This window comes from Crassostrea angulata, chromosome 9, assembly GCF_025612915.1.
Source record: "Crassostrea angulata isolate pt1a10 chromosome 9, ASM2561291v2, whole genome shotgun sequence".
Classification (NCBI taxonomy): Eukaryota; Metazoa; Mollusca; class Bivalvia; order Ostreida; family Ostreidae; genus Magallana; species Magallana angulata.
The window spans coordinates 14,961,323-15,033,411 of NC_069119.1; the positions used below are offsets into that span (position 1 = coordinate 14,961,323).

At 31.0% G+C, this 72,089-nt stretch overlaps 4 protein-coding genes across 5 annotated transcripts in view; all 4 read right to left on the reverse strand.

The window, feature by feature from the left end:
• Positions 1-7,454: 7,454 nt before the first annotated feature.
• Positions 7,455-15,616, reverse strand: LOC128163907 (uncharacterized). Its single transcript, XM_052827592.1, has 4 exons — positions 15,488-15,616; positions 12,151-12,397; positions 8,697-8,836; positions 7,455-7,769 (listed from the first exon to the last, which is right to left on the reverse strand). Exons 1-4 carry the CDS (start codon positions 15,602-15,604, stop codon positions 7,509-7,511), a joined length of 765 nt encoding a protein of 254 aa, XP_052683552.1. The 5' UTR covers positions 15,605-15,616; the 3' UTR covers positions 7,455-7,508.
• A 4,829-nt stretch (positions 15,617-20,445) lies between these two features.
• On the reverse strand, positions 20,446-29,963 carry LOC128162411 (uncharacterized). Its single transcript, XM_052825598.1, has 14 exons — positions 29,830-29,963; positions 29,273-29,665; positions 28,978-29,111; positions 27,415-27,661; positions 25,913-26,052; positions 24,019-24,259; positions 23,760-23,897; positions 23,407-23,428; positions 23,182-23,222; positions 22,979-23,003; positions 22,657-22,751; positions 22,506-22,551; positions 22,295-22,381; positions 20,446-22,057 (listed from the first exon to the last, which is right to left on the reverse strand). The coding sequence occupies exons 1-14, from the start codon at positions 29,885-29,887 to the stop codon at positions 21,994-21,996; spliced, it is 1,731 nt and encodes a 576-aa protein (XP_052681558.1). The 5' UTR covers positions 29,888-29,963; the 3' UTR covers positions 20,446-21,993.
• A 7,962-nt stretch (positions 29,964-37,925) lies between these two features.
• Positions 37,926-43,411, reverse strand: LOC128162466 (uncharacterized). 2 transcript variants are annotated; one of them, XM_052825682.1, is made up of 8 exons: positions 43,233-43,411; positions 42,465-42,605; positions 40,504-40,531; positions 40,314-40,372; positions 39,391-39,427; positions 38,814-38,876; positions 38,691-38,730; positions 37,926-38,508 (listed from the first exon to the last, which is right to left on the reverse strand). In XM_052825682.1, exons 2-7 carry the CDS (start codon positions 42,601-42,603, stop codon positions 38,694-38,696), a joined length of 363 nt encoding a protein of 120 aa, XP_052681642.1. In that variant the 5' UTR covers positions 42,604-42,605; positions 43,233-43,411; the 3' UTR covers positions 37,926-38,508; positions 38,691-38,693. The 2 variants fall into 2 exon arrangements, with proteins under 2 accessions (XP_052681642.1, XP_052681640.1); XM_052825680.1 differs by having other exon boundaries at positions 38,814-38,881.
• A 20,205-nt stretch (positions 43,412-63,616) lies between these two features.
• Positions 63,617-72,089, reverse strand: part of LOC128163751 (uncharacterized) — a 15,684-nt gene continuing 7,211 nt past the window's right edge. Inside the window, exons 3-14 of the mRNA XM_052827404.1 lie at positions 69,607-69,740; positions 67,848-68,094; positions 67,459-67,598; positions 66,453-66,717; positions 65,975-66,124; positions 65,691-65,712; positions 65,493-65,533; positions 64,828-64,855; positions 64,439-64,518; positions 64,282-64,321; positions 64,062-64,148; positions 63,617-63,932 (exon numbers count right to left, since the gene is read on the reverse strand). Coding sequence (XP_052683364.1) covers positions 63,863-63,932; positions 64,062-64,148; positions 64,282-64,321; positions 64,439-64,518; positions 64,828-64,855; positions 65,493-65,533; positions 65,691-65,712; positions 65,975-66,124; positions 66,453-66,717; positions 67,459-67,598; positions 67,848-68,094; positions 69,607-69,740 — 1,304 coding nt within the window. The 3' untranslated portion in view covers positions 63,617-63,862. The remainder of the gene's footprint in view (positions 63,933-64,061; positions 64,149-64,281; positions 64,322-64,438; positions 64,519-64,827; positions 64,856-65,492; positions 65,534-65,690; positions 65,713-65,974; positions 66,125-66,452; positions 66,718-67,458; positions 67,599-67,847; positions 68,095-69,606; positions 69,741-72,089) is intronic.

Here is a 72,089-nt window from a genome sequence, read left to right on the forward strand (position 1 = left end):
TAACCTGACGCAAAATGCATTGTTTGATCGTCCATTGTGACAGCAGTCAACAACGGACACAGAGGTGTAATCTTTTAGCGCATATGCATTACTACGATTATATAGGAGAGTTCCATTACGCAGTACTGTTAAGGTTTACTTTGTGGTCGCGCCGACCAGAAAGTATGGGAAATGTTAACTATGATACTATTAAATCCTATCTATTATGCTTGTTTTGATTAGGCATAAGATTATTTTATAGATCGTGTATTATTTCTTTTCTAGAGTGTTCAATGTGCAACTTCGATGTGTATGGCATCGTGAAACCTATCTTAATCCGCTTTTTAGATAGGCATACACTAAACAGATCATTACGACCTTTAGATATAAATTAAGGACATGTTTCATTTATTAAAAAGTGCTGCTGCTTCGATGAAATCTATAGAATAAATTAATACGCAAAATAATAAGGTCTTTAAAATTCCAATCGGAGCTCATTTCTTTTATCCTTTTTCTAATAAAAGATGAACTCTATACAAAGCAGCAGAACTTTTCAGAATCTACCAGAATGTATAATTTAATTATTATTAAAATTTCTAATTCAAATAAGGGTATGCCCTTGTAATATTGAAATTTGTTTATTACATGTACCTCCATTCCGGAGAATTATCAACACATGTCACGTAACTATCAATTCAGAGGACCACACTAAGTGTTGTTTCATTTAATATCACATTTATATAATGATAAAATAACTTTACATAAATATTTCGTAATAATAGATGCATCGTTTTATGAACGTTTAATTCCGCTGATATTTTCATAGCAAGACTTAACAGTGGTGCATAGGTGAAATAGGTCGCGTCATTGAAATAGGGAATTGTGCATTCAAATATAAAGCCATTCATGGGTTTTAAATGTTTATTTTTTGCAGGTATATAAACAAAACTATTTACCCTACAAATTTTAAAATAGAATACTATCTTTTATAAAATTAACCTTAGATGAAAAAGTACCGTTTTGCACATTTTTTTCTTTGCATTTAATCGTATGTCCCCAAAGTCTTATTGCCTGAATATAAATATTTCGTAATTGATTTTAAACACAGTTGAGTGATTAATATACTTAAAAAAAATTAATATTAATCTACGTTAAATGATTCTTTATAATTCGCATAATAGTAAACTTGTTTTGATAACAAGGTAGCTATGGGTATCTCTCTCTTTCTCTCTCTCTCTCTCTCTCTCTCTCTCTCTCTCTCTCTCTCTCTCTCTCTCCATTAAATCTGTACAAGGTAACCGAATACATGTAAAATAATAAATATCAATGCGTTGAAAACTGCTCAAAATGTTTTTAAAAAACATCGCTGTTGTCTGATGTTTACAACAGTTGTGTTTGCGAGAAAAATGGAGGAAATTGATCATGTGACGGAACATAGGAAAGTGTCAAGACTGTGCTATTTAAAAAGAAAAAGAATTAAATGTATGAATCTTGCACGATTTCATTGTGATGTAAAATAGTATCGTTCACGGGCAGTTTATCTTTGATGTGTGTGAGGGAGAGCGGTGTATTCAATAAGTCACGTAACATAGAATTTCTGAAACTCCCATTTTCAAAGTTTCCACCAATCAAAAACTCTTCAGTATTCGAGAAAAAGAAAAAAAATTCACCACGAAGACTGCACACTTAGCGAGAACTGGGGACATCTGATTGACTGAATAACTGGGCCATGTTTTAACGGATGTTAGCTCTTAGTGCATCCTTCATACTGGCTAACACATTTAGGACATCATGATTAGTGGAAAAGATTTTACAAATTGATTCTGTAGTTTTAAAGATACCAATAGTTGATCAAGTCAATCTAGAAACAGTTCTTGTCCCATTGCTGAGGTCTTGGAAAGAAATAGTTGTAAATAACATGCATAACGACAACAAAGACAACATATCACTGTTTATTTTTCTTACAATATTAATATATGATTACTTAATCACCGTTGCTTATTTTAACAATCGGTTTAGTGTTTTTAGGTTTTTTTATATGTATATATTTACATTTTCTAATGTCTATGTCTGTGATAAAACCGCAAAAAGTTAACCAAATTGATATCCCTAACGTATAGTTCAATGCATTTTATCACAAACCAAACCCACTTACTGTTGGAGCGTAAGCAGGGTTGGCATAATTATCCGAATTGAAAATGACGTTGAAATATCAATTATTTCATACTGGTATTTTATCACATAATTGCTGAAAATTCATAGATAAAGAAAATAAGCAATAACTTATTTAATAGTATGAGATGAAAACTACTATCAGGGCAAAATAAAATCAATTATGGAACCATGTATTTAAAGCTTTATGAAATTTGAATCGAATTTAATTAAATTTAAGAACTGCATTATAATTGAAAAAAAAATTTAGTTGCCATAGATTTTTTCTTAACATTGGCTAGCAGAAAGAGAACCATGTATATAAGTGTAATTGAGATTCATATAAACATGTATTACGTTATAAAGCTATAACTACCAAAAATGTGAAAAGTAAAATAGAATTTTATTGTTGAGCAATATTCACAGAAATATAATTACAGCTTATTTTAAATAACTAACTTTGAATAATTGAGCAGTACCAATACGATCTGATAGCATTTCGTGAGAGTTAGATTTAAAATTCTTGCATGATACTTAGCAAACTGAAAAGTAATAAATCAAGATACATTGTACCAGGTTACATGTACACTTTAAAGCATTGGAATGGGAGATTGCATAACATAAATCCCACTGAATTATTTGATTTAAATGTTAATGAAAAGGTTTATTTTGGCAAAATATAATGACAATATAAAACGGAGACATAAAACATTTGTAAAAATAAATGAATGTTATAAAGTGAATAAGTAATAATCAGTGATCACTTTTTAATTAGTGGTAGAATTACCACAAATTAACATTTTGCATTACTCAGCAATATAAAAAAATACAGCTATTTTTATCGATAATGAATGTTCATATTTAATTAACAAATAATATTAACTGGGTTTTTTTAAAATTGTTGGTCTTGTTCCTGTACACTTTTGATAAGCCAAATGGACTACTTTTATCATATTGATATATATATTAAAGAAGTCAAAATATCAGTATGAATGAACACAATAATATCTACGTTTGATAATTTAACAAATATGCGATGCATGTATGAAAGATACCATATTCTAAACTGTCCATCTCATCAAGCAACTGAAAACAGAAAAAGTTCTGATATCCTTGTCGCTTTCTTGAAAATTGTTCTTTGCATTTTGTATCAATAAATTATACTATGAGAAAGCTACATGTAGCTAATAGATTAGTGGTAACGTGTTCAATGTTTCAAAATTAGTATGAAATCAAAGTTTAATGATGAACTAAATCAAGTTCTTTGCTAAATGCAAAATATATGAATAGATACGTACATTCACAAATGTGCTAAATCAAATCCACGCTACTTTCTTGAAAAATCATATTACGCCAAATATCATGCATGCTAAAAAAAATTACGTTCACAGTAAACGGAAAGGTTCGGGAATTCTTAAGTTAGCCGAAGACGCTTATCTTACGCAATTGTGAACTAAGCAATACAACCTCTTAAGATATAGATATTTAAAAACTCGTTTTATGTCTTTCAATTTCATTTAAAAATTTTATGTATATTATATAGTATTTTCTGTGATATTATAATGTGATATTATTTTCATAAAGGACCATGTGCGGTATTATGCATTTTTCGCCCCCAAAATGAAAGTTTTATTACAAGCTTTTAAAATAATTTGGAAGATAATTAAAATCGTATTGAGAATAAGGCTGTAAAAGTTTATCACCACCGTGACGTCATAATGTAAAAATGACGTCGTGAAGATTGCCTTATTTTGATAAATTGTTGTTTTGTAGCAAAATGTTGGTGTTTTCCGATGGTTTTTCGACTGGGAAACATCAAGCGCAGGCTTGCTCAGGTACCATTTTTTAGTATAACGTGTATAATTATCTGTAGAAAAAAATGTGTTAAAATTGTATTTTAGCAGACCTGCGCTCTATATTTCCGAATGTAAAATATAAAGAAAAAAGGAGAATACTTTCGTTTGTTTGCACATTTGCGAGAATTATGTCATTTGTATGACGTCATAGATAAACAGCCAATGCGCAATGATGACTAAAATCAAGATTAAATTGAAAGAAGTCCAATGTACAATGATTTATGAAGATTTGATTTTTATACGATACAATTTAAAAATTAGTTAAATTGGGAGCGGTATTTGACCATACCGCACATAGTCATTTATTTTGCTGCTTGAAAGTGTGTTATAAACGGTTATTGAAAATCAAAAAACGTTTTGTAAAACGCATATTAACACTATTTTTTTAATCATCCTGTAAACGGATAAACGGCAACATAACCATCTCTGAAATAGAATGCATTTCAAAATATTTATTCATTTGGCATACTAGAACACTCTTGATTTCATATTAATACATGTACTGTGGCATCAATAAATTTTTGGTATTATATTTAATTCTATGCCTAATTGAATACATATTGAATTAATTGTGTCTACAAGTAGCGTTTTCATAAGAAAATGAAACAATCTTACTCGTCACAATATGTAGAGTTCACCTCTTGCCTAACATCCCCTGAAAAAATCATATGCAGATATATTACTAGATCTAAAAGCGCATAAAGATACATAAACTATACTATATTTTTATCATGATAGAATAATACCTTCTGTTAAAACGAGCCGTTTTTTTCTGTGTTGAGGGTTTGAACATGCTTTAATCGGATATTTTCTGCTGAATAAAAAATGATAGCTTTTAAAACATTGTTGTTCAGAAAAAAAAACACTATTTGTCTTATGCTTCATATTCAGTTAAGAATATGAGGACTTTAAGATGTTTTTAAACTTTAATCAACCCTAGTGATATCAAAACAAATATTCTGTCAGATATTCAATCAAAGTACTGAAGAACTGGCGGGAATTGATTATGTCGATTTTTATTTTAAGATCAGTGATATGTTATTTTGCATGACAAGTATATGTAGTTTCTAATTTGAAATACGCACATTTTTATAATATGAATTTTTCGACTTTTTCGACAAGAATGTCGAGAAACCCCCATATGAATCATGTTAAATAATATTTAAAGATAAATTCAATTCAATCAAACTATGTATCAGTAATAGAAACATTTTTGAAAATTGCATGGATCCAAGCAATATAGAACTCTAGTCTCGTTCAACCAAACGCTCGGCTGACACTGTAAATCTCGGACAAAGATTTACGGAGACAGCCGAGCGTCGAGTTGAACGAGACTATATTGAACTCTGGCGTAGGAATACTTACGACTACAAAAATATTCAAATTGTTCGTACCATTAAAAATCTGACGATTTTCAAGGTATTTATCAATAAATTTCCTTGTAAAACAATGCTTTAGCATACATTACATCTTATTAATCAATTATTTTCAAGAACTAAGTCTTGTCAGCAGCAATGATTTGTGCTGAGGTCCAAACACTGTTTCATTTTCGGTGTGAGTAACTGCATAGGAGAGTTGATTCAAATCAACTCCCAAAAATGCGAATTTTTTTTTATGAACAAGTTGGCAAAAGATATAAAGATATGTAGACCCTTGCATTATTTGCTCTTTTTTATGATATATTTTATTTAGTCTCTGAAATTCGTTTATTACTTATTAGCTTAATAGGCAATTTTTCAATACATCGATGCAGATGTATCATACAGAACTTAATAGGTATGCGTCAGTAAGAAATAAATGTCTTACGTTTCTTTTGCACCCAATTCAGGCATTGTTGGTAATGCTAAAATGTCAAAGTTTTGAAAATGCTTAATAAGAATTTTAATAAAATTGAATATGAATTGTGTTTTGTTTTCAAAGCATAATGACTACATAAACCTTTCAATTCTAAATCATTTGTGAAAATGCTTTCTTATGCATATTATCTTGTCCGTTTTATTTTTTGTTTCGTTAATTAGGGAATGGAAGATTTACTTGAAATATATTTATTTCTTTATTTAAATCTTTTAGTTAAAATGAATGCACACAAGTTTTATTTACTACATTCAATCTTCAAAGTACATGTCCACATGTAAACGTTTTTTGTACAGAGAAAGATTTTTAAATCCTAAGCATTATATATATATAACCTCTTACTTTTACTTACACAGATTGCCAAAGCTTTCTTCGGTTGTTCTTTTCCTTTTACTACTTACAAGATGTATGTTTTGAAAAAAGAAAAAATGTGAAAAAGTTTAAAATTGTAACAAACCAATGCAGAAAACAATAAATGCATAGAACATTTCCCTCCTACTTAATTTATTGTTAATAACATAATGAATACATACCTGATTTTGTAAATTCTTATCTTCCAACCTTAAAAACAATAAAACATAAAAAGTAATTTGTTAGTATTTCAATGACATATTAAAATAAAAGATAACACATAATTCGGACTATTGCATCCATACATGTACAAAGTTAGTTCAAGCATATCTTTTACAATATACACTATAGCATCGAAACCTCATACCATACCGTACATCTAAAAAAAAAAACGATGTCATTGGAATCTCATACCGTACACGTACCATATTAGATTCTGAACCGTCGTAGCATATCATATCATACAACGTCAATTTTACTCGGATGAAAAGGATTTTATTTTAAAGAATAAAGGCTTATATTGCAGATTAGTGGTTAACTTTGGTTCTTTATTATTTTACTTCGAAATATTTAAAACTCTTCTCTATACGGAGGCGCTTTTGTTCAAATCTCATAGCATTGCAAAACATATCATACCATATCATTTTGCTTAGTTTTTGATTTTCATACCCTTAACTCGTCTGACAAGTAGAGCGGAATGTTGGTTGTTAGTCACTAAGAGGCTTATGTAAAGATACAGTCATTTCATGTATTTATTTTACAGTAACTGTTTTATAAAATGATATCATATGCAATATTAATGATATGTTTTGAGATTTATTTGCAATGTTATGCAATTTGATTGCTACAATGTAAGCTATGGAATATTTAAATAAATGGCTGGATAATAATGTATGCTATAGTAAGCAATGCTATGAAATAAGAACAAAAGCGCCTCCGTATACATCTGACATGCAATGCATAGCTAAACATATGATATATAAAAGTTAGAAACAATTACCGAACAGTCTGATTTCTCTTCTTTGAAATAGCACAACAAGTAAGAGAGTTTTAAGAATAACGATGAAAGCCAAAAGTCCGGACAATACAGCTACTACAGCTGTGCTATTCTCAGGTTCCTCAGACATCTGTTGTCGGATTCCTTCTTTCAGAAAACATCGTTGGTGTTAAACATACTTGTCAATAGCATACCTTTGACTACATTTGTAAAATGTGAATTTGACAAAAAAATGAAAATTCATTTCAAAAAGTGACTAACAAATCATAAATGAAAATGATGAACAAGAATCAAAAAATTAAAGTGACTAGAAATATTCTTTATCTGCAAATATTACCTTTTCTTTTATCTACATGGACTATTGTTTGAACAAATGTAAAACCTGTACCGCATGTTTGCGATTTTGAAATTTCACACAGAAAGTGGACATCACTATCAAATACTGTGACATGATATTGTATTTTACTAAAGTATGTTATTTTTCCGCCAGAGTTTGACGAGGCATTCTCTTCTGATTCCTGTAGAATAACTTGTGTCCATTTTGCTTTTTCTTCCTTTTTAAAACACCAATTTATATATCTCTGGGGGAAAAAGAGATAAAATGAGAGTACAACATTTTTTTTTGAATTGAAATAAAAATACAACACAAAATTTAATGATCTGAAAACAAATATTAAATTAAATCTACTCTTGTTTTGACATAATTTACTAGTGAATTAAAGGTTGTACAAGTTTATAAACCTTAAGATAGAAATTCTGTCAATGGTTGCTAAAAAGGATTGTCTTGTTTGATAAGGTGTACATGTATTAGGGTTTAAATGTTTGGTAAACACATAGACAACCTTTATTTAAATGTCACTTTCTATTACATGTAGATATTAGACAACTAGACGCGATCTTTTTGCGAACAAGGATGATGGAGGGTCTTCGGTCGCAGTCGAGAGTTGCCATGGCATAAATGTTACAGTTGTGTTTTTCTTGTGCCCAAGGAACCCGGGTTTATTTCACGAGTGCTGAATGTTTTTTTCTTCCATAATTTAGCTTCGATAAACGAATTTATCTTTAAATTGATGGATTTTAATATGTTTGTTTTATTTAATCAAAAATCCTAATATTTTACCAGTACAAATATAGAGATTGTTTCAAAATGACGCCGATTTTCCCATTACTGTAAGTGCAAGTCTTTCCGCAGCTCGCTAAATAAAATTGGAACCTCATGTGTTGTTGTGATGGCGACATACTTTTGATGCCGCCGAATTGACCGGCCGACTGAGTCTAGCAAGCAGGTGACGTAAAGTTTAATTTCGATAAGTCGTAAAGTTGACAGTATTTTAAATCTTGTTCAATGTCTGTTGAAATCATTGGAGGGTAAATAAAATCTAAAGAAGTGTTGAGAAAAGATAGAAAAAAAGACAACAATCCCGGTATTTTATGGTGCATTTAAATGGAAGACATTTCGTTGCTATCAGTGAAAACGGAAAACCTTGCATAGAAAATGTCTGAAATACCACCAATGATGAATTATTGGAATGAGCAGACGCTGTGCATTGCAAATGGATGGTTTTTCCAAGTCCATCTAATATTATGTGTTCCGGGTTGAGCAAAGACTTTTTGTCATGAATAAGAATTGGCCACATTTTCCATTCATCTAAAACAACATGAACATCAACAAAAATAACAGTAAAAAGTCAAAATATATAATCATATTTTTTTTAAAATGCAAAAACTTTTCTTGTGCATCTGTTAAGGACGACGGACCCAATTCATTTCTACAAAAGTGATTATTATGAAAATTTACTTAAGCTAGAGTTACTAAAGATACATCAAAATCAATCAAAAAAATTACATAGAAAATCGAATTAGATTTTTAGTAGGGTCCATTTCAAAAATGAATTACATCTATATTTCAATTGAACATGATTAAAAAAAGTCTGCAATAGATTTTCCATTAAAATTGAAACATGATATTTATATGATGATTTTGAATGTAAAAATGATCATTTCATCGACTTCGTTTTTTATGGAAGCACGTGTACTTTTTACGAACTACAAAGTTAAGAAAACTACAAATTGTGTTTTAGATAGGGTGTTTAAAATGCGCCTATTATTCGTTATGTTTACTAAGTGCAAGGTTTTCTCGTTTCTTTGCAAATTTTTTGCGCTTATCCTCGAACATTTTACTTTATTTCCATGCACTCAATCGCAATAAATTTATGATTTACAAACAAAATTAAACAAGAGGCCAATGGGCCACATCGCTCACATGAGCAACAATAGGTATGAGAAAATCGGCTTAACAGAGTCATAATACAGACTATCTGAAAAATGTAGAATAATACATGTTAATCCTATTTAGATTAAAATCAATTTTTTCACCCTGGATATAATCATTCTTATGTTTATATAATCAAGTCCCTTTTCTGACGGGATGATTTCATAGTCAAATCACCTATTAAGCATTGCAGTTTTCAAAAAGATCCTAAACAATTCTTTATATATGAGATATAAACCTACATCAAACTCTGAACCCATTGTGAGACCCAAGAATCGTCCAAAGACCAGAGTCTAAACAATTTGAAAGAATCAACAATAAGTCAAAATGATTGCATATAAATAAAACCATATATTAAACATATCAATTTTTGTGAATAATTGAAATATTTCCTCCCTAATGCAGCCCCACCCTTCTTCGCAAGATTTTGATTTGAAAGAATTCAAAATTACATTATCTGAGGACGCTTTCTGTAAAGTTCTAGCTATTCTAGGCAAGTGGTTTTTAGAAAAAGATTTTTTTTTTTAAATTTCTATTTATATTCCTATTAAATTTTGTCCCCCCCCCCCCCACACACACGTTGTGACCCCATCCTGCCCCCGGAGATCTTGAATCTACTCTACTTGAGGATGCTTCCACGCAAGTTTCAGCTTTCCTTGCCGATTAGTTTTTGAGAAGATTTTAAAAGATTTACACTATATGTTCTTATACAAAAGTTCAACCCCCCCCCCCCCATTGTGGCCCAACCCTACCTATGGGGGTCACGATTTTCACAAATTTGTATCTACACTACATAAGGATGCTTCCATACAAGTTTCAGTTTTCTGGCCAAATAGTTTTTGAGAAGAAGTTTTTTTAAATAATTACACTTTTTATTCCTATATAAAAGTTCAACCCCCCCCCCCCCAATATTGCCTCCACCATACCCCTGGGGATGAACAAACTTGAATCTACACTACATGTGAATGCTTTCACACAAGTTTCAGCTTTCCTGGCTGATTGGTTTCTGAGAAGAAGATTTTTAAAGATTTACTAAATATATTCTATGTAAAACTTTTACCCCCAATTATAGCCCCACCTTACCCCCCGGGGACCATAATTTGAACAAACTTGAATCTACACTCTCTGTGGATGCTTCCACACAAGATTCAGCTTTTCTGGCCGAATGGTTTTTGAGAAGATTTTTGATAAAAGAGAGTATGTCCTTTTATTTTAACAAACTTGAATCCCCTTAACCTAATGATGCTTTGTGCCAAGTTTGGTTGAAATTGCTCAGTGGTTCTGCAGAAGAAGTCGAAAATGTAAAATAATGTACAGACAGGCAGACGGACGCCGGACAAAAAGTGATCAGAAAAGCCCACTTCTGCTTTCAGCTCAGAATAGGTCTTCAGAAGAAAAGAATCACTGAGTGAAGGTTTATTTTAACGATAATCAGGTTTCATATTAATTTTTTTATTGATTTTGATATATCTTTAATAACTCTAACTCGAGTAAATTTTCATGATAATTAATATTGTGGAAATGAATTCAATCCGCCGAATCAGTACCAATTGTATCAATTTCAGAAAAAAGATGATTAGTGAATGCATGTGCAAACACAAACTTAGCGATATGCTCTACCTCAATTACAGTTGCGCTAAAACGTATTGATTGTGTATAAATAAAACATAATTATTTATTAAGACATAAGACAATTTTCTGATATTCTGCTTAAGAATAATTATGACCTAAGACCAAACTGTGCAAATGACCATAAGCTTTTTTAACGCAGCATAATGATTGGATTATTTCTATATTCTAAAATTTGCAATACAGAAATCATATCATTTAGAATGAATGCAATTGTAAAAAAAAATAATCTATACTACTTTATTAAAATAATAGATTCGAATTTTTGAACTTTAATACCGATAAATCGGAAGAGTACTGTCTTTTGTTTTATATATTCTAAACATCATTGGTACTTGAAGATTACCAATTTGTTTTTATTTTTTCTCAATCAAGCTTCGCTAATTAATAATCAATGAAAATTCCTCAAAAAAATTCCGGAAATCGTCTGAATTTTTGGGTTTTTACAATCTTGCGCATACGCATTTCATTCACGCTAAATCACGGGAGGATCTTTATTTTATGTTTCCACAATATCACATTTGCATGGATAAACCTAGAGACGATAAAACAAATGTTTGTAAATTTTCATTAGATTTTTTCCCCTGTTCAACAAAGAAAATACGGGAGATAACTCTAACTCAGTGCTTTTACTATAGAGAGTTTCGAATGTCAACATGGTGTGTAAACAACATTGTTAATGAAATATTGAATTCTGCAATTAAAGAATTAAACTTTTCGAAGAAAGGTATTTACAGGTTCAAAATGGTTTGTTATGAACAATTTGACTGTTATTTCTCCAAAATCGTTTTGGAGCGATTCTGCAATTGTCTGCTACATTACGGGTATATGGGAGGCATTTTAACTCTGGTGAGGGCCTTTCCCCAGACACAGTTACATTATTCCAAGTCAGCAGAGTGTATTGAAATGTATAGCATTATTGTAGGCTTAAAGCTTGGTTATGCAAATGTCGACAATATACGGTGTGTCGATCTATCTAAATGTCCGATATCATATGCTGTGTCAACCCGTGCACGCACGGGTCAAACTCTAGTCTTATAAAAGATTAATGCTAAAGTTACCTGGTTTGGTGTCTTTGGTTGGTATGTTCAGTGTCGCATTGATGCCGTGTATTCCACAGGCATAACCCCAACCCGACTCACACATTATCTCTAGGGCAGTGTCATTTTGCGAGACATGATAAAATAAGAATGAGTTTTGAACAACAGTACACCCATCTTTACTTCTTTCAACTACGTCTGTGAGAGGAGGATCTTGAAATGAAATAAACTTAAATTTTCCTTTTTCTTTCCGGCACCAACGGATATCCTATCAAAAAATTGTTCACCAAGACTATTAGTATGTTTTAATAAATCTGTGCTTAATTACAAATTAAAGCTGTTATAAAAATGTGTTGCTATTAAGAATTAAGATGATGTGATTAAGTTTTTAAAGCTTTCCGACAGTAATTATAATAAACATACAATTACAATAAACATATCACAGTGAAGTTTCAGATATTTGGACGCATGATAACGGACGGCTCAGTCTATTTATTTGTAAGCATGTTTTTCTATTATGCGTTGTTTTGTCTTATTTATCCAGAATTAGAATTGAGCGTTCCAAAGTCGGGCTGCGTGTCCCCCCCCCCCCCCCCAAAAAAAACAAAACAAAACAAAAAAAAAACAAAACAGTGTTAGCTATATATCTTGCTTCATTTAACGAGACATTATAATTTAATGATACCCCACTAATACAAGAAGAGTACTAATTGCATTTAAGTTTCACACCTTTTTTACGTGTTAGACCCTCACAAGTTGATTGTATAAACACTCTGACTTATCAAATCACTTGCAAATTTTCAAAAAAATATTAAAGTTACACTTCACCGCACGTGGCTTGGGTATTTTTCATTACATGTACCTGTTCACCTTTCAAATATCATTACTTTTTTTATCTAAAGGAAGGATGAACTAAACATATTACAGGAACAGATACATGTAATTTCAAACTTTAATAATTCGTGGTTTATCTAATGAGATTCAGAAAAAAAATGTCTCATGTTTGCTTTATTAGATTAAGTTAAAACTGAAAGTACAGAAAGAACACAGAGTGAATGCATGTTAACCCATGTGAAGAAAATTTGTAGATCTTGAACTTTTTCAGCTACTTATAGTAATTATGTGACGAAACTAACTTTATTTAGAAATAAAACAATATTTAGCTATGGATTAAAAATATGTTGTTGTGTTTTTGTATTAAAAGTATTTCAGCTGACAACTATAATTTGTTGTTATTTAATTTAAAAGACAAAAACCAAATAGCATTAAGGAAGAAGACTTTTCGTTATCAAACGTCCTTCGTGTAATAATAAAAAATTCATGAAATTTTGACACAGTAAAAACAGATCATGTAACCAGATGATCTATCAGTTTAATCAAATTTGACCTTTTTGTTTTCGCACGAAGGTCAGCTCAAGGTCACTACCATTTACCTTTACTTAAAGGATGATAAAAATAAATGTTGTTCTTTTCAGTTATGTAGACATCTGCTTAAAATGAGATGGTCGACAGTATGTTATTGTCATTTTTTCATATGAAGATTCTATTCTTCAGTGAAATGATAGAATATCAGAATGTCTATAAGCTTATACTACGGAATTGGAATAAATCTTGAAACTTAAATTGATATTGCTTAACCCGCATTTCCTCTACTTTTCTTAAACTTTGAAGATATTTTGATTATTTTTTATGTTTTCAATATTAAAATAGTTCTGATTTTTACGTCTTATAAAGACTTCATATACATATAAAAATTGACAGAAAAGCTAATATATTGACCATTTGATAAGAAAGAAGAACTGATTTGAGTGGGGTTTTATCCACACAAATCAATGTATAGAATGGGCGCTTTAAAAAGCTTATGAAATGTAATTTAATAGGCAAATCATATTTTAAAAACATACTCTAAAACCCAAGTATCATATCATTAGTTCACATTAGTTAAAAAATCCAACATTAATGTTATTGTTTTAAAAATTTTGTTCGGGCTGTGTATCAACCTCTATTGATAAAACATCGCTTAATAATCAAAATATCACTAAACATTGCAATGTCATCACCATCTGCAAAATATTTTTGCATTAATATTATGATATTATGATAAATCGCCGCTTAACGTAGAATCTTATCTATAAGCTTCGCAAATTTACAGCAGACCTAACGAATAATGAAACAAGCAAAAAGCAACATGGTCAACCGCTAACAATACAACCATATTTTATCATTGTAACAATCAATGAAATACTAGCACCAGACTAGCTTCGTGGCCCTTTAATTTTATCATACGGTTACCCATAACTTTTGCAAATGTGCAGTCAAAAAGAACCGCTGACAAAATCGTGTGACGAGACACAATTTTGAGGGCAGCTCTTATTTGCTTCACTGAGCGTCATTATAGCAGTATATACTGCGCATGAACCTTGTCGAAACATGGGCACGAATAGCAAACCGTGATAGGTATATTTTATCATGTTTTATGCAGCATTTTCGTGCATTCGATTGGTAAATCGTTCTTGTTTAATAATTGAGCTAAAAAATAACATCAGCCAGCGTTCACCTGTTAAATTTACATGTGTGAGCAGTCAAGAGGTTTTTTTTTTTTGGTTTTTTTTGGCGGGGAAGTTTAAATGCCACTTTAATATTATCGATAAAGCCCTGTATAAGAAGTTTATTGCTGTTCTAATACGGCAAATGTTTACCATAAGCATGTCAAAACGAGCCAAGGTGACTGTCATATGATATTCATTATAATTATAAGGCAATGGTGAACAATTTATTCCTTTTACAGATCTAAAATAAACTGTATTCAAAGACGTGTCACTGAAATTGTTTACAATTATGATTCAGTTTCAATGTAAAACACTCCATCAATATGTTTCAGTTTTTACTCCTCAAAACTTGAGAGAAAACAATTTATCATAAAGGTCTGTTTTCAGCGGAAGATCTCACCGTTTTTTTTAATGTTTTCCTTTCTTTAAAAAGCCATTTCCCGACCACTTTTTTTAATGTTTTCAAGTATTAAATTTTGGTAATATTTTGCAGGAAAAGTTTCATGTTTTTAAAATTGCTATCTGTGTATGAGATATCCCCCTTTCTGTGGAATTTTTAAACATGGTTTTGTCCACAAGGTTTCAAAAAAAAAAAATCACATCAAACATCTAAATAATCCGAGTTATTTGCTAGACATAACAGATGTGCCTGTGCTTTTTGATGTAATGAAGAGGTCCTTTTTCTAGAAGTTTGCCTTAGCCTGAACATGTGGATGTCAATATTTCCATTCAACTTGTTACCAGTTTTGACTCTTATTTTATCAAAAAAGCAGTTTTTTGTGTATGTTTGCATATGAATGTTCACCTACCTTACTTGGCATTGCATTAATACTTTCGACTTCTCCGATGCATTGCAACTGCAAAACATCATCAGTTTCATACAATGACTTGGAAGTTTGCCGTGTGACAATGGAAATTCTCTCCATATTTTTAGGAGACTGGCCTTTATTTAAAAAAAATAATTGCTTGTTATTCATTTACATATCAGAAAGAATGAGTTTAAAAAACCTTTAAGTACCTTGTGTATGTTATACTGTTATACCCGCAGTAGCTTTCCACACACTTTACAGACAGAACAGGCATCATAGAATATATAGAGGATATCAATATAGTGTGATTTTATATTTGCTTTATCCAACCAGTTGAAATAGTGTATATATTCGCAAGGCTTGCCGAGCGAATATAACCATTTCAAGGAGCTGGATAAAGCTAATATAAAATCACACAATTGTATATTGTCCATTTATCTTATACAATCCGATGAATATTATGAAGCTTTTCAGACAGTCCCCTATATGATTTTCAAGATTAATCACGATGATGCAACGTTGTGTTTTGTGGTTATTTTTTTTTCTTTTAATAATTTTATATAAAACAAGATTGTGGTCAAAGATAGCTTATACATAGATATGAATTTCAATTGAAATCATTACTCATTTTCTAGTATATAGGTACATGAAAACATTATTATGCACACAGTGATAAATATAATAAAATATACATACTAACACATAATGTATCGTACGAAAACATAATAATACATGCATATATTAAAATGTTACATTCATTGGTTTACGTAGTAAAATAAGTAGAACCCCTAGCTTACCCGGTGGACATAACACATACATATGCATACAGTCCATCACTACGTCCCCGGGTAAAGCGCTAATACACATAGACAGTCCCTATGTGTATCGGGTATATTTTTGTTTTGAAAAGAATTACAAATAACAAAGTTTAGATATCAAAAGTTGAAAAAGCTCATATTCTTTTGTATTTTTTAGCATTTTTAGAACTGCACAGTGTGTCGTAGAATACCCTTTGAATGAGATTTTTATCAATAAAATTGATTCGGGTAAATTTTCAAGTCTACAATACATTTACATTGGTATATTCTATATGCAATAAATGACAAAAAATAATTATATAATTTGTTGACCTGTGTTTCTTCCAGGTAGAACCCCAAAACAATATGTTTCCAATTAATATCAAAATTCAAGCACTCGCTTGCCGCTTTCCAAATTTTTACTACATTAACACAATCAAAAATATGATGTTTTGAATTTTCAATTTCGTTACATTGTTTGCATTTAGCAGTGATATTTTTATTCCATTTGCTCACTAAAAGATTGTTACATAACAGATTGTTCAGTAGTTTGTAATTAAACTCAGCTTAGGCTTTGTCTTTGGTATTTTCAATTTTCTGTGTGTATATTGATTTCCATACATTTTTGATTTCCAACTTAAATTCTTTTTCTAATTTAGATTGTGTACAAGGTGCTTGAAATTTACGTTTTATCAATCTTGAATAAATAGTTTTGGTGTTGCGTTGGTCGGAAATTATTGGTATTTTTTTGTTTGTAAGTATGGAATTTTTGAAAAATCATATTTGGGTTCAAATTTGGTAAAAATTTGGTTTATTATTTTGTATCCACATAGCCAGTTTGTTCTTTTGCGTAATGTATCGAATATATCCGACGAACTTTTTAAAGTTCCATTCTCTTCAAAAATATCTTTTACATAGAGAATTCCGCTTTTAATCCAATTTTCAAAGCAGATTGTCTTACCTTTAAAATTAAATATTTTATTTGACCAAATAGGTTGTAATAAAAAAGATTCGGTAGAAAAGGCAGGTATTTTGGTTTGGGTATCATCTTTACATAAATTATAGCATACAAAAGCTTGCTTGTAGAACTCTGGGAAGTTGTTAATTATACCATAGTCTTTGGCAACCGTCTCATTTGTTTTCATCAGATATTCGATATCAATTTTTTGTAGCCTTACAGAAACTGTTAAAAAATATTTACTATTGTGTTCTGTACTAAGTAAACGTGGAATCCACATAGCTTTTAGGGCCGTAAATTTAGATTCTATATCAACAAGGCCTATTCCTCCCTCATCCTATCTGTTTTATTCCACATGAAATTAAATATAAACCTTTTAAGATTTTTTATGAAATCATTGTCGGGAATTTCCAAAATGCTAGCTACATATATAAGTTTAGAGATTGCTAATGTGTTTATTATTGTGCATTTTCCAAATATTGTTAGTTTTCTTTTTTCCAAGATTCAAATAACGTTTCCATTTCATGAAAGATTTTCATCCAGTTTTTATTGTAACACTCAATTTTATCATGACCAATGTGTATACCTAAGCATTTCAGTGTTTTGTGGTTATTGTGATCTTGCGCAATACAATTTAGTCATTTCTATGATAAATTTAACTGTTTTAATGTAAAGTTTCACAGAAATAAACCTTGAATAATTTTTTAGTTCAAGATAATTTTTCTTCGAGCTTATTCACTTGATTAAATGGAAATACCTATCAGAAGACTTGAATAATCAAGTTTGTTGACATACAAGAACTAAATTGCAAATGCTCGTTAGTTTGAATATTGACTCAAACGAGGAACAGTTGTTGAGGTTTTATAAAACAAACACTAGCCTATTGATTAGAAATTGAAAATATTGAATAAGGATGCTTACTGGTAATGGAATAAAAGTTCTTGTATATGAACACAACCAGAACGTTCTGTTTTCACAGCGTCGTCACGATGAACTCCTTGATAGTTAACGTGATTTGCAGTTTCATAAACTACACAAAGCAAATTGAAAGTTGGAAGGCGGCTAAACTTTTCAAAAAATTTGACAAACAAGAAATAAGAACTGTGATTACGGTAATGTATAACTTTGCAAAAAAATGAGGGGTTAAATGTTAGCAATTTTTAGCATAGCACTACGAGAGAAAACATTAGGGAGCATTATTGGATATATACAAAAATATTTTCTTGATTAATTTGTAGGTTGAGCTCGTTTTTTGCCTGTGCGCACTAGTTCTTAAAAACTCGCTTTTCTTGCCGACGCTCGCTTTTAAGTCCTATCATTTTTTTTCAAAATGCGTTGACTTTGTCCTTAAATTAACGCACTTTGAAAAAAAAATGTTCAAAGTGCGTTATTTTCAAAGTGCTTTATAACATATCACTAATGTTCAAATTTAAGTTAATCAATATAAGTAGTTTTGTGAAGCAAAAAAACCTTTTGATTTAAAAAATAGAGATAATGAGCTCATCCGTTACCATGCCGTTTTAAAATTTACACATTATAAATCAAATTGAAGTTTACAAAAAGCTTTTTTTGACAACGTAAATGATAAAGTTTTATACCACACATATGTATGGAACACTGGTGGGCAATATGCAGTTAATGATATATGTATCAATTTATTTTAAAAGATTAGAATTTTAAAATTATATGCACAGAGGCATTAATATTCTTTATCATAATAAATCAGTTACCCCATGTACTATATGAGATGGGGAAAAGAAGATGGGTCAAACTTTGTTGTGAAATACCCTAAAAAGATAAAACGCAAAAACGTATAAGACACAACGTTGTTTGTAAGAATTTCAGAAAAAATATTTGATCAGTCTTTCTTAGCTTCTTTTTTCACCGTCAATACAAAAAGAAATGGAACGTGTACGGAAATCAAGATCCAGACAAGAGCGAACGCCATGGCGGCCATTTAGTCAAAACGGGGTGTTTATATCTTACGTTTGGCAATCTAGCATATACTCATAATATCTAAAAATAGCTTACGCTCTTTTGTTGTAATTCAGTGTTCGAAAGATGGTTCGACGCTGTGGAATTTAAAAGGACGATATTCAAATTTCTCCGATCGTAAACAGAAAAACAAGAAGTAGTGAAGACATTTCCAGCTGGTATGTGCAAATCATAAACACTTACATAATTCTGAAATTCTTACAAAGAATCAAACATTTTGCATGCAGAGGCAAAACAAAAAATTAAGGCCTTTCAATACGTAAACGATTTAGCTCTCTGTGATTAAATTAAATAAAATAATACACATGGTTAATCATTTATTACTAAGCAATGATATGTATTGCTAAATCAGATTTAAATAACCTTTTGAGAGAAATTAAAACACCACTTGAATATGCCCCGTACATCATTATATACAATTCAATAAAGCAATTCCTTGGGTAAGAAGATTGTTAGCTTTGATTTGGTTTCTGTCCAAGGTTCATCGTTTAAATCTACAAAGTATTATCATTTGGTGTTTAAGAATTGGTGATGAAAATAACAAAAGAAACTACCTTAAACGATTATTTACGAATGAGAATGTCAAATAAAATTGATACTATGAAAACAAAGAAACATTAAAATTCATAGCTCATTTAAGAATTCTCGGGGGGGGGGGGGGGGTGTCAAACACCAAACACACGATTGCCTTTCATATTTTTACAGTGAAAGGCCAACTTCTGGGTAAATTATATGCAAAATTTCAAGTAAATTGACCGGATAGGTTATCTGTTTGCCGCGCTCAAATTTTGGTCGTATGTTAGAATCATCCACGACATTTTATATATAGGATTATAAAGGGTTTTCATTTTCAATTCCATTTGTATACAAGTAAAAACATACGATTTTCTTTTAATTTTCAAGGATGGTAGGATAACGTATATTTTTTTCAAAATAAAATGAAATTGACTGGATTGTTCATACGCTATCCTCCCTCATACATATAGCTGGGTCCTATAAACGTGTCGTGCTAGCCATTTTACCAAAAAATATTGTGTAAGATAAAAATATGTTTACGAATCTTTAATTTTATTTGTAATAGATAAAAACATACCTTTTTTTGTTTTTGTTTTTTGTTTTATTTGTTTTTTTGTTTGTTTGTTTGTTTTGTTTTGCTTTTGGGTTTGGTTTTTTTGGTACCAGCAAATTCTAGCTGTCTTATAAAGAAACTTTTGATGGATAGAATTGTAATAATGATACATTATTAAGATATGAGAATAATTCTGTTTTTAACTATGTGTCTACATGTAGTTTTCCGGTTAAGAAAAAGACAATGATCGTTTGATATAACATATATTTATATATCATCAAATACAAATCTTATAATACAGAATTAGAAAAAAATACAAAAATATTTTTTTTTACATGAAACTTCTATGTTTTTGACGTTCATGTTGTTAGAGTGTTGTACTAGTACTAGTGTAAGTAATGGACATACACTCCTTGATAATGGGAAGCTTATCCCGACCTATGCAACTGTATAATTTTTTTCATCTTTTTTGCATTACTGATTATGATATAATTGCTAAAACACATAGCTTCATATATATAAAAAAAGCAATTAATACAAGCGTTGATCCAAATGTAATGTCACAGATGCGATAAAATCGTAAAAAATCCACGTAAAGTGACAAAAACTTGAGCTTTGAGATATCCACCCAATTCAATCCAGAATTTAAAATTGTAATGCATTCTGATACATATTTCTGAAGAATATATTTTAAAGAGCGTGAAGCATGGATAGTTGCCACAGGCTAACGACGCCGTTTCTAGATCTTTGGCGTTCTTGTAGAATTTCGTAATTTACTGCTCTATAAAAATTGGCCACGATGCTCTACTTTACATTTTTTCACATTTTTTCATAAAGTAAGTAATTACTCTTTTTGTAATCCATGGGGTAGTATATTGAATCTTAACTGTGCGATCAGTTTGTAGAGGTCTCTTCGAGAAGTCTTGAAGGTAGCTTCATGTAATTTAATCAAAGTTTTACTTCAAATTAGAATTTTGATAAGAACAAATTCCATGCATCATTTTATACAATACAGCGCCAGCGTAAAATGCAGTGCATAATGTGACATTAAATTTGGATCACCCTTGTATTATGTACATTTATCGTAACAAAAACAAAGTTATTATATATGTGTAGATATGTTTGACAAACAGATGGATTCAGGGTTCGATACATGTAAAATGAAGTGTTAGTATTGTTAAGGATTGTTAAAAATCTTTGACAACGGCATACTTTTGCATGCACGGCTAATGCAACCGAGTAAAAGTTGTTTTTGTTACTTGAATAAATGAGTTATAGGATTGCCATACGTATATGATTGTAGGATGGCTGTATACCTATAGCTAGATAAACTGTATTAAGCTGACTGTGAATGGTCACATATTTCCAAATTTGAACGCCAAATTAAAAAAAAAATCATGCATGCATCTGAACTTGACCATAAATAATTTGTTAGAAATAGAATGCCAGAAGGCAAATATCTAGTGATATTTGACCACGAAAATATTTGAATGGTTTTTACACATAATTACTTTTTTCATACCTTAACTATTTTCCACTAATATGATATAGGGTATTGAGAACATTCTTACTTCAAGGACATAAATATGCATAGTCGACAATAATGCATGTATTATTGATAGTTACAGTTATATATTTTTTTGCATTTAAAGCCAGACAACACATCTCGATGACATGACTTTGTTCACTATAATTTCAAGACATCGTAATCTTGCTCCATTTCCTCCTTTATGACATCTTCGTAAATCGATCTAAAAAAAGAAATAATGTGAATGTATATAGTCTAATTGTTTTACGCATCATCATCATCATCATCATCATCATCATCATCATCATCATCATCATTCATTTTCATTGTCATCATTATAATTACATGTAGTATTTTCATATTGTCGTTCTCTCCCTCCCACTTTTTACTATCGCTTTTTCCCTCCCTGTATATCAAACTTTTTTCCCCACTTTTATACATTGTTTAATAATTGATATACTCATTTCGTTCATGTTCCAGAGCCTGATTTTCATAAAAACTTTGTCTTCCAACTGTAATATCGTAGTTTGTTGATTCATAATTTTCACTGCAATGCAACCAAAAATTTGAATTAGGACTTTTACTACTACTATTGATACGTATTTGTATATCTTCGAAAATGTTGTACATGTATCATAAAAAGTAATAGATTTTAAAGAAATAACACTTGCCTTGCATTGTCATAGCAGTCTTGATCCATGTCGTCACCTTTTGCATCTAGAAACAAACATTGAACATCAAACAAAAAACATTAACTTAAATTAATCTATATAAATGAACTGTATCTTCTGCACTGAGTGAGGTAGTATATGTAAACAATACCTTCTAATGAATTACTTTCGATTTCACTCCTTTGAACACCAACACTTGTGGACGGATTCTCCACATAACGCACACTGCTTTGTGTCTGGCTAATACTAAAAAAAGAATGTTAGGATAAAAAATAATAACAATTTATCTTGTTTTTGTTGTTGTTGTTTTTTTTAGCTTCATGCCACCATCACACTTCATGAAGACTAATGAGGATTTTTAGAGTTTTTTTGTAAACTTGTCTGTACCACGATTATTTCTATTTGCCATCGGAAATTAAATGATAATGTTCATGCAGATATTTATACTGAGAGATAAAAAACGATAATCTTACGTGCAATTTCCATTCGCAGACAATGCTGAAAGGAAATTTAAATGCTAGTATTAAACAAATTGATTTACTTTGTCTTTGAAATTGAATAATTCATTATGTATATTTTTTTCTTTACATATCTCAAAATTAAAATGTTATTTATATTAAGAATTATTCAGGACAAAATTAATATGTTATAAGTTCAGAACAATTAAATGACTTACATCGACTGTTCGTTTCATCTTCGATAAAATATTTCTTTTCACTAGGAAATAAATGTTAAAGATGTATTCACTAGATAAGTATAAGTTTAATATTTTGAGAGCTTTAAACGAATTGATTGAAAAAGATAGTTCGCTCTAATTTGCAAGATCACTTTCATATATTGAAATGTTACATGAAATGTTATACAATTTCAAAACAATACTTGTCAAAAATATATTGCATACCTTTCAATTTTAATTACCATTCCTTCAAAAAATGTAAAAAAAAAAATAAAATAAAATAAAATAAAATAAAGTCAAATATCATTATTAGAAAAATAGCAAAATGTTATAGAAGTATTCAATCTTATTGAGAAATATTGAAAAAATGTACAATATTACATTATGAAACTTTTATGTTTATAGTAAAAGAATATTTTGTAAAATATTGTAGTCACAAAAAATCTTATGATGATTATTGATATTGATTACTATTTCACATTGCATATATAGAAATACATACAACAAGAACAACAGCAACGACAATAATAACAATGTTAAAAATAATAGCAATAAATATCAAAGCTTTACATATTTACCAAATAAGCTCATTTGTTTCCTTCTACATAAAAGTATCAAAAAGAGTAGTGTAGAAATCACAACAATAACGAATAGAACTGAAAGTATCGCTACTCCAGCTTTGCTGCAATCCGGTTCGTTACCAATCTGGTTCTGTGCTTTTGTAAACAGAAAAAAGGAGGTACAAAAAGGGAAAGAACATGATTCCTAATAAATTTGATAATAAATGATTATTTAACTAAAAATGCAATTAAAAAAAATTTCTTGAAGAAAAACTACCTTTGACAACAACGTGTATTGATATGTTTGAGAACGCTAATCCATTTCCACACGAAGAATAGTGGGATATTTCGCACATGAAGTGTACATCCATGTCGTATATTGTGACGTGATACTCTATTTTACTGAAAACCGTTATTTCTCCGCTGATGTTTGAGGTTGCTACTTTCTTCTTCCCCTGTAATTTTACCTTTGTCCATGCTGAATCGCTTTGCTTTCTTACACACCAATTAATCATTTTCTAGGAAAAAAGAAGACCGTGAGTTTTTTAACTTCAGTAAAATACGACTTTTGTTATAAAAATATTATTACACTATTATTATAAATTTAAATCAAAAACGTAAAAAGGACAGGATTTTACGATTTGGGATGACACATCAAGAGCATAAATAATGATTTAAGTCTATCAAGTTATCATGTATTAAACCTCTGTGTTACAAAGGTAAATTCTGTTCCAAGCTGGTTATTTTTTATAATAAATTACTAGACTTTGGCCCGGCGTGCAAGGGTTGACATTGCATATCGGACATTTCATTTACGAAATAGATACATCGACACATCGTATTGTTGACATAACAAGGCTATAAGACTGCAATAATGCTATTAATTTCACTACACTTTTCTTAGTTAGAATTATCAAACTGTGTCTCGGGAAAGGCCCTCACTACATTTAGAATGCCTCCCATATGACCGTAATGTAACAGAAAATTGACGTTGCATTGAAAATAACAGTCAAATTAATGATAATAAACCTTTTTGAGACTGTAAATACCTTTCATTTAAAATGTTAGTCCATACATTAAGTATTAAAGTATTTTCTTTGCTACAGAGACAATACACGGAACGCATTCTATCGTAAAACCAGGCCCGTAGGACATTTATCATTGTTAACGTTAAACATTCTATCTTCACTCTCCTAACAAATACAATGTAACTTTTTTGCATGGAATCAAATATTTTTTTGCCATCACGAAGACAAAAGTAAGTAGGCCTACTAAGTTGAAATGTATAATCGTTATTTTATAATTTCTCCCATAAGAAATCATAAATATATATGAACAGAATATAAAGAACATTTCCAATGAAAATGTACATGTATGTGTATAATTGTTTCTGAGTTTATTCATGGAATAATGATATTGTGGAAACATGAACTAAAGATCCCGTTAGCGTGAATGTATTGCGCACGCGCAAGATTGTAAAATCCGAAAAATCCAGATGAATTCCGGGATCTTTTGAGGAATTTTTGTTGATTATTAATTAGCGAAGCTTAATTAAGAAAAAATAAAAACAAATTGGTCATCTTCATGTACCAATGATGTTAAAAATATATAAAACAAAAGACAATACACTTCCGATTAATCGGCAGTAAAGCCCAAAAATTCGAGTCTATTATTTTAATATAGTAGTATAGATGCCACGGTCAACAACACGAACTTACTGTAAAGATATCAAACAGGCATAGTTGAAAGTGAAATAATTATTATTTTACAAGTGCCCATGGATATGAAATAAATCCATTTGACTTGATTTAATGTGTATAAGATTGTCTCAATCGAATACTCTTGTGAGTGTAACCAGAAGGGATGTTCTGCTCTAACAGTTATATTATTGTAGGTCATTCTTGTATTTAGTCCAAAAAAATGAAGTAATTTGTAATTTGAAAAAAATACCCAGTATAATATACGATGCATTTAACAAAATTGAATACCGAATTTCTGTTGACAGCTGGTAGCAAAATTGCGTCGTGAATTTTACTGTTTAGATATTAAATTTTACTTTCAATTGGCTCTTTGTATTTTTCTGTGGCGTAATACAAATTGTAAAACTTTGACAAACGTCAGAAAAATGGAAAAGCAAGCTTAGCATATTAATTAATCAATTTTTTAAGTACCGCCAGTGATGTATTATGTGAATGAACAGACGCTGTGCACTGTAAATGGATGGTTTTTCCAGATCCATCTAATACTATTTGTCCTGGGTTGAGCGAAGACTTTTTGTCGTGAATCAGAATTGGCAACATTCTCCATTTATCTAAAAGAACATAAACATATAACAATTTATATAGAGTTTAAATTCCGATGCATAATTACATAACTTACTATAAAAAAGATGTTCGTGTTGCAACATAGCCCAGATATTACCTTGTTTTAAATTATGTTTTACTTTTGTACATCTGTTTTTTTTAACATCAACATTCACTTTTTAAAGAATTACTTTTCGAGGCGATGACATAACATTAACGTTAGAAAATTGAATCATTTATCTTGATGGACAAGTCGTTAATCTTGTAACTCTAAAACAACTGTCATTTTCAATTTATGTTAACTGTTTTATAAACTATAAGAGTACATGTATGCATGTAAATAATTTAAAAAAATAGTTAGTGATTGCTCAAATTTATTTTAGATACGCATCAAATGGTCATTGTCCACCCACCACTATGAAACATCCTTAAAAGGGTATGTAGATTTACAGCTACAGAAACTTTTAAGACTATTGATGTCAATAGATGTTTCTTTGCCTATTTTTAGTTTATTATAATTGAGTCAATCTATGGTATTTTTTTTGTTTTCATTAAAATGCATATGTTTGATAAGCTTCATTATTAATTCTGGAGGCGACTGACATTGACACAGGTCATATTTACATCATAAAAGTCACGAGAAGAGGAGGTTTGTCAAATATTCTTGTCACCTCTTCCTCTTTTAGAAAAGTTAAATTCAACTTTCAGAAATTGTATGTTTATTGCGCTTTTGATTAATAATCTTAGATATTAGATTTGCCTACTGAACATGCATTATAGATCTAAAAAAAAAATTGAAATGCATTTCATGTTTTATTGATTTAATAGTAATGATGTTTTGTTAATTTTCTTTAAACTAGTGAAAGTTTAAAAGCTAAAGGAATATAATTTATCTATTGTCAATAATACAAACATACAGTTAGACTTCTGCGTTTTTTGTTGTTTCTTAATATCTTGAGATCAAACAAAACTGTTACAATGATAAATGTGAATGTTTAACCAGATAGGTGGACAAAAACATTGATTTCTTTATGCATCTTTTCAATTGAAAGTTCATTTATTTTCAAAGCATGATACTTGTAATATTCTTAAAAGCAAAACAAAACCAAGGAAAACAAACAAACGAACAAAAAATTGATATTACAATTTAAAAAAAGGAAAGTGTACTAATACTGTCGTATTATAGGAAAAAGGCAAGTTTGTCAAAGAAGATGATATTTTTTTCCTTCACAAAACAATTTGGATAAATCTAATTTTATGTTTTACAGAAATAAATGATATTTCTACATGTAGCTATGAAAATAGATACGAAATACTCCTCTAAATAAGAATAAATGGAATTGTAAAAAAATATTAAAAACATAAATTACTTAGCTGTGTGTCTGTAGTTGGTATGCTTAGTGTCGCGTTTACTCCCTTTATTCCACAGGCACTACCCCACCCAGACTCACACATTATCTCTAAATCAGTGTTGCCTTGTGTAACGTGATAAAATAAGACTGACTTCTGCAAAACAGTACAACCATCTGTGCTTCTTTTCACTACGTTTGTGCGAGGGGGATCTTGAAATTGTAGAGAATTGAATATTCCTTTTTCTCTTATGCACCAACGGATATCCTATCGAAAAAAAATACACCAAGTAAGTTCAAATCAAACAGCATTCAATATGTGTTTTCATAATGTTTTAATACTGTCTTAAAATACATATTATAATTTCAAATAGTTACAGGCCTGAGTATGGTCGCAATTCTTAAGCTGTAATTTTTCAATTTATCCAAACTTTGTTGTGTACGATGTTTTATCAAAGTATCTATTTGCTTGTTTGTTTGTTATAAATTTACGTAATGAACTACTACTTTTTACTATTTCTAACATCATTTTGTTTTTATAATGTGATTTTTTCTATCGAGCAGTCTAAATTCAAACAAAAGCATGACTCGAGCCAAAATAAAACATACATATAACAGAATTGTTAAGTTCTGTATTTTGCTTGAAACAACACAACTGATATTAAACTTTAAGTAAACCATTGAACATATTTTTGTTGACCACACAAAATCTTTGAGTGGAAAAAAATTGAAATCGTGAACACGGTTTTTTAAGGTTATATATTATATAGTAAATTGAAGTTTTCCAGAGCTATTTTCCGACATTAATGATGAGGTTAAAATAAACAAAGTACAACAGTTCCGATCGATCAGACCAAATATAACTGAAAGTAGACCCAAACTAATCCCTAGGTTTACTTCTAAGGTCTTCTAGGGTCTCCTTGAGGTATACTCTAGGTTTACTAGAGCAGAGCTTGATTCACAATTCTGAGTGAACCCAAAGTAAACCCAGATTACACAGAGAGTAAACCCTGATCGGAAGTAGGAAAGAAGAAAACAAAAAACCCAAGCAAATCAAACTCCGAGTTGACCCAAAGTAAACCCACAGTGGACACAAATTTTCAAAAAGCAGACCTAGAGCAAACCCCAAATAAACCTTGTAACTATACCGGGGTTTAGTTTGGGTCTGCTTTGGTGTAAGGTTGGGTCTGGTCGGTACTGTACTGTTCAAGATGAATTCTTGTTTCACATATGTATTTTTTTCATTTCAAAGCAGTACATGTTACGGTAGGTATGCCATAATTCAAATCAGAGTCACGATGTGCATATTGTAAGCAATATATTTCATAGCCTATTGATAAGATCTCATTGTAAATAGAATGTATAAATTTTCACCATGATAAATCAAGTACTATCCAAAGCCATTAACCACAGTTATTCATCTATTACTTCTCAAAACCTGTCAGTGGATAATTTATCATTATCATCGTGTTTATTTCATTTTCTTCTTCCTGGACCATTCTTTCCTAAATCTTATTTACTTTGCCTCCGCTCACCTAAGCAATTCCGTGTCGATATTAGTATTTACTCTAAATGTACACATACCTTTGTCGGCATGGCATTGATATTTTCTACTTCCCCGATGCATTGTAACTGCAAAACACCATCTGTTTTATACAATGACTTCGACAGTTGTCTATTTATGATGGATATTCCCTTAATGTTTTTTGGGGGCTGACCTATAAATTTACAGGATTGTCTCGTTGAAATGTCTTTGCACACTCATATAATGAATATTGATAACCTTTTTTCAGTTTCTGCTTAATATCACACATTATAATAGGTTATGTTCTATAACTAACATTTTGCACATGGTAAAACAGATGTAAGCGTAAAGTACCTTTTATTGCATAAATATCCCTCTCCGAAGTGTTAAATGTTTCAGCATCATTGGAAAATATACACCTTGTGCTCGCATATATTTGGTCATCAAGTCTGCATTTGTCTGATTGAAGGGATACAGTAAGTTTAATACACTTGTCAATGTAGAAAGATTCCGAGCAATCGCAATTATATGATATTAATGTAACACCTTTGAATTTAGTTTCGTTATTCAATCGGTATATTCCAGAATTGTTACACTTGATGACTGATAATAAGTCTTCGTTCTTATTTTGACGGATATCAAGTGTCAGCTCTTTAAAATGCGTGTCCCACAAAAAACTCCAACATTCAATTGTTACGTTTCTTGTTCCGACGGGGAAAGAACTGGGGGAAAGTGATATGATATAACCTACAACATATAAAAGCAAAGTCGTCAACTTATAAGATAAGACAACTTTTTTATGCCTATTGTAAATTTATCTTGTTCAAAACGGGTGCAGTTTATTAAGGAAGATTTTCATTAAAGATTTTAAAGGATTTTAAAGTATTTTTCCTCCATCGTTTTATACATACCAGAAACGATTGGTACGAAAATCAAGATCCAAACAGTGGCAAACGCCATGACGGCCATTTTTCTTTAAACCAGGATGTTTGGTGTCATCATATTTACATTCCTGTATTTCTTCTTACAAATTCTATAAATAGCGTAAAGCTCTGATATATTTCGAGGGTAGCGAGATTTATCGATGCACATAAAGGACGGCTGCGTTAAAACCCCCTTAATTGTTAACATATCGTATAAAGAAAGCAAACAAAGTTTTAAAAAAGCCTCACTTTCCACGTTGCCAAAACATAGTCACGGTGTGAAGTTTAATCTTTTTGTCGAATTGTAATGATTGTGTAAAACTACATTTTTGGACTAAATGCTAACTGCAACAAACACTTTCTTATTGTCAAAAGTTTTTTTTTTTAATTTCCGCACATCCTTAATCCAGCTGAAGCACCTTTACAGATACATTGTTAATAATAATTGCTTTCTGTTTATATGCATTGACAATTCATTTTCCATTATATCAACCCGTTTATGTAAATGGTGCCAAAATGCCATTAGTTACTAAATATTTGTTTGATCCTTCATCATGTTATTTCATTGTTTACCATGTATAATTTTGAATAGTAAATTAGCGGCAGTTAATATCAGACTTAATAACCCCAAACTCATTTGATTAATAAGTTCTCACAAAGTGTGAATCCCCCCCTTAAAAAATCCTTTTGACAGACAAACAATGCGTATTAAAGATTTTTTAGGCTTGAAGGTGCATTTATTTTTCATTCTTCATTCCTAATTATTTTAACCTCTCCTTTTACATTTTTATGATATAATAAATTTATGAGTCTTTGTAGCTATTGGATAATAAATACCGGTATTCATATATTTGCATCGTCTTAGACTCCTTTGCAAAACGCAACCGAGGTATGTAGAGATAATTATATTGATTTTAACATTCTAGAATGCCTCCTTTTATATATGTCATCACGGTATCAAAAATAACATTGCAATGCTTATATATCTGTCGGTTTAATTTTGTATTCTTTGATATTCAGAATAGTTTGAAGGCTTTGTCACATGACCTTTTGATTCCTCTTCTGTTATTCAAGTCATTTAAAACCGCAAGGTAAAAGAACAGGTTCGTCGTGCACAAGGCAATATTATTAAGTTCTACAGACGACAGAACTCGATCGAGAGGAACAAGTCATATTTTGAGACCTTTGTTTTAGAGCAGTGGTTAAGTTTATTCAGTCTGTGCCACGTGCATGATTTGCAAACAATGGAAAACAGAAATCCTCATAAAAATCTGTTTATAAACAAAATGCATATGGTCTTTACTTTATTCTGAGGAATACAGTCATATGCCATAAATTAGTTCGAAAAATGGCCGCAGTAACATCTTTTTTTCTGTAACGTAGATTTTAGGAAAAGCCTATTTTCTACGATAACCAGAATTAACAGAATCTCCTACTTTTTTCTACTTTTGTCGATGTTATTTTTTTTAATTACTCCCCTTATGTAAACAAGTATCGTCTGCAAAGCAAACCAATATGACTCTGAACCGGAAAAGAAATATGGGAAGGCAGAAACAAGTTGTCTTACCGATGTCAGATGTTGGATTATACAACTGGAATGATGATCGGAATAAACAGCAAAAACTGCTAGGTAAAGTTTTAAAATACTGAAAACCGGATAATTGCTAAAATCATCACTCGAAGTGAAAGTTGTTGAAATAGGGCACTGCGAGATGATCCCCAGAATCAACAGCAAATTTGCTTTTAAGAATCGAAAAGCTTGATTTACTGCAAGATCAGAGTCTAACGTGTTGAATAAAATCACAATTGGAATTGCAATTTTAACAGTTATTGTTCATCACTTTACAAATCGCCAATAATTTGTTTTTAAAAAACCACAAATTCTATGTCCAGTTAGAGCGTAAAAGAAACCATTTACAACACTATTTCGTGCATGCATTAGCTCCAAAGATTAATATCATTAAAACATAGCAAAAATATTGATTGCATCAGTACAAAGGTTAAAATATGAAACCATAATTTTTCGTAAATCGGGAAGAGTTGTTGTTGACATTTTGAATAGTGTGCTGTTACGATAGGCAATATTATTTTTTCTCGTCGGGTTCGAAATTCTATTAATTTCTAGGGTATATATATATATTTGACTTCTTTAACTGAAGAGCATTAGTCCGTGCAGTTTTACCGCCAATATTACAGTAGTTTGCAGCCAGGTCACAAATGTAAGTTTACATATTATTACTGTTTTAATCAAATGTTACTAATTATTATATCAATTCTCATTTGTTATAACATTTAAGTCAATTCTATGATACCGTATTATTTACATCTTAAGTGAAGTTTTTATAAGTCTCGATAAAGTTGCATAGTATTGTAACGAGTAAACACATGTAATAATTATTTCTGTATTGCATTAATGTTAAACATTTTTAGTATATTCTATGTTTGCGGAACATGCTTTTTGGGTAATAATAAATGTACTGATATTTTTTCCTTTCTTAAATATTGTAGCTTCTTACCATACACAAGTACGCACGCACAAATGAAGTGGTTCAAGAAAGTGCTCATTGTGTTTTAGGTTAACTATGCAAAAGGCAGAATAAATAGACTCCCGTTATATTCGATTCAAAGCCTGTACATTGCAAAAATAACATTCTAAGATTATTTCACTCTTGAGGATATACAATACAATTCGGTTATAGCGAAGTCCTAGGGTCCAATGGAATTACTTCGTTATATCCGTAATTCGTTATATTCGTATAACGAATTAGTAATAATATCCATAGCGAATTACTATATACATGTTTTCTTTCACCAGTCTGAGGCTTAAAAATAAAAAAAAATCGGTATCTTGATACCCTTAATAATCGGATTGTGCATTGAAAAAATTATATGAAAATAAATTAATCCAAACTACTTTATTAATTGGTAGTGTAAACACTTTTTTTAACTGTAAAAACAATTCGTCATAAAGGTGTTATATTCCGTTATATTTCATTTCTACGGGATTAAATATCAGTTTGCTATATCCGTAAATTTGTTCTATCCGAATTCATTATAACTGTAATATTTTGCAAAGATTTGTTAAGACATTTAGTGGGGATTAAAAAAAGTTCGCTGTATCCAAAAATTCGCTATATCCGTGTTCGTACTAAACGAGTTTTACTGTAATACAAAGTACAATATATGTCTGCTAATTCATTTTCATTTTGATGTTAGAAACAGTTCTGCCAAAAAATTCAGGTGATGACGAGACCTAAGTAAACGTCAGCCATTTTGCAAAAGTCATTTATGTTCTTATCTGTTTCACTCAACCGAACATAAATCATTTACAATAATAACAGAACACATGATTAGTGAAAGAAGCGTTTATTTGTTGCATTTATTTACACGTAGAAAAACATATATAAAGATTCTTTAAACTTCTTGCTGAAGTACAGCAAATTACATGTTATCATGCACAGTCCTTTGATTTAAAATGTCACTGAAATAATAAGTGGGTGGGTGGATGGGCTGGGATGTTGTAAATGCGGCAATAAAAAGCCTTCGACTGAGTGAAGATCGTACCTTACCTAAATACCTGTTCTACAGGTTATACGCTATAAATAGTAGCCAATGGCTACAGGTTCACATATATAAACCCAAAACATATAACACGTGTTCTAGTACCTATAATAAATTAATTTAGCCAGCTTCTGTACCTACGACGCAGCGCAACTTTAATCGGAAATGTTGCAAATATAAATACATTGCCTTCGAATTTTCACAATACCACTTTCATCGGGTTTTTAAGCTTCTCTAAGTATCTGCATTTTTTGTCGATAAAGTTAACAATTGCACATATATTGTTGAAAACCTTACAACTCTTGTTCATGTTTTGTAAGTAAAACTATGAAGAATAATTAGTGAGATGTTTTTTCCTTGACAAAATATTTAAGTAATTACAACATGGACTTAACTTTTTATATGTATCTTACATGTTGTCAGAATGGATAAAAGTGTTTAATGCATGTTAAAAAAAATTGCAATAAGCGATTAAAGCGCAGAATGAGAACCATTTGTCCTTCCATATTCAATAATGAAAAAGTGAAAAAAAGAACTAGTTAGGTTACATGATCAGTTTAAACTGGTCCCTGCTGACAAAGCAGGAAACAACATTGTCTTCGTGTGTAAGGCCCATTTTATAAATTGTATTTTAGAAGAACTTGGAATAGATTCTGCAATAGGCAATCCAACTTATACTTATAGCTTTCTTTTTAAGGAGTAAATTCTTTAAAATCATATATGTCACTTTTGGATATTTTCAATATTCCCAGCAACCAAAATGATTGTAATATACTTATTTTTTTATACTGGATATCTAAACTTCATCGATATTAATACAACGAAACATACATTGCTGGTTCCAGTAAATGTTCTAGCCTCTTTCTTTACCTCATAGTGAAATATTACCAGCAGTTAAGGAAAAACATCAGGAGTACCGTGCAACAGTATATTTTAAAAACGGTGAAAATTAGATGTACATACTTAAAAACTTTTAGAAAATTTGAAATCAAAATTTTTGATTTACAAATTTACGACTTTTCTACACTTTACACAACCATTCTCCTAAAAAATTAGAGTCCATACTTTTTGACATCATTTATAGCTGCTTCTGGAATATTAATAAAATTGGATCTCGTAATGTGTCTAACCTTGTCTCTGGTCATTTACAAATCTATTCTGTTAAAAACTATTCGGATTGCGTACACAAGTAATCTGAAGATGATATAAAAAGAAACTTACGTTTCTGATTTACAACATATCTGTAGCTTTTAAAAATCGTGTCTTCTAACCATCTGTTGGAATTCCAATGTGCACCATAGCGCGCCATTGCTAACAAACCTATTTTTATGTTCATATGAAGCAGAATTTCTTCAAATGCTTTTCCATGATAAAAAGAAATTAATCGCTGTGGCCTTCAACTCGACATTTAAATGTAATGGAACCTAATCTTACATGTATATCTAATTTTTGTAGAGGTCTGTGTTTGCTCTGCTCCTGTTTTATATTTTGAACTAGGACGTTTGATTTTGGATACTGTTCGTTATCACCATATTTCATATATATTAGTGTCACAAATACTTATGTACATATTTTAATTTAACGCCTTAATTTTATTTATGTAAGAAATGTTACCCAACAGATATCTCGTCTACAAACAGCTTTTCATACTCAAAAACGAAAAAGGAGTTATCTGCACATTTTTTTAAGAGTCGCGGTAATGTTGGTTCGTACCCTAATCCTCTTGAGAAATCTTGATTTTGAACAATGTAATGGAAATATAGATAATTATACAATGCCGTTACTTATGAGTAAGTGAATTTTCTATCCTGTACGGAAAGTTCGTATTATCGAAGAATACTGCACATCGCGTTTCAAGCGAGATAACTCCCACGACTCTTGTATTCCCGCTTTAACAAATCCCAGTCAGTCTGTGACAACAGAAACCCTTTCCCGACGTAGCTTCTTTTGCCTTTGGTACGAATGTGCATGTATTTCGTTCAAACCCTGTTACGATGTGTAGCGGCACTGATGCTTCAGGCGCTTATTTACCAGTCACATTTAGCACCAAATTCATTTACTTGATCAAACTCTTGCCCACCATAGCTTGTGAAAAGCAGCAACAGCAATTGACGTTTGTAACGAAAAAGTTACGTAGCCTAAAACTAAGGAAGCTAAGATCACTAATATATACTTGGCAGATGGGTAGATGCATTCCAATTCATACAGCAGCCTGTAGATCCTCCAGCACCAGCTGGTCGGACTATGATATTCAGTTAAGACTCAAGCGCTCCCGCAGCCCACTTTTTTTTTCTTGTAGACGCAGAGCTCTTGCTGTTGTATGTGGTCAAGACTATAATAACACAAGCAAGTCCCACTTAAACTTCCCTTAAATGCTTCGACTACAATTACCAGGGAACTTTATTCGGGCCATATTGGTTTCATCAACACAGTGAAGTATACACTTACACGACTGAACTTGGTGGTTGTTACTGCACTTAATCAACCTCGAACAAACTTCGGTTCAGTACATGTCCTCTGATGATACAATTACAGTGAAAAAGCGCAAGTTTGGCTGTGGTGTGTCGCTTGGCAAAAAAAGACATAAATAATGGATTCTGATTACTCGTAATATGTCCCGCAGACTTACTACCGGTATTATATGGCATTCATTTAATCACAATTAGCACACTTGGTCTCTCTATTGGATGTGCTTCTTTCGAAAACTTTTCCTCGTCCTCGTATTAGATTATTTAAGCTGCAGCAAATGCAGATATCTATATATACTACTATATTAAAATAATAGACTCGATTTTTTAGCTTTAATACCGAGAAACCGGATGAGTACTGTTTTTTGTTTTATATAGTTTTAACATCATTGGTACTTGAAGATCACCAATTTGTTTTTATATTTTCTCAATCAAGCTTCGCTTATTAATAATCAAAGAAAATTCCTTCTAAAAAATCCGGAAAACATCAGAATTTTTTGGATTTTACAATCTTGGACATGGGCATTACATTCACGCTAAATCAGGGAGGCTCTTTAGTGTGTTTCCAAAATATGACATTTGTATGGATAAACTCAAAAACGATATTACAAATACGTGTAAATTTTCATTCAAAATTTGTCATATATTCATCAAAGGAAAAACTCTAACTCAGTGCATTGAATTTGAACAACCCCTAGAGTTCTGAATGTGAACATGGTGTGTAAATTCAAAGCGAGGAAAACATTTGGTAAAAAGCATGGAATTCTTCATTAGTATGAATTAAATTTTTAGATGAAAGATATTTACAGCATCAGAATGGTTTTCTGTAAATAATTTGACTGTTATTTACAATGCAGCTTCATTAATTTTCTCCAAAATCGTTCCTGAGCGATTCCGCAATTTTCTGCTACATTTATACGGGTGTACATATCGGAGGCGTTTTTAACTGTGGTTAAGGCCCGTTCCGAGCTTTTTCTAACTAAGCAGAGTGTAATTAATTGAAATTAAAAGAATTATTTTAGGCTTAAAGCTTGGTTATGTAAATGTCAACAATACGGCGTGTCGATGTAATATTTCGTAAATGTTCAATATCATATGTTATATATGCCAACTCGTGCACGCACGGGTCAAAGTCTAGTAGTTATACATGTAACTACCCGATTGATTTTTTGTTTGTTTGCGGGCATGGCGAATACCAATAACTGCCTCCAGTTAATAAATACATTTGTTCACGTATGCTAGCAAGTGGGTGTATCTATTTCACTCGAAAAGTCAGGGGGCCTTTCTTCTGGCATTGTATTTTAGGTCTTGGCATTGACATCGTCAGTCAATTAATATTCATGCCCCTGACAAAGTCAAGGCTTATCTTGTACCATTAATCCATTTGGAAATACTAAATCACTCTTCAATAACTGCAATCATTAGCAGGGTATTTAGCTTTCATCACCAAGCCATCCCAGCAGGCAGAACATTTTGCAGGAGAATGTATAGTAGTTTATCTCTGTTGAACTTTATTATTATACATGTAATAGAACAATATAAACCTTAAAATAAAATATGCAAATTTGGCTTCAACTTTTAGTAATTGCAATAGCTCAACAATTACAACCGTAAGCATGGTAGTTTTTATTTTATTTTTACAATGGAACTAAAGGGGTCAAAATTCATGACCAAAACAAATTGTTGGATGGTTAGAATGAAAAAAAGAACTATTAAAAACAAAGGCACATAAAATTGTAGACATATAATTTGCATTCTTATTTTCAACTGAACCTCATTTTAAATCATTTTCTCTCATCTAAGTAATGTAGTTTACATAAAGCACTATACTTTTCATATTTGATGATAACGACTAATTATAAAACCTTTGCGATCGAAGGAGAAAGTATTAGATGGGGACTCGGAATCATGAAGCAGTCTTAGACTGAAGTCAAAACATGTACACTGTCATAGACTATTTTGTATTATCATTGAATACAACGAAAAAAACAAAATGCTTTTAATGTATCTATATTTTACGTAGATAGTTTATTCCAAATATTGCATACACATTTTTTTAAATTAAAAACAAAAAAGCGTGTTACATTTTTTTTTAATCCACACACAGATTTATGCATTTTATAAACAAGCTATATAGCTAAAGGTACATGAAGCTTTGTACGCATACACACTGTGACAACTTGGATACACATAAAACTGTCCGTGTTAATTCTACCAAAAAGATTTAATGTGGATCGGAGACCTTAGTACTAAATCAGTTTCTATGAATATATTCTTTTTAATTAGATAAGACAGGGCTCTAATTTTATCTTTATTTTGTATTATGAACTTAATTAATATGCATTATCACAAACCTTCAAACTTTTGACACTTGTTAAAAAAATAAAAGACAATTGATATGAGCAACTTTTAAAAAGAAATATACTAGAAACAAATTCTGTAGCAATAAATGACATTTTGAATATTATAATGAAAAATTATATGCTAAGTTTCAGTTATGGCTGCTTAGAAGTGTAATGTGGTTATTGACAAGCAAAGGCAAACAATGTTTTGTATAATACATGTTAACATCTTGAACTTTTTTTCATCTTTTGTATCTTAATCGTCTTGTATTGGACCAACGGCAATGTAACCATATCTGAAATTTGTAATATTTATTGCCATACAGTAATAAATTAAAGATTTTTTTTTAATTTATAAAATACATCAACAAATCTATCTATTTCGTAGTAAAATATTCATTTCTGGGATAGGTGAATACATTTTAAACTAAATTACGTCTTCATAGGTCGAATTTATAGGAAAATTAAAAAACCTTACCCTTCATAATATGTAGAATTCACCTGTTGTTGAACATAGCCTGAAAACATTATTTGTAGAACTTAAATTTTAACTTACAAAGATACACAGCATGTATTGCGTTTTATTGAAGTAGAATAATACCTTCTGTTGAAGCGAGCCGTTTCTCCCCCTCTTGAGAACTTGAGCATGCTCTTTCCGGGCAATCTATGCTAAATAAAACAATTACACAAACTTTAATTTCAAAATACATTTGGTTTATTGTATTATGCTTTACATTAAAATAAGTTTTGGAATATTTTTTCTGATGCGCTTATTCTACTCCAATGAAACCTAATGGTATCCTAACAAATACTTTCATGTCGCACAATGATGCTCAAATGAACTACTCTATATAGTACTTCCCCCTTTCAAAATTTGGATATATCTGAAATAATTTCGGGAATGCTAGATTGTTTTGTAATTTTGGAATAAAGTAGATGAAAGATAAAATATCCTCATTATATGTTATATATCTTAAACAATAATGTAAACTTTATAAGTACTGTAACTCTGAAGTATGGACCACTGAAAACCTTTGCACTATGTTTTCTTTTTTCAAATATCAAAAATTTTAATTAATTAAATCTTCAAATACTGTTTATTACTTATGCGTTTACAAAATTTGTAAATGTTTGTACAATGCATAAAAAATGCTCTGGTAAGAAAAAAAGAATCTTACGTTTTCGTTGTCTCCGATGCAGGTATTTCTGGTAATGCTTGAATGTCAAAATATATATCTATTGCAACATTTTCAATACCCTCAAATTGTCAAATACCTGGCCATAGTGAAGAATATAGATATACATAAAGCACCTCGAAATTCATTTTATTTGAGCTAAACATTCGCTGCGGCCGGGGTGTTAACCTCACGACCTTTGGAACCCACTCTCCTAGCAGTGAGCAGCCACCGTGTACAACAAAAAATCTTGCTTTCGAGATACCAAACAAAACCTAGCACGCTGGTCGCTCACTACAAGGTTGTTTAAGATACAGGTAGAATACAGGGAAACGGCTATTTGAGAGGATCGGAACAATACACATTGCATAGATAACATTTAATAAGCACAAACATTGCAACATTGTGATGAATCTCAAATTGACATATTATAACTGCTCAAAGGGAAGAATATAGATATACATAAAGCAGAGGGAAATTCACTTTATTTGAGCTCAACATCCGTTGCCGCCGGGGTTGTTATCTCACGACCTTTGGAACTCATTTTCCTAGCAGTGAGCAGCCATCGCGCTAATCACTCTGTCATATAGACACGACAAATAATCCTGCTTCTTGCTTTCGATAACGAACGATACCTAGTGCGCTGATCGCTATCTACACGGTCGTTTGACATAGATGAAGAATATAATGAAACGGCTATCTGAGAGGATCGGAACAATACGCATTGCATAGATATATACATATGGCCGCTCATTGCTAGGAGAGTGGGTTCAAAAGGTCGTGAGGTCAAGCCCCTGCAAGGGCAGAGATGGAACTTAACGATCATATCAAATTGCATATTCACTTACAAATTTTGAACATACATTCTAAAAATAGAATTAAGAAATGGATATTGAGTACTTATGTTAATTATTGCTTTTACTTACACCGATTACCAGATATACATGCAATTGTTTTTTCTTCTTGACCATTCGAGAGATGTTTGCTTTAAGGTAAAAAAGGTGTAATTGTTTCATTCATTGTGAACAACCAAATTATTTAATAATTAATACGAAACACTTCTGTTGCAGTTCAAAAAACGCCAATAAAATAAAATCAAATATGTTTCTTACATACCGGGGTCTGTCAATTCTAATTGCCCAACCTTAAAAAAAAAATTAATCATCAATAATAATTGTTAGTAATTAACATAATTTAAGTATAAAAATCAGGGTTATTGTATACATATTTAACCTTTTCATGACTAATAACCAGTGTCCAAGTTTACATCGCAATTAACGGTTTACAAACACAAAAACAAAGTAATGTTTTTTTTTAAAATCCATGTCAGTCATTAAATATTGAAGACATATATAGGTCCGTATTTTGACATACATGTAAAAGTAATTTATGTAATATTAAATATGATAATATTTAATGTCCCGAAAGCCAAAATTTAGTAAAACTATGAATAGCATCTGTTGTACACTAACAATGTACTACTAATTGTATAGAAAATGATGCATTTTTTCATTTTCAATTTGCAATTAGGTAAAAGATAAAACTAGACTTTTATTATTTGATCATCATTGAAAAAAAAGCAGATTTTGATCATTGATTATGAAAAACTTCAGACCGGTATAATGGATATATATAATCATTTACATGTATTAAAAGTTGGAAATCTAGGTCCGAGATTAATAACCGAATTTATTTAGTTTTAAATGCCAATTTAAAAAACATTTTCTCATTGATTCCCATTTACATTGATATTAGAAACACATATTTAATTAGCGTTTGTTATGAAGTATCATACAAAACACAGGATGAATCTCTGCCATTCAATGAACTGAAATGTGACTGATCGGTTACTAAAAGGCGATTGAAAGGCTTGGCTATGCCATTCAGTCAACTTTCCAGACCTTTCAGTTAACATTCAGTTGACTGAATGGCAAAGGTTCATCCTGTAAATTCACATCTCTGAGGTATCAGATGGCACAAATCTGTAGTATGGGCGCTTTTATTTACTCATACGATCTTGACACGAAATGCCTTCTATGATAAAATAGCAGATTTAAACAATTTCGATTAATGCTTTACAGATGCTGAATGAGATAGATAGAAATATAATCAAGATATTTTAAAGTAATTTGTTAATTTTAAAACATGTAAAAGTATGGGTCAAAAATAGATTTTTAATAATGTTAAACCTCAAAGACTCATGCAGCTATATTTTTTGCTCCTTCAATGATATTATGAAGGTCAAAAGATAAAAAAATCTTTTGAAACACAAGTCATTAGCAAAAAAGCATATAGTTTATAAATAGTGCCTGTTTGGGAGGGTAACTGATGAAATTGACACCCTGAGAAAACCATTGTCAGCAGACGCGAAGCGGAGGTTGACAATGTTTTTCGAGGAATGTCAATTTAAACACTTACCCTCCCAAACAGGCACTATTTATTTTATTATACTGAATGTCCTAATTTTAAAGAAAATTTTACTGCTTTATATAGAAATGAAGTGAATTCTACCGCGAACCGTACGCGCATTTTTTACGCGCATGTAACAAATCGTTGTGTTACCCGCTGCAAAGTATGTTGCTAACGCTGAGGGTAATACCAACTGCGTACTAACCAATCAGATTTCAGTATGGAACATGAAAGTATAATGATATAAATTGTTAGACGAATCAACTAAATAGATTACGTCCTTAAGAATAACAATACTTGCTGGCTTTTTCTTTGTTCTTCAATCTTAAAACTGGTGTTTGTGATTATTTTATATTTATATTCAACACCAAAACATTAATCGTATCTGACCGAAATGAAAAAGGAATCTTTAAAATTAGCCCTGTAAATGAAAAGAAAAGATGTCATTTTATGGGGTTTTAAACTAAAATTAAGTGCTGTGCATTTACAAAATCTAGTTTATTATTTCATGTATATGCATTCTTATGTAAAGCTCCTTTTTGAGCAACATTTGTGTTCAATGTAAAATCATCTTTAGATTCAACTTAGGGTTTTACATGCTCAATGTATTATTTTCTGCCCTGCAATGTTCATCAAACTTATTAGATATGTGATTTGGAAATATTTACCAAACATCCTGATTTCTTTTTGTCGAAAAAGCACACCAAGGACAAGGATTTGAAGAATAACGGTCAAGGTCAAAAGCCCGGACAATGCAGCAACTACAGCTGTGTTATTTTCAGGTTCCTCAGACATCTGTCTTTGCATTCCTTTTTTCAATAAACATTATTGATGCTTACACGTAATTCAAAACATAACGTTTTACTGGTTCAGTAAAATATCAGATTTAAAAAATTGGTTTAAAAAAATGATGACATGAAAATAAATGAACAAACGCAAGATCTTTCAGATTTGATGCAAAATTGTTTTTAAAAATTTTTTTTTAAAATACTACAGAACCAAAAAAAAAAAGATGCAATATACTTATGTCAACATTTGTACTTTTTTTGGGGGGGGGGATGTTGTCGTGTATCTCATAACATCAAAATATAGGAAGTTTAAAATAAAGAAATTAGGAAAAGTAATAGTAAAATATGTTGAATTTTATCTTATCAAAACAATATCTTAATAAAACACTAAACAGGGGATCTCTATCACAGAAATCTTAATAAAACTCATTATTGTCCAAAGATTGTTCATCTATAACGTCATTATTATGGTCTACTTATTCCCACAGTTTTGCATTTATGATAAATATACATATTTTAAATGATTAAAAGTTGGGCTTAAATGAAAGAAAGGTTCATAATTCTGAGGTCTGATCATCATTTTTTAAAAAGTTTTAAAAGAATCAATACTTTGTTCTTATACGGATAATTATTAATCAAATATATTACCTTTTCTTGTATCAACGTGGACTGAGGTTTGAACAGATGTAAAACCTGTACCGCATGTTTTTGAATTTGAAATTTCACAAAGAAAATGGACATCACTATCAACTACTGTGACGTGATATTGTATTTTACTGTAGAATGTTATTTTTCCGCCAGAGATTAATGTGGCTTTTTCTTCCGACTCCTGCAGACTAACTTGGGTCCATTCTGCTTTCTTTTCCTTTTTTATACACCAATTTACATATTTCTGAAAAAAAAATCAGAGATTAAATGAAATTACAAAGAAATTGTAAAATGAAATCATTATAGTACAAGTCATCCAAAGATCTGTAAAATACAAGCGGTTGTTGTTTTAACTAATATACTATTATATATAAAACTATCTTTTCCCTAAAGTCACACCACTTAATATATAGAACATATGGACAAATTCCCGTTGAATGGTGTCCCGTAATGGTAGTCCCAAACCAAGCAATGTTCGGGTTCATTGTTCTTTTGCCAAATGAAATATTACTAAATAAAGATACAATATAGATGTACATTGATTATTAAAGAAAGGTATTTTGAAGGAATACACATGCAGAGCAGATTTTTGCAGATATTGTTATCTATAATCAAATTTTCTAAATAAAAAATTAGAATAATACATATACCGAAAACTATGTACTTCTGGTAAGAATTGAAGCAGTACAAATTAGATTCAGCAATTTCCCTGCTCCCTCCAATTTGATGCGTTTCGGATTAAGCACTGATTGCTTGTCAAAGAGGATAATTGGCGACATTCTCCATTCTTCTAATGAAGAAAAAAAGGTTGTTTTTTTATTAATATTATTTTGGTAGTTTTTTATGATTATTCTACAATTAGCCACACATATATACTTTGAGATTTATCGCCGTTGAATATATACATTACACATAAAAGCTCTTAAAAGTATTATATGTATATATATTATGTTTGTGATATATTTTATAAATAAGAGCTTTTGGGTTGTATTTTATAAACAATTTATGTTTTTGTTTACATTCTCAATGTTGAAGTAAAACTTTACTTTTGGACCTAACCTGAATATGATAAACACTAGGTATAATTTTATCACGAGACTTGTTTACTTGACGCAGAAGTGTGATCTCTGTATCTTGCTTATGACTCAACGACTGACACATTTTTGATTGATCATTGGAAATACATTTTTATAGCATTTTAAAAAGAGAAATAGACTTGACCAAAATCGTGATCACGCCCCTTTAAACAAAGAATTAGAATGCATTGTTTGCTTGATATGCACGAGCGTTATGCTACCCTTCCAAATATATATAACCACATCTTACAAAAAGATATGAACAAATACAGATACATGTACATGTTTGTTGTAAATATGCACATTGATTTTCCAAAAACATTAACATATAACACTGAAAGTGAAGTATTTTTTACCTCTTTCAATGAGAGTGATTGGTATGCGAAATTTTAAGTTGATTCCTCTCTCCCCGCATTCATAACCATAGTCCGGGTATCCAGATTCACACATAATGTCTAATAAAGTGTCATTTTGGGAAACATGATAAAATATGGCGGATTTCTGTACAACGCGACATCCGTCTTTGCTCCTGGAGGTGATCACAGTTTGAGAGCGATCTTGCAATGACATGACTTTAAATTTTCCCGATATTATTTTGCACCAGCGAATATCCTGTTTCAATCAAAATAGCGATATGATTATAAAATATAAAAGTAAATATATATATGAATGGCCTTCTTATGTTTTTTCTTCGAAAAAGCACAAAAATGTTAAAGGAAAGAACAATTTTTATATACATTCTGTATTTAAAATAAGCGATATGCGATCATGATCGCAAGAGTCATAATATAATTTTACTACATCTGAAATTGTTCATAAATGCAAGGCTTAGACCTATCTTTTTCTGATTGATAGTTAATTTTAATCGTAGGCATGTAGCAATGTACGAGAATAATCGAATTGTCAGGTTCTTTTAATCACGCGAGGCAGTATATCTTCCATACAATGAGGTACCTTTTTAAAACAAAATGTTCCATTCATTGCCATCTTAAATCTTGCATACATGCAATACCTGTGTGTATTTTTATAGTTTGAGCAACTCCGTCAAAAAAGAGTTCAGAATCAATTCTACCGTCAAAAATCATTATATAAATATTTTACAAATCCAGCATATTATGGGTTGATAGCGGTGAGCATTCGGATTTGACATTTATCATTTACAGTTTCACTACAAACGTTTATTGGTTGGTATTTTTAAATATATATAAGTACTTGTTTTTCAACCATTTATATATATATATATATATATATATATATATATATATATATATATATATATATATATATATATATATATATATATATATATATATATATATATATGATTTCGTAAAAAGTACCACCCATCATCTTTTAAATCAAATTTCATAATTTTATTTATTTAAACAGAACCGTTCAACAACTTAGGGTTCGTTAACATTAAAATTGAGTTTCTAAGTTTAATTCTTTTGTGCAAATATCGATACTTTAAATAAAAAATTAAATACATATGATCAGTCGATTTATTATGAATGGGTTTGACATAGAAAATAATATAATTAATGTTTGCCAGGAATAGAAAGTCAACTTAGAAATTCACGAAGTAAAATATACATGTACCTATATAAAGACAATATATTATTAACACAATAGCACCGTTTAAGTAAAGGCAAGTGCACTCTTAACAAATTTAACTAAGATATAATAAATAATTGTAAACTGTGGTACAGGTAACTTATCCTATATATTATTGTTGATTATGTGCTGATACCCGATGGATGTGACTATAATGACACCTGGGAACTGCGCTCCCATGTGCCATTATGACCACGCCCATCAGGTATCTTCACATAACCAACAATAATATATGGGGCAATTGCTATCTAAATTTTACGTGAATCCTGGTTTTTTAACACAATCTGGGGCATTTAAAAATAAAACCACATCGCTCATTTGGTTTTTTTGGTAGTAGATTTTAGTTTCGTTTCATAAAGTTATCTATTTCTAAGTCATTAGACTCTCACATTAATCAGCTATGAAATATTCAGTTTTTGGTAAACATGAAATCATAAATTAAGGCTACTAGTGAGTATTTCAGATGAGAAACACAAATGAGTCACAGGACAATGTGACGTCAAAAAAAAAAATATAAGACAATAAAATCGACATAAGTTTTAAAAGAATAGAATTCAAATCTTCATTTAGAACAAAGCTGGAAGAACTATTTCATTTTAATAAAAAAAAAAATTGACAGCCAAGCAAGCCGCATTTTTTCGTGAAAAAATAATTTAAATGTTGTGTGAACAAAAAAGTATTTACCTTTGTTGGATTGGAATTGACGTTTTCTACCTCTCCTACACATTGAAGCTGTACCACATCATCCATCTTATACAGTGTATTGGATCTGTCTTTTGAGAAGCGTTCATCAACGTTTGATATGCTGTGCATGTATTTAGGGGATTCTCCTATGATTGAAATAAGTCGAAGTGATAGTCATGTTAACGATTTTCATACAAATCACGAATTATACATGTTCAGTTCCCTAAATGATAACTAAAAGTCTAAAAAAAAAAAATGACGGATACGCATTCAGTAACCTCCTCCAAATTTTCTTTCAATCGAATGAATTTCAGAATTTTAATGTTATGTGTATAATTAAAGCTTTACAAATGCTGTGTATCTTGCGCGGAAAAAGAGATTTGGTTGTCCTGGAAATACGTACATATATAGGTATTCCTTATTACATGGATAGGACATTTTTTAAAATCAATTACTTACATTTTTACAATTCATAAATACAGTCATTTGTTTAGGGATTCGTAGAACATACCTTTCACCGAGAAAATGCTGATCTCTGAACTGTATATAGTTTTGTTTTCTTCAATAATTCCACAGCGGGCTTTAAAAAAGTGTGATGATCCATCATGCACGTATCTGATCGTACAATAGCCTTGAACATAGCAAAGCACCAAGACCTGCATGTCCCGCTGAAGAAGGTAATAGAAAAATCATCAAATGTAGTATCCTCATTCACTCTGTATGTCAAAGTATCGTTCGCTTCAAGGATAGATGTCCAGTCTCCGTTTATTTCCTTCTGCAATTCATAAGTAAGGATACTGTTTTCTTTCACAGTTTTTCCACAGGAAATTGTTACCTCGTTCTCGCCGGCAGAATAAGAAGCTGGATACATGCTGAACGTTATTGGACCTATGGCAGCAAAATTAAAAAAAAGTTCACACATTTACATTTAGTGGTACAACCGAAACTACCAATTTACTATATTCGCCCTTATATACGTTTAACGTAAAATGATTTAATAAATATTTACATTGATAACTTATACCTACTGCATAAATGAAAGCAAATCAAAGCAGAAAATAATTCCAACACAACCATCATGGCAACAGGAAGAAGGCGCGAAGTGGAGTTTAAGAGTCAATTGTGTCCTATATAATCAACATCACGCATGTCGTTTTTAAATAAAAATGGGTTTTAAAAAAACAGGATATTCTGAAATTCAATGCATGACTCAGAACAATTTAAAGTTGCAAATATTTGCGCTTTTAAAAAAATTTTGGTCCACTCTAAGGTACTTCAATGAGAGCATAGAATATATTTGAATAAGGGGACGAGAAAAAGAAATGGTTGTTTGAATTGTCAGATCTCAATCAAATATTTCAGTGAATCATCAATGAATAAAAAGAATTACATATAAAAAGAAAGAAGCACCAGTTATGAAGATTACGATGGTGATGAATTATAATATCTAAGGATACATTAAGGGTTGTGTTTACTCAGGGTTTCAGTTCTCAAATTTGGATTTTGATTAAGTGCAATGTAATGAGTAAAATGTGTTCTAAACGAAAAAGTATAAATGAAATGAATTATTATAGACAAAATACTTGACATTTTTACTTTATTACGGAATTGGGCTAAATTCGGACTAAATTTTGCAGATTTTTGTTTTTTGCGTTAACATTTTTGGCAGTACTTTAAAGTTCTATATTTTAGTCCATTTAATTTTCCATATTTTCTGATGGTTTGGCCTCACTTATTCGTTAAAATAAGCGTTTGGCACGAATTGCATAAATATTGAAAATTGCTTAAAAACGATAAAAGACACCATATCTCAAAATTTTGATCATTGACCTCATATCAATTTTATGTCAATAGAATAAGGTCAATATAAATAGTTCCATACTATAAAGATTTTTGTATTATCATCACTCCATATTTTGTAAAATTGGATAAAAAAAAAATGGGTAAGGATTTGAAAACTGATAGAGAAAATTCGGACCATTCATAAACTGTATTTTATTTTTAATATATTTAAAATTAAAAATCGTACATTAAAATTGTATGGTATTTTTCTTGATTTTTCCAAAAACATTCAATAGACATTAACTCAAAAAGTAGGTCATTAACCTACTTTTTTGAAAGTGAAAAATAGCACTACAATCAAAGGTCTACAACGTACAATAGATGGTTTTCATTATCATCAGTGAATCTTTTTTTCATTCTGAGTAAAAACAACCTTAAATTAAGATTATCATTAGATCCCTTGATCCGCTCCAGTAGATCGCTACACAAGGATTTCATTTTGTAACGGTCTATTGGAGCAAATCAGTGAGGACGAATATACTTATAGTCGCTGCAAGCCTTCAACCTCTGGGTTCTTGATGTTTAAGGGGGATATCTTGTACATTTGAGGATAAGAATGTAAACAATTCTTGAACTGGCTTGTTTCTGCCAGAAACTGACCAAAACTGTTGCAAACAGAAATAAAGACAATGAATGTGAAGTCCTACATGTCATTTTGTTTGAAAAGTATGCATACAAGAACATGACAATGCCTTTTTAATCACATAAAACAGCTGTCGAACTGCACAACCACAGACTTATTTTGAAGAGTTTAAAATCCAAAAAAATATTAAGGGAGTTCATTGGTCTCCTCTCTAGTTTAAGCTTGCTTATTCAAGTTGCAATTTAGTCTTAAAGTAGGGTATCCTTTTCTTAAAATGGGCCTCCATTAACACAAGGTATTTTTGTCTGCGCCTATGGAAGTATATTGAAGATATATTTTCTAGAAATAGAATGTATTCTTTTTAATTTAAGAAAATCACTTTTTAGACCCCTACCCCACTTTTAAAAAGAATTTACTCTAATTTACATATAGAACTGAAACAAATCCCAATTAAACAAACATGGGACAGGTATAGAGATGTGTATCAAATTCAACACGGATTATTTTGAATTGATATTAAATTTTTTCTATGAAAATATAACGTCAATGTGTCTCCAAAGACACAGGAGTTCTAAGTGTTGACTGAATTTTTCTTGTTCTAAAAAAAGACTCCATGCCGACTGAAAAAAAAACCCAGGGTACCCTATTTTGAGACAAAGTTACAACATAAACGTGCAAGATTTTGACAAAAAATTGGTCAGTTTCGGGCAGAAACAAGCAAGTTCAATAGATCTTTACATTCTTATCCTTAAATGTACAAGATGGCCGCACATCCCTCTTGATGGTCTTTTTTAATCCAAATTTCAGTCATTAACACAATTTACCTTCTGAACAATAACACTTCATACTTATCTTTTGTTCTATTGATTAATTTTTACTCTGGCTGTTGTGTTAAATGAGGGATTACAAAATGTCTTGAATGTATAGCCATACATGTAACATATAGCTGACCAAATCAGGAAGCTGTGTTTCACCTTCATTCAGATGTTTTGTCTTTAGATTTTATATGGTGTTTGTGATAAAGGCACATATTTCAATAAAATATTGGAGGGTATTTTGTACACTTTTCTCATATGTAGTTTTATATTTATATAAATTTTACTCTTTTTCTGGTTATCTCTATCAATCTAAGCAAAATCGCAAAACTAACTTTAGAACATATCATTCAGCATTTCGTTCAAACGTTTTACTCACTTTATCCTACGTACGACTTTTAACTATAATATGAATGAGTATCAATACAGAACCGATCAGACCCAGACGTAACCCGGGTAAACCCAAACGAAACATTGGACGCAAATTTTCATAAAGCAGACCCTGAGTAAACTCCAAGTAAACCCTGGAAGTAAACATAGGCTTTGGTTGTGGTCTACTCTGGTGTTAGGTTGGGTCTGGTCGGTACCGTATGCTTAGGTAACATGCTAGTCAAACTGAGAATGCATCTCCTTGCCCTGAGAGGTGTACATAATTATTTCATGAGTATTTGATAATGTAACTAGATGCCTCATTTCAATGTTAAAGGAATTAAAACGTTTAAATTTTTAATTATTTAGTTCTGGAAAATTTTATTTTTGTGATTTAATTAATTAATTTTCAATGATTTAAAGTGCTTAATAAGGTTATAAGTATTGTTCTTGTTCATTACCTGTATTGAACATGCAATGTGATTTAATTTTGTCAGTACTTACCAATACTTATGGAGCATGTGCGCTACGAATGTTCGTAAATATCATATGTAAAAGGGTTGGTACATGTATCAAGGAGTAAAATCAGATCTTAATTTATATAAGCAAGAATAAAATCAATATCTTAAAAATATTTATTAAAAACAACTACAATTAATGGATTAATTAATAACAACAATATTTGCATCTTCAAAGGTATAAATTACAAGCATACCATTAATATAAAATATGAAAGGTACAATGTATGATACTCGTAATTGTCAAAAAGAACTCAAATTTGAAACAGATATAGGTATAGAAGTAAGTCAAAAATATATCTAGATAATAAGAAATGGTTTTTCTTGTCGATATATTATTTCCTTTTCTCAGAACCTTAAGCCTTCGTAGTCCTGTTCTGCTTGTTCCCTTATCTCTTCTTCGTATATAGCTCTGAAAGGTAGCAAAAATGATTGATTACAATTGAATAAAGAAAATATGCCAAGAACAACAAAGATAAAAAGGTTTCAGACAAAAGTAAACGACCATGTACTGTAATTCAACCAATTACGCCACGTTGATATTAAAAAATGACAGTTTATAATGCCATTCGCATAGATAAAATTGAAAGCGTTTTATTTGGAAAAAAGTAACACAATAAGCCTTACACTTCATGGTCAAGATTTAAAAAAAAGTTAAATAATCATAAACAGATATACATGTATAAAAACGCTTAATTTAAAAGTTTTCTTATTAAGTTAATAAAATTTATTTAGATTTTTTTAAAGAAATACTATGGCATTTAATTGTATAAACTTGAACGTCATTTTTTGTGACAAGTTATGCTAAAAGTAACCTAGTTGTTAAGAAAGAAAAATGCAGACATCGACATTGAAAAGAAAAACCGCCCGACCAATCATTATTCCAACATTTCTTTTAGGCTTTCGACTTAAAAAAAACCTTAGAAAAATTGAATTTCCTTTTAAATAAATGTTAGCATAATAGTCTAATTTAAAAGATATCACATATTTATAGTATGTTACTGCATTTTCCTTTTGTGTTAATATGCATTATTATGATAACATGGAAAATGTATAATGTATAATGTATAAAAGACTTACTCTTTTTTATCTTGTTCAAATGCAAGGTTTTCATAAAAGCTTTCTCTTCCAACTGTATTGCTGCAATCTGTTGATTTGTAACAATCGACGTCACTGCAACATGGTCTATGCATTAATATAACAAGAGGCCCATAGGCCACATCGCTCACCTGAACAACAGTTCCTTGTAACATTCTATTTCGTAGCATACATGTATGTTATTTCTATTTTAAACTTTGAACCCCTTTCTGGGGCCCCAGAATTGGTCCGGGGTTTATGGTTGGCTTTAACAATTACATTATTTGAGGATCCTTGCATTGTAATCTCACAAACTGTAGCATTGTAGTTCTCAAGAAGAAAATTTTTAAACATTTTCCATATATATTTCTATGTTAAACTTTGAACCCCTCTTAAGGCTTCAGTAATGTTCTGGGGGTCTTGGTATATAACTGGTATAAATTTAATGAGAAACTTAAAATTTTGCTACATCTTTTTTATAATGTATTTCAAGGTGGTATGGGACAGCTCCATATTGTGATGCAATTCTTATCAGAAAAAAACCATAATTGCATGCATGATTTTAAATTTTTTCTTTTCTGAAATTTTCACCCAACAGTGTAGCGTAATGCGTTACATTATAATTATAAATCTGTAACTCCCTAAATATGATTATCATAAAGACTGGACAACATGTGCTGGTGAAGTTCCAAAAAATAAGGAATTCAGACTATTTTGTTAACTGTAGATTCATCAACACAGACTGATGAATCCTTTTTTAACAGCATGGCCATGAAAAAGTGTGTTTCCTCCTCTGCAGAAACACAGACTGATGGAAAGCTTTTCATTGATAAAGGGATTCAAGTTTCTAGACCTGTGTTCACCTTTGAAGATGTAGAACAGGATGACTCCAAAATTTTATTTTACACAGGTATTCCTAACAAAGAGACATTTAATGCTGTGTTTGATGAGATAAAGGATAATGCACTCGAAAGTACAACACGTGTAGGGATTTCATCTTTAAATCAAGGACGACCAAGAAGACTAAGGATTATTGACAAGTTTTTTCTTGTTCTCATGAGACTATGGCGGGGATTACTCCTAGAGGATTTATCAGACAGGTTTAATGTTAGTGTTTCAACTTGCAGCAATATTTTTAATTTAATATGGAATGATTTTTTGTTTGTTCAGTTGCAGCCTTTGATAATGTGGCCATCCAAAGAAACAATATATGCCACCATGCCATGTTCATTTAAAGGAAAATTTTGTAACTGTAGAGTCATATTAGACTGTACTGAAGTTTTTGTGCAAACACCTAGTTCTCTTGCTAACAAGTCATTACTCTACAGTGATTATAAATCCCATATGACATTTAAAGGACTCACAGGCATCAGCCCAGCAGGTGTTCCGACATTTGTTTCAGACCTTTGGGGGGAAGTATAAGTGACAAACAATTAACAAAGAATTGCGGAATTTTAGATTTGTGTGAAGTTGGCGATGCTATCATGGCAGATAAGGGTTTCGTCATTTCAGATCTAACTACGCCAAAGGGTATTCATCTTATTATTCCCCCTTTCAAGAAAAAAAATAAACAAATGTCCAGAAGTGATGTCTTACTGACTCGTGAAATAGCACATCTTAGAATACATGTTGAAAGACAGATGGAAAGAATTAAGAACTTTCATATTTTTGAAGGTGTGATGCAGTTAAGTATGGCATCTCAGTGTTCTAAAATTTGGAAAATTTGTGTTGCTTTGACAAATCTCCTTCCTCCTTTGTGTACTGTTCCAGAATATGACATTGCTTCATAGCTGAATAGTGAAAATGTGCTTGCATACAATTTAAAGTTCTTATGATAGAAAAAAATATTCCTATAACTTGTTCAATGTCTGCATACTACCAATATATATAGCTATAGTTATTAAATGAGATTTTCACATTTTTTAATTGCATGTGCATAAATTCAATCTCATTATAAAGAAGTGCATGCACACATATTGAGTACTAAGAACTCATACTTTTTGCAAAACATATTTAAAATCTTCTAATTATATTTATATATATATAAAACAATACTTCTGAATTTTTATACATTTATTAAATGTATGACAACAGCAGGAGATAGAGTTATAGACTATCTTAAAAGCAATGACCACCATGAAAATATTAATGTACGTATGTTTCAAATTCAAAAATCATATTGAATTGTTTGTCATTAAGGTAATATTAATTCATTGACAGGTACATGTATTTGTATATCTTAATTTATAGATAAGGATTTTTGCACATATGAAAACAATTCTCATTCAAATATTTAATACAATTGTTGTAATTGGTTGGTTTAGTACAATTGTTGTATGGTTGAAATCATAAGAATTGTATAGCATTGATTTTTCCATTCTGTATAATTGACATTAAGTTTCACAAAATGAAGTTTTTTTAACATTACATGTATATCAACTTGTTATTCTGCAATAAAGGAATAGAATACCTGAACTGCTATCCATTTTAAGTTCTAAACAACTGGCGTCGGAAGCAAATTGAAAGGGGGGGCTAGAATAATCCTCAGAAATCTTGACAAGCAAAAAAAAAAAAACCTAATTCCCAAAATCATGACATTGCTAATCCTTAGTGGGGGGATACCTAGAGTTCCAAAATACATGTAATTCTTACTACCAAAAAAGCCCCCCCCCCCAGCCCCCCGGTTCCGACGCCTATGATAATAAAACAACTGAGCAAATTTTAAGGGGACTGAAGATCCATGTTGCAATTTATTTCAGAGACCTTTACAACCTCTGTGTGAATAGTTCTGGAAGCATGCTTTTCAGATAAAAATAATTCAGTCTATTTAAACATTTCAACCAGAATGATTCATCAAAATGTATTCTTGCTACAGAGAGTGGTGGCTTCAGTGTCCATATTACAAAATCACACCATTGTTTATTACAAATTGCCATTTGACCTTGTACCTGAAAATAATAATTATGGTTTGTTTTTAGTTTTAAATTTGATTTTCATCAAGTGAACAACAAAATTCAGAATCAAGTCCACATTCAGCTGGTGAAAGGATTCGCCTTCTGTCTGATGCTAGACATTTAATTTCTAGCAGACCAATCTCACCAGTTGGTAATGTAACAATACCATCAGGACTCCAACCTAGATGAGGGTATTTTGGATTAACAATAAGTCCTGACTGACTCACTATATATGAAGGATATAGTTTACAATAAAATCTCCTAGCAGCAGGCTCGTGTTCAATTCCCCACCAGACAAATTTGTTGGTGGGAAAGGAAACATCATACAAAAAGCATTTCAATAAATTTTGGGGGTCAGTTTCTGGCCTTAGCTTACAAATTTTTCCAAAATTTGAACTTGTCAACCTTCCTTTCCTGCATTCAAACCAGTTCTGACTTTTGTTTTGACCCTTTGTAAGTTTTTCAATTTTGGCATAATCAGCATCTGACACAGAGAGACTCAAAATATTTGCACAAATCACTTTGTACTTGTGAATTACACAAGTCTACACTATCATGATCCATAAATAAAATATTATGAAGCAATGGTATATTTTCCTCAGTACCATCTTTTTTCTTTGCAAAATATGTAAGCCAGCCTGCTTTAGATTTTTTTTCAACAAGAGTTTTTCTAAATCTTTCTACGTTGAATGTTGTTGATGCTATGATGCTGTTAGTTGCAGATTTGCTGGTTTTATTTTCTAGAACTGATGAACAGCCAAATGAAAACTTTTTGAATTTTATTTCACTGCACTTTTTTGGACTAAGTTTTCTTTTCCTTGGGTTGTTCCACACACATTTTGTTGATGAACATGAAAGAAGACCACTTTTCTTTTTTTCAGCAATGTCAGCAAGTGTATAAAGTAATGCAGAAATGTGGTTGCACGCCTCACCAAAACTGTGATTTAAATCTAAAGTGAAACAAGTACTTCATAGAAACACAAAGATTAAGTTTTTAAGTTTTTTCCCGATCTTTTTTTATTTAAATTTTTTTTTTGGTAATTAAGATACTGATTATATGTATTACACTCGTACCGGTGCCAAGAGTATGTCAATTTTTTTTCTTTTCACTCTATATATCATTGAAAACCAACATTTTTTAAAGATTCGTTAAAAAATAACCCCTTAATTAATTTTGAAAAAATTGGATTGACCAATTCAAAATATAAAGTTCTCTATTTTTTTTTTGGCATCATATTTATTACAAAAGATATACAGTATAGTAGAGTCTTTAAAAAATATCTTTGTGTTGTGTTTGAAATATCATACTTTACAATTAAATGAGTTGTCAAAAAACTATTTCAACTTATGTCAAAAAGTGCAAATTGAATCTAATTAAATCAATAAAAAATTATTCAAAATCTTTCCAAAAATAACAACAAAAACCCTTTTAAATATGTCTTGTTTCGATGAAATGTATAGGGAAAAAGGAAAAGTGTACATACTTCTGGCACGATAGTGTACACAAATACAATTAACATACCCTGCTGTACAGGTGCAATGTGCAGCGAACACATTCCCTGTAACCTTTGACAAAAATGTTTGACACATCATAGTCAGGACGCTTGCTCATGTCAGCTGATGGGAATGATGGTATAACTTTACAACGTATGGCACAATGAGAACTTTCATTATTGATAGGGTTGTATTCCATGCACCGAATGGACATGTTTATCTTCAAGGAACACTTTTGATTTAAGTTGACGTTTAGTGTTCATTTTGATTACAAGATAATTATAAATATCTTTCTCTGAAAAATCGGGAATGTTAGTAAAATCTGATGACCAGTTAGACATAGTGCGAATATCGGGTATGGGTTCTCCATCTGGAAAAGTTGACGATTTGGAGTTTTTCTCAGACTGATTGTTTTGCCCTTGGACAGCCGTTAGTTTAAGAATTATAACACCGCATGCTCTTTCGACAAGTTCCTTTTTGCTACCTGATATTATTTCATTATTCTCTCTCAAAAATTCTCTTAGTTTGGCGATCGTCCAGTCATTAAATAGCGTTAATTCAGCGGAGGCGTCCATAACAACATACGTTCTAGTCAGCGGAAGTTACGCTAACAAAGAAGAGTTACAATTTTATAAGGGAAATAACTCACGTTCTTGAAATGGGGAATACACTTGTAACCCAGGCGACGCTGTAAAAATAAATCTCTGATATTTTAAGAAAATATTTACATAAGTGATGTTTTTATGACCGTTTGCAGACGACTCAAAACCTCTTGACAGGGGCTTTTAAATGTCCACCTAAATTATGAATCAGCATAATAAAGGTTCAATGTATTTTGTTGATCATTAAAGTATTCTACAAATTTTTACATCATTATTTTAAGTGAATTCAGTACAAAACCATATACGTTCTGCGGTAACTTATCATTTATTTATTCACTGAACATTTGATATTAATCTTCTTCGAAATTTTGAATTAGTTCACATATTGAAGATTGACTTGCATTGATTTTCTATTTGCTTTATCCTGAATATTCTTTCACCACTATGTATATCGTTTTCGAAAAGAAAACAAGAACAATATTGATAATTAACACATCATTAAAAAAATCAAAATGAAAATTAGGTTATTTTTCGGGTTAAATATGCTTTTAATCATAATATTAAAGTGTTAAAATTTATTATTTAATGACTTATATTACATACTTTTTAGTCTTTATAACCAATCCTAAAAAGGTAATAAAAATCAGAACAAAAAACAGAAACATATTTCTACTTTCCAAGTACAAGAAGCACAATGAACACAGATATCCATGTAATATTTAAAAAAGATCAATTATGGATGTCTCAGAATCATATATAACATTTAAAATAAAATTCGAAAATCATCTAAACTTGTGTTCGAAAACGGTTATAGGCAATTGATATAAGATTCAAATAAAACCGTTTACTCTTAGGGAATATATTTTCTGTGAGAAACATCCATGCAAAGAAAAAGTAAAATTTACATCAATAGCGTAGTTATGAAATTTACCACAGATGTGGACTTCCCGCCTTCTGAATAACACAATTAGAAAAATCATTACAAGTACCAGTATGAAGCCCAGTATTACAGATACCACAATAACTCCAATAACGTTACATTCAGGTTCATTTACATTTGGTGGAGGCACTACTGTAAAGAAATTAAAGAACTTTTAATGGGTAATAGTTTGTGCCAACTAACGTTCTGTATGATGCAAATTCTAGTATATGCATCTCTCTTGTGTTTTTGTGCCTTTCTTTTTTTTCAGACAAAGTGCATTGTCTAAAAATGTATTATTTTGACGCTTGGAGCAGCGCACAAATATTATTTATGAGATCAAAGGAAAACATCAGCAATGACACAGATTCATAATTTTAAAAAACCACATTCCAGTGTACCCTGCACCTAGGCGTAAAAATCTCATAAAAGATTTGAGTTTGGGTAGATAAGCCAAGAGCAGGCAATATTTACCTGCACCAGAGATAACGCATACTTAATGCTGACATTGTCATATAGAACTTGAAGCAAAAAAATAAATAAATGGGATATATTGTTGCTGACATTTGTTTTAAAAATAAAAGAAAAACTTGATATTTATAATACACAATATTTTAGTTTTCTTAAGAAAATCCCATCGGTTGCTGAAAAGATGATTATGAAATTAACAATCTTAATGTGAAAAGTTTAACACAACATTACAAACAAAACAATTACAAAGATTCATGCCTCAGTGTATTTGTTGCAAACCCTCTTAAAAAGGATTGGGAAAGGGGAAGGGGCGTCAGAAACTTAAAAAGCTTTACGATAATCAAACAGCTTGTTTAATAAAATGTTATAATCGACATCACATAATTTTGCAATGTTCAAGTTTAGTCCGTATCAGCTAAACAATGTTCCGTTCATAAGTAAAATAAAGTTCTCTAAAAAGTATGTTTAAGAAGATGAATTTGATTTCAAGATTAGAGTTAGATTGAAACACGTTACATGTACCGCAACTGATGAATCCTTGGACCGGACGGAAGCTGTGCATTGTAAAATAATGGTTCTTGAAGACCCATCCAGCTCCAAACGTCCCGGATTTATCAATAATCTCTTTTCGTGAACCAGGATTGGTGACATTTTCCATTAATCTTTAACAAAAACAGAAAAACATGAAACATAAAAATGATAGTTATGATGCATGTACCTTAAATAAATTCCCTTACTTTATAACAGGTACATATGTTTGGCTTGCCCTACCGTAATATGTTTATGATATTCAGGTTTATAATCTAGTGTGTGTGTGTTTCTGGAGGTCATTATTTGAAAATAAAAATCACAATAATGTACATAAATGTCGTCTTGGCATACATTTTAGGTAGTTGAAGGCAATGTATGACCCTAAAAACTGACAATATTCCTTGCATTTATACATTAGCCAGACTGATATTTTCATCAGAGAGGAGCGCCCTGATACCACCAACCAGAACGACATTTGTCATGCGGCGAAAGCAGCTGAGAAAGAAATATCAAAAGTGGCCAAAGGACCCAAGAAAAACCATCGGTGTTCCTGGCATGAAGAACTTACAAAGTCCATTACGTGCGTCTACACCATCAGTATAGCATGAGAAAATGCGACCATAATCAAGATATTCTTCGTCAGCGACTTGACAACATAGTATTCCACTATAAGAACATCCATGACAACTGTCCTGCAGAAAGCTTATGCCGCACGGATCCAAACTATGAACCAAGCACGATTGTAATTAGAGATCCTGTGGCAGAAAATCTCCTCAACAGCGCCGTCTGGAACACAGTCGTGTACAAGTGCCCAGAGGACTATAAATTCGCAATGGATACTTACTACGTGGAGTCCTTCAACAACGTCCTCAACATCTTCTATGACAAGCGGATCAGCTTTGGGGATGACTCCTACAAGATGAGATCTGCGCCAGCCATTTGTCACTGGAACGAAAATGTAGACAGGCACAACACGTGTGTACGAGAACTTATATGGAAAAGTGAAGAAGACATTGGTGCGCCGGACTTACGCATATCGACACAAGATCTGGTGCAGGTCCCTGGACTTACTCCAAAACTGAACATAACAAATTCAAAGCTGCCACAAGAAAAAAAACAAAAAAAAACCACGCACACACAACACACAAACATGGCTCTACAGAGAGAAGGCCTCCACGTGGCTAGAGCTGGAAACATCGGCCAATTATGCATATTTCGTTAATAAAAGTAAATGCATAATTGACCGATTGCCAACGTCCTCTGAATTTATTTTTATTCAATTATAAATTCAACTTCATTGATAATAATATCGTTACAATCTTCATCCGTTATTCTGCAGTTTTCAGTACATTCTCTCAACCAATTGACGCATTCTGCTAGATAAAAAAAACACAGTTTTAACATAATTAGATTATTACATGAATGATATAATCAATGGTATCAAAATAAATATTGACTTCTTTTTTATTCCTTATTTTCCAACATGCAATGTATGAGCCACACAGGTAAATTTTAGCAGCTCGAGTATTGTCTGTGTATAGAATCATTTCCTGTGTATATGAATTAGCAGCGTTGACAACCGCGCGTAGAATTCAAGCCCTAGAGGCATTCAAGCCTGTAAAAATTAGGCCCCGCCCTCACTTGAGATTTACCATCCGGTAAAAATGTTCGGCCTTTAAGAAAATGATATTGGAAAAAAAAACAGTCAAAAGTCGTACAGGGGATGTCAGGGGCATGCATAGAGGTATACAGTGGCTTACAGGCCAGGAGATGACAGGGGCAAACAGGGGGTGACAGGGGCTTACAGTGGCACACAGGGGGATTGGTACAGGGGTGCACAGGGGATGACAGGGATTACAGGGGCTCTGTACAGTGGCACAGAGAGGATATACAGGGGATGACAGTGAAAACACAGGGAGTAACATGGGAAGAGAGGGGAATTTCATACGGAAAGGGTTTTTTAGAGCAAATAGTGCAAGGAAGATGTTAACATTGGTAGTTGATTGGAAGATAATGAAAACGTTTATCTTATCAATTATTATCATTTTTGTATGATATTGATAAAAATTCTATCGATTTTTCCACACATTAGGAATACTGTGCAATCCGCATAAAACCAAGTGTTTGTTTTGATTTGCTTTATTCAATGTTTTGAGTATCAACTTGAAGTTTCACATGATTCCCAAAGTGGTAACAAACCCCTTACTGAATCAGTCTAACAGTCGGTAATGCGAAGTTTGACAAGGAGTATGAGAAACATAAAACCACTGAAGGTATCAGTTCACCAACATTTTGAATGGAATGATTATTTTCTCCTTTTTTTGTTTATTGTTGTAATTAATTGCATATTTTTAGTATACTTGAGGCGATTCTCAAAACACGTATTGGCTGTCAAGTACTTGTTCGAAAATGCATCGCATTTGTTCCCTCATTCGTTATATGATTCAGAGAATTCCTATCAAACTTCGCCCTAACCAAATAAGACTCTATTTGACAATAATATAATTAGACAATTAGAGTACAAAAAACAACATGTTTCAATTTGACAATTATACTACTTCGTTTAAGTGTATAATAAAGATTAAAATTAATGTGACAAATAAGTAGCTCAGTAGGTCTTCATTGTGACATGTTCCTCATTTAAAACAGAAGTACATTACCGATCAGACCCAACCCAACAGAAAGTAAACCCCAACTAAACCCTGGGTTTACTTTCTGGGTTTACTCTGGGTTTACTTCGGGTTTACTAGAGTGGACCCAGAGTAAACCCAGAGTGGACACATAGAGTAAACCCAGTTAGAAGTATTCCCCTTAAAACAGACGCAAACTGTGTATTCGGAATATACAAGGGGCAGAAATTACAGGCAGTAGGATGGTAGAATAAAAGATGGGTCTGCTTCACACTTCAGTGCGTACTGACGACCTCAGAAGCAATATCCAAGTATACCCAAAGTAAATCCCGAATAAAACCAAAGTAAACCCCGAGTGGTCCCAAAATGTTCAAAAAGTAAACCCAGAGTAACCCTAAAGTAAACCCCAAAAGTAAACCCGGGGTTTAGTTGGGGTTTACTTTGGTGTTAGGTTGGGTCTGATCGATACTGTATATTACCAATGAATGAAACTACAATCGATTTTGTTGTCATATGTGTATTGATACACTGAACTTACCATTTGTTTTACCATTTTCTTGAAATACTCTACGACATCTGACATTTTGCCAAAATAATACAGTGTATGCATATTTCACGAATTTTGAAGCAAGGATTTTGATCTAGTGCAGAGTTTTGTGATTACAGAAACAGACATCATGAGCTTAAAAGTTCAGGCAGTAGGGGTTCTTCAAGCATCAATAAAAAATTTATGCATTAAACAGGAACACAATAACCGAATACTGCAATAATTACTTGTTAATACATTGAATGTTTATATTTATTTTGCTGTTTATTTCATATATATCGTTGATTGCCTCAGCAACTGTAAAAACCAACCAATCAATACAGAATGTAAAAAAATAGCATATATCAAAACTCCTTTTTAAGATGGCTTGATGGTCGTGGCCATTTCTAGACTGCATTAATCTTCATTGAAAGAAAAGTTCTATCTAACTTTTAGGAAAATACCAAAATTTAGGAAAAAATATATATCAATTTTCTTACATGAATGGTGATTTGTAGCTTAACAAATCTTATCGAAAATTGTCGCGTATATCTTATGGCTAATTTATTGACTAACCAGCACCATTAACCGATCAAGGCCTAATTGAAACTCATGCTTACAATTTGCTTGTAAACGTAATAAAGACAATAACACATCTTAGAAGTAAAAATTTTCTCATTTATTTCAATATGATGCCAATATAAAGAATATTAAATGAAACATCATAGTGACTAGAAGTTCAACAGACAGTTGACTAGCAATCAAATAACAAACATTAAAACAAAAGGGGATCTTCAGGTCACAAAAATACTATAACTAGTATACATGTTAAAAACTACAAAAAAAATACAATGAAAACAAAAGTGGTTCATAAAAAGGTCATCCATCTGAAGGGTGTAAGCATTAGTCATCGTAAAAATTCAACATGCAGATTAAAAATATTAAAATAAATAACACAAACATTTTGCAGTATTTATTATGAATCATGAACATTAAAAAACTCATCATGTGATTGGTTAGAAAATATAAAGAGTCTTTTCATAAAATAAAGCATAATATAATTTAAATAGTCTAAGATGCGATTTTCAATATTTGTTAGTTAATAGTATATACAAATAATATAATGTTAGTGGTTGTGATGCAGTAAAAAAGTTTTACAGTTGCACTGCTTTCCTGACTCAGAACATCACATCCTAGGACTTGTAAATCCATAAGATAAAGAGACAAAAATATTTTATTGTAGGTAGTAATACACTCATTTGCCACAACCACATATTTAAAATTGAAAAAAAAACCCACAATTTTATTAAATCATCTCAAAATATGACATGACTAAGAAATATTATTTTTCGTTTTGTGTATAATGGAATATCATGCGAGAAAATTAGTAACAACCAAGTAAAATTTAATATCATAATAATTTTAAATTAAATACAATAAAAATGAATCTTTTGTTGTATAAATGAATTGCTTTGGGGAAAAAATATCAAATAATCATGAAAAAAATAAGAATATAAAATATTAAGGCCAATATCGCAAAAAGGGGCTTTTAATTGTGTTATTCTAAGATATTTTTTTTTCATATACATATTTGTACAAGTAAAGACAAAAATACTTGTACTATAACATTTTGCAGTTACAGACATTGTTGTACACGGCATAATGTGCAAATAACTACAAACATCAACAACGCACTTTAAAACTTAAGGAAACTGTTAAAAAGTATTGCTTTTCTGTATTGTACAACTTCTGATAATTACTTTATTCCTATTGCAGATTATTCCATAATATTTTATAACCTTATACATAAATTCAATGGCATCAGCAAAAAAGTAATTTAACTCTCCAAATCATATATATTAAACCGGATTGGATAGGTTTACTTTGCAGTTATTAAAGAAGTATTTTCAACTTGGTTTTCTTCTTCATAATCTCAAAGACTCATATTCTGATTTGTTATGCCCCGTTGCAACTTCTTCGTATGTACATGTGTCCCTAAAAAAGTATTATGAGATTTATTCATAGCAAAATTTGATGCAAAAATGCCTGTAATATGATTTCCCTCCCTCAATATTTTTCTTTCATTCTTTTTTCTCACTCTCTCTCTTTGACTATTTCTCTTACATGTTTTCCTCCTGTTGAAATATTTGATTTTCATACAAATCATGTCTCTCAGCTGTAATATTTAACTCCTGTGTCTCACAATGTTTCCTACAAGCAAACAACATAGGCCATAAACAAAGTAAATGGAAAAGAGTGTTTTAGAGGTGCAAATACACTTATTTTACACTAGTGTGTATAATAATGCAATGTACAAGAATTAATATTTAAAAAAAAAACTTACTTAGATTTGTCCACAGATTTGATTTTTTTTCCGGTACCAGCTAAAATGTGTATTGTGTACATAAAAAAAGGAAATCGAAACAAAAATATTAATATCTAGAAATCAGTGGTATTTATACACCACACCTCGCAACAGCTATATTTGTTTTACTGTTTACCTTTTTTGGAAGGCGGTCGTTTTTCTTTCTTTTTAGGTGAACAACTTCTAAATGATTTTTCGACATACCTGTTATCTGGACTTAATTGAAAAAATGATTGGTCTTTTAAAAATTTACATATACCTAGCATAAATTGATACACATTTGATCATTACAAACGAAAGTAAAAGAACTGATGAGTAAATATGATAGCATTAAATAATTATACACATAAAAATGTACATGTAATACCTTATAATGGCTCGTTCTCCACCAAATGCATAGATAAATATATATATATATATATATATATATACATATATATATATATATATATATATATATATATATATATATATATATATATATATATATATATATATATATATATATATATATATATAACTTACTTTTTAATTGCTTGTGATGCAGGTAGTGCTGGCAAAATATAGTCAAATGATGTGGATTTATTATCAAAATATAATCGATATGTCTTTCAAATACCAGAACATTACATCATAAGTTTTTGAATTTGCTAGTCGAGTTTTTTTTTCATATATTATTATTTGTTACATCTACCTTGTATTAAATTGTTTCTTATACTTTTAAAAATAAATTAAATTTATCAAACGCATTATGATATTTGATTAATACTTAATGGTGTTCAAAATTACTAAAATGATTTCAGTTAAAATTCGCTCTTGATTGTTGACAAAATCTGTTCTAATAGAGGCTTGATACTACAAAATATAACCTGCAAGTCCGACTTCATAATATATGTTATGAATACAAAATTTTCTAGAGAGAGAGAGAGAGAGAGAGAGAGAACTGAGAAATAGGAATGATTACTTTGAATATACTAATGTTAGTAATGTTCTGAACGCATGAGGCAAAACAAATACTCGTTAATTTAATTCTGCTATCATTGTTTTCTGCTGCCGAATAATGATTTATGAAATTGTATGTAAACATGCAAAGCTTTTGATTTTGCTCTTTTTTAACGTTTTGGTACCATCACTAAATAATCAAATAATAATTTGCATTGTAAACGTGCATAACACAAAATGGCACTTACCTTTAGTTTTTGCCGCTGCGTCGATCGAAACTTTCTCTTCACTGAGAAAATATTATTTTGATATAAGAAAAAATATGATTAATTTCATATCATAGTACAGGTATCCAGTTTGTTAAATATATAAAGAACAAATTCAACAATTTTCATAAGACTTGCAATTATAAACAGCTTATTCAATATTTTTAAAAAAATACGTACCGGTTAATTCTTAGCACAAATCCTTTTAATATAAAAAAAAAAATAAAAAATTTAAATGAATAAACGTTAATTTTTGAAAACAAAAAATTCTTAAAAAATTTAAAGATCACAATAAAGAACGATAAAATCATAAGTATTAGATATATATGCATACTGAATTTTGCCAATTTTTAAATTAGGTATATATATATATATATATATATATATATATCTATATCTATATCTATATCTATATATACCTAATTTAAAACATTGGCAAAATTCAGCATGCTTCAGTCCCTTACCCCGAAACTTGATCTCTTTTCTTCTGAACAGCACTATCAGAAAAAGAAGTGTTATAATGACATTTGAAACCAATATAACAGACACGACAGCTACTCCAGTTTTGCTACATTCAGGTTCCAACTGTTTTTGTAGTTGAACATCTTTAAAACCTGCAGAACAATATCAAGGAAAATCATTATAATCAATGCGTTTTGTTGTGCGTATATTATCATCCAAACTCGGGTAGTATACAATATATGTTTGTTTTATTCAAAATACTTTTTAATTCATGTTACCAATGTGTCACTTAATGCAAGTCAACTAAACATAGACCCAAGAACACTTTTATCTATATATCATTTACATTAGTCTTTGTATGATGTGATACTGAAGATTTTTCATGAAATAAAATATGGCATTGCAAAAATGAAATTAGTTTGTGGCAGTGATAGGTCTTTTTCGGCACAAACACATAAAACTTTCAAGGTTAAAATTTACCTTCATCAATTTCGTTCGTCAACGTCTTTCCACCTATTGAAATGCTTGTTGTTGCGGATGCCAGACCCGATCCACAAAAAGAGTAGCGAGATATTTCACACAAAAAGACAATTTCCCTGTCTAATTTTGTGATGTGGTACTTTATTCTACTAAAAATTGTTGTTCCTTCGCTGGAATTCGATACTGCTTCCAATTTCTTTTCTTGTAGACTAATCTTTGTCCATGTCTCATTCACTTGTCTTTTAAAACACCAATTCACTTTATTCTAGGAGAAAATAATAGTTTTAAATTTGATAATAAACGTTTAGTGAAAGTGAACTTCTTTAAGTGGTTAACAGGAGTATATTAGAAGGATTATTATTTTATCATGATCTTTTAACATTTAACTAGAATCATCAATTGTATAACTAGTTTTAATAAGAAATTAAGAAGAAATATGGAAAAATATTTACTGTCTTTCCTTCCAAAATTAAGAATTTATATCAAACTGATTAAGCAGTTAACATTTGGACACATTTTTCATCAAAGGTTTAAAAGTATCTATTTCTCACAAATATCACTTTTAGAATGTCTTACATTTTTTGTTAATTTGTTGTTCTTATTTCTTATTAATTTGATGTTATTACTTTTGTTTATAAGCATTAATGTTATATAGCTGTTTATTAATGCATCGGGCAAAACTCAATCAACCCATCTGCAAAAAATATTATGCATGATTTTAACAGCTTTTTGTTTATTTTTTTTTTCTAGCATTTAAACCACCGCGAATGTAAATAAGAAAAATCTTAGATGTTAACCCCTAAAAGAAGATAAAAATTTGGAGATTTTGAGAAAACATTGTTCAAATACGTTTGTATGATATTAATGATTAAACTAAATTAGGGGTTTTGGACCTAAAATGAGAGATAAAATCCGTAATTGGCATCTTAAAATCTTTAAAGTACACTAATAAAGTAAAGTACATGTACAATCATTAAGACATAGAATACAAACATCATATATTCACCTGAAATGATGCTTGCTGGAAAAGGGTTGAGGCTGTACAGAGAAGATAAATGGTTTTTCCAGCTCCGCTTAATTTAATATGATTTTTGTTAAGTACAGATTTTCTATCATGAATGGCAATTGGCGAAACTCTCCATATATCTGATAAAACAAAGAACATGTTATTTTTTTCCATGGAATTTCATACAAGTTTTGGGAGCAGTAATTCATATTGTAGACCTTTATCTTTTTCAAAATAGAATAATACTTATAAATTTTATCCTACACTTAAATTAAACCTGTCGTATAAAAAAAACATAAAATTCAATTCCTATCACATGTTAAGCTTTGTATCATATCCAAAACTTAAAATCGAATCATAATAATTGCACATAAATATGAATCATTGACCTTTATTGGTATTAGCCATCGGTATGCTTAGCGTCAGGTTGATCCCACTTTTTCCACACGTATAACCGTGCCCAGACTCACACATTAGATCCACATCGGTGTCATTTTGTAAAATATGATAGAAAATGACTGATTTCTGAACAACACTGCACCCATCCTTGCTCCTCGACACAATGCTCGTGATAGGAGGATGTTGGAGTGACAACTTTTGGAATTTTCCGGTTTCGTTTTTGCACCATCGAATATCCTAGTGAATATACAGAAATAATTAAAAAGCTCATTTTTTCTGCCAAAAAGCCTAATTTTAATTTTTAAAACAAACGAGTGCCTACGTGTACAAACACTATTTACTGTTTATTTTATATTTAAAAAATAAACTTTTTACCATTGCAGGTTTTTGGGATGTGATACAGATTTTGACATATGTCACAATTAATTGATTTATCCATGGCTTTAATTTTCCTGTCGGGTACCTCTGATTCTATGTTCATATCCTTTTGGTGCCTCATATATTGTAACTTCAGGTATTGGTCAATAATGGACTATACCCGGAATATTCTATTTGTTTACTTTACTATAAATACACATGTTTATGGTCAGTGAGCCGGGATCCAGTAGCACGCACTGCAGTAGTAGCACAATGTATAGCTAAGAGTATTTTTACGGTAACCAATTTCCTTATATTTTAGTCTTGTTTGTAATATTTAAGACTTTAGGTAACTGTTCTTATAGGTGTTCGATAGTATTTTCGGGTTAACGTTTTACATACCTTGTTTTTACCGTAGAGTTATGGTGCGTTTGTGTGACAAGCGTGGTTTGTTAGTTTATTTGTGAGTTTATATTTTGTAGTCTTATACGGCGTTATTGGTCATACGTTGACTGTTTTGTAACGTTACGGGGTCTTATACACTTAACTATATCACATGTTAAGAGGTCTTATACGCTTAACTGTGACATTGTTTGATACGTTAAGGGGTCTGATACACTTCACGGTTTTGTAAAGCGAGAATTGTTCGTTGTGATTGTATGGTGTTCAGTTACGGTAATTAGGTAAATAAGTATATTGTGAAAGTGAAACGTTTAATTTAAAACGTTGTTTATATATAACTAAGAGGTTCTAGCAAGGTTCCAGCAATGTCCCAGTGATGATCCAGCCATAGTCACCAGTTGTCCGGTATTTAACATCTTCCACTCGTGTAACCTCCTACGTGTATTCACCTACTGTTGGTGTACGGATAACCTCATCTTAGACCTTAGTACCGAAGGGGGACACATTGGAGGAACACTGGAGGGACACTACGAACAAACGTACCGCCATAGGAGCCCCTGTGTTATCATAAACGTATCCTTTTATGTGTGATAATATATGTTTGTGTGTGTGTGAATATGTATATATGTAAATTTATTGATTTTATATATAGATAAGATTGTTAATACTTATTGCTGTTATTTATGGGGCTGTTCGACTGATTGGACGCATGACGGCTGTCTTGACAACATATTGTTGATTTTATTATAAATTTGAATTATATAAGAAAGTTTTTGGGGTTTTTTCAATTTAACGTCGCAAAAACTTACGAGCATTTTATCGCTATCTACAAACCGCGTATTTTCGACGTTCAAATGTATTGTGACGTCATCTATACTCAAAATGTTCCGACTATGACGCCATATTTTCGAGTTCAGATATGCATGTACATTCATATATATCTGAATATGCAATTATATAATAATATTTTAATAATAAAATATAATGTACCTTACTGTTCATGCCATTTATGTTTTCTACTTCCGCAATACACTGTAACTGCAAAACATCATCCTCTTCAAAGTATATTTTATCTTTATCCTGGGGTACGATAGAGATGTCCGTCATATTTTCAGGGGTTCGCCCTATAGTTTGTTTAAAAAATATGAGCAAAGATTCATCTAGTAATTACATTCATAAAGCATTAACAATATGTAACAAGAACGTATTGTAGAACTGCCTTGAAATATAATCTCCATCATATCATCATTTGAAATGGATTAAAAAGAAAAATGTGTTTAAAAGCCACATCACAAGCATTATTTTTTCTTATGTTTTTCTATCTCTTTATTTGGGCAGTGTGATGATTAATGGAAAATACTGGCATCAAAACTGAAGAATTTGTGATTTATATTTGTATATTTACACATGCAAATGTTTTCCCTTATATAACAATGTTTGCGCAATACACTGTTATTCCTGTATAACATCATAATGGGTCAAGCGTTCAAAGTAGCGCATGAATAATCTAGGTCACTACTTTTTCTATGTTCTCAAACTAACCGACTTAGATATCGTATTGATAACATAATTTAGGTATAAAAAAATAAACCTATCTGTATTTTTTTATACGAACTCTTATTCATTAATTTTCTTAAAAAATAGAACATTAATTGTGGTGGATAAATAATTCATGTTAGATAATACGTTAGACCTGTTAACAGAATAATGTTTATGGATCGACATCATAACGAGGCGTTCTTGAAAATTACAATTGCAAATGTCAAAGGAGTTAATTCAGTTAAAATTCATTTCTTACTTTATTACAAGCCCGATCAAAAAATTGCAAAAGCAATATTACAGACCTTTCGTGTTTCGTCCTTTCACGGATTACGGTCAAATTTAACTCCTTGTGCTTTTCTGTCCATTTTGTTTCGAAAAAAAGAACTTCCAAGTTAAAATTGCTTTCCTCTCTAATGTCAGAGGGAAACATTATGCTCTTGAATTTGATTCTGAGATTCTCCTGAAATTGCCTAGTAAGTAGACTGTAACTCAACTTTCAATATCTTTGTTTTCAAATTTCTAACCACTATGCGACTTCAACAGAAGTGGTGCTATTCCGCCAAGCTTCAATCGGGTTTTTTTTTCAATTGTAAAAGTGATTTTCTTTTCTTTTCTTTTTCTGTTTATAGCAATAAAGAAGTGTTGTCTTGTCAAAAGTTGTTTCATAATTATTTATCATGATAATCAAATGCATGCAACATTGTAAGTTGTACTATTTTTTGTTACATCATCTTAATCGAATCGGCTTTCTAGTTCATAACAAAAGAGAAAGTTTGGATCTTTGTTAATGTCATAATTTGCAACAAATGTAAAAATAAGAAATACGGTATCATTTTGGATGTATATCGGGATAAAAATACGGGTTGGTACGTGATCGAATCTTCCAAAAAAGGTGATCGAAAAATCAACGATCCGTTTAACAAAAATGATTTTTTTTAATTGAATGATTTTTATCATTTCAGCAATGTGACCAAAATGAAATCCAACGACAACTTTGCAGAAACGAAATAACGAGAAAAATCAAAGTACTGAAGTACTGATGGGAGTTAATTTTATCGATTTTATATCTTAAAATCAACTATATGTTATTTTGTTTGGCAAGTAGTTCATAATCTCTATTGGAATTACGGACATTTTTATAATGTGAATTCTCGGACTCTTCCGACAAAAATTTCGAGAAAACCTCTTATGAATCATGTTGTATAGTATTTAAATAAAAATAGAATTGATTTCACTAAATTATGTACTGGTATTCGAAATACTTTAAAAATTGTATGGGTCCAACCAATAATAAACTCTAGTCTCGTTCAATCAGATGCTCGACTGTCTCCGTTAATCTCCGACAAGTAAGTGATACCAGGTCACGTGATAGCTTGATGATGCGATCTCTAAATATAGACTGACTCGCTGCTTGTCGGAGATGTACGGAGACAGCCGATGGTTGAACGAAACTATATTGAACTCTGGCGTAAAAATACATACGACTGCAAAAAACGTCTAAATTGTTCGTATTTTCTCCTGTAACTATTAAGCAGACCGATGGTGATAGCTTTATAGAAACTGAGAGGGCTGAAATCTAAGCAATCCCGTTCTAACAAGTCTATCGATTGCTCGAAACCCTAAGGGGCCCGTTTTTCAACAAAGGCCTAAGTTAGTCCGACTAACAGAGTTGCGCCAATATTTAGCCGGGTCTAAGTTGAGTTTCTCAAAGAAGCGTAAGTTAGGGTTTAAGCGTCGAAGAACTTAGACATCTCCGCTGAGTATTCAACGAGCGCATCGTATTTTTATGATTATGTGGTGGATCAATTTTCTATTTCATAGAACATGTACTCGAAAGTACACATATTATACAAATAACACATAATGCGCATAGTTTAAGTTGTTTGTAACAGTTTACTATTGACAGTAGATCAGGGGCCCGTTTCTCAAAA

Coding starts and splice junctions, on each gene's coding strand:
- LOC128162466 (XM_052825680.1), bottom strand. CDS start 42,603: ATGCAAAGACAGATGTCTGAGGAACCTGAAAATAACACAGCTGTAGTT. Junction 38,882..39,390: donor GCATCGGAGACAACGAAAAC/GTAAGATTCTTT, acceptor TGTTTTATTTAG/CATAGATTGCCCGGAAAGAG. Junction 38,509..38,690: donor AATTCTACATATTATGAAGG/GTAAGGTTTTTT, acceptor TACAAATTTCAG/ATATGGTTACATTGCCGTTG.
- LOC128163907 (XM_052827592.1), bottom strand. CDS start 15,604: ATGGAGAGAATTTCCATTGTCACACGGCAAACTTCCAAGTCATTGTAT. Junction 8,837..12,150: donor AACCAAAGACACCAAACCAG/GTAACTTTAGCA, acceptor ATGTTGTTTTAG/ATGAATGGAAAATGTGGCCA. Junction 7,770..8,696: donor CCAATAATTCATCATTGGTG/GTATTTCAGACA, acceptor TTTTTCCCCCAG/AGATATATAAATTGGTGTTT.
- LOC128162411 (XM_052825598.1), bottom strand. CDS start 29,887: ATGGCCGTCATGGCGTTTGCCACTGTTTGGATCTTGATTTTCGTACCA. Junction 29,666..29,829: donor TTTCGTACCAATCGTTTCTG/GTATGTATAAAA, acceptor TATATGTTGTAG/GTTATATCATATCACTTTCC. Junction 22,058..22,294: donor CTGGAACATGAACGAAATGA/GTATATCAATTA, acceptor TTCTTTTTTTAG/ATCGATTTACGAAGATGTCA.